Here is a 64,570-nt window from a genome sequence, read left to right as displayed (position 1 = left end):
CTTGCTGAAATAACTGAAACTTAAGATTCGGGGCTTTAAAAGAGAGAGAACACAAAGTTCATTCCTCCTTTTATGGGGAAGACCTAACTTCTCAGCTGAGAGCCTGAATGGAAGTTAGAAGCTAGAAACAGAGAGATGTCTTCAGCTACAACCATGAGATTACACCCCCTGGTAGAGATTACATGCCATGGACCACCTGCAAAGTCAAGTCTCTAGGGCTAGGGAGAAGAGCAGGTCCAGTAGAAATAGCTCAAGTATATATATATCCATAAGACACTAACAGACAACGTGCTCCTTCATGCATGTACTCTGGCCTCATATTTTCCCTATGTGTACAACCCTCTGCATGTGTATCCTGACCACTTATATTCCCCAGATGTGTGCTCTCCCACATGTTCTCTAGATGTATCCCCTCTTCCCACTGATTATGTGTTTATTTGTAGGAAAGTGTGCTCCAGGTTTTACCCAGGAAATGTTCTATTTCTTTTCTTGCTATGCTATTTCATTAACTGCATTTGCTTTGAATTGTAGCTTCTAGCTCACTAGTAAAAGCAAACACATTAGTGGGGGCTCATGAAATATGGTCTTTTGAGTAGTTTCATATTACCTATGACCTGGGGGAACTTTTCTGGGAGTCCCATGAGTAAGACATAGACTATCAGTCTTGTGAATTTTAGTTTTACTCCACTCTGCTTAGTCTTTAGAATTCTAGCAACCAGGAATGTATACACCCCTACTTAAGGATTAACTGTAGGGGAGGATGGCCTATGACTGGCATGTGCTAGCAAGTGACAAATCAGAAACAACTAATTGACCCACTGGGCTATCCTAAGCCAAGTTTAAGCCACCATTGGTACATATGAGACACAGGAAGTGATGTAAAGAACTGCCTATATATTTCGCGTCACTTCCTGTGAGCTCACTCTCAGTGGCATTGGGAGCTTTTGGCATGCTTGCAGTTTTGGAGGACTTGGCATTGGAGTTGACTGGGAGGAGCTCTGTAGCGTGGTCTAGGTGAGGCGAATTTACCTGAATCGGACATGGTGAGTGAGAAGGCTGACTCCCCCTTTCCTTTGACCTTTCTGAAGGCACCAGCCTCCAAGGAGGCCCCTCATCTTGGAGGAGGCCTTATGGTTGGAAGCCGAGCTAGATTTAATCTTCTGAGGAGGCCCCTTGGGTGAGGCCTCTGAACTCCTCCTGGCTCAGGCCAGCCTGGAACAGATCTTCTACCCCTTTCCTCTTTCTCCCTCATACTTAATTTTCTTCCTTCTATTGTAAATAAACCACCATAAAATTCTATTCTGACTTGAGTATTTCATTGGGATTTAGAATTTAAATCCCTGGTGACCACTAATATAATACATTCAGTCACACAACCCCTACAATTTACTCTTAACAATCACAGCCACCTAATTAGTCAGGGGGATTTCCTTAACTGATCTCAGGAAATATATTTTGTGTTGGTGATGGGAGAAGAGTTGTTTGGATACTTACTGAGAAGAGTTTATTGGTCAAAATGAAATGTATCAATAAAACAAATATATAACATGAAGACTTTCAGACTTTATTTCAAAAACAAATGTATTTTTGAGTTTTGACAGACCATTTTTTCATGCCAAATGGGTAGTCTGCAAGTGAGTATGAGTCATCTGAATATAAAAACAAACTTGGAACTACAATTTCTAAAGAACATTTTTATTACACTTAAATTACTCAAAGTTGGCCAAATGATTTTTGCTCAAAATTTCCATCATGAATATTTGTAAATAGAAACATCATATGAAAAATGCCAGAAAATGTAAGAAAACAATACAATGACAGAATCTGTTTCCAGAAAGGAATGGTTACTTTATCCTTATGCAAACCTCAGCATACTTTTTTTGTAACTTCTGGAAAGCTGTAATTTGGATTTCAGAGCAGTAGTTAGGAACAAAATTTGTCTTTCCCTATTCCCTTTCATTTTCATGGGAGACCAAAGGGTCTTGTGGAGGCTGAGAAAACATTCTGATTTCAGAATTAGAGAGCCATGTATTTAATTCCATCATGACATAGTTTGGCCCTGCCCAGAGCCATACAAAACAGCCACCTTTAAAACATGATGGTCCTCATCCAAAACTAATACTTACCCTGTACGTACTTCCTTGGTATTCAGTGCCAAAGACTTACCATGCTTTTCCTTTGGTCATTACTAAAACTATTCGGACTGTTTCAATTCAGAAATATGCAACTAAACATGGAACACTACCCTGTTCATTACATTTTCTCACTTGAATTTGAGACCAACAGTCGAGTGACTAATGTGACATAAAGATCCCATCTCTGTTTAAAGTAAAAGGATGAGGGAGGGATGAAAAGAAAGGGACAAAAAAGCAAGCCTTATACCAGATCATACAAAAAGGAAGATAGGTAGAAAAATTCATCATATCTTGTTCGTCTTCCTCTTTTCCATTTCTTTTGTTTATGCTGTCCCTAGTCACAGGATAGACTCCCCCTCTTATCCATTTCTACTATCTTTACCAGTTGAAATCCCTTCCTTCCATTAAGTCCCAGAGTAGAAATTTGCTCCTCCATAAAGCCTTCCCTGATCATAGCCATAGAAATAATCTCTCCTTCCTTAAATTTCTTTTGCTCTATGTTAACTTCTCCTTTGTAGAACTCTACCCTATAATATGAAAATAGAGTTAGGTAAAACAAATAAATATGTTGAAAACATCAGAGCATGTACCCTGGCCAGATACTACAGATGGATAATTAATGAGTTAGGCTCAGATGGGACTAGAAGAAGAGAGAGGAATGGACCATACCTGGGAAACTATGGAATACTTTTAATGATCTAAGCTGCTTACTTCTGTAAAAGCTCATCTTTTAAATGTCATTTTTCTTCCAGTGATGCTATATGGTTGTATACTATGGAAAACCAGGATTACCACAATTCTAGGTGACTCAAAGGACAATGGACAAAAAACATGGTGGAGGTAAGCATATATGGCATAGAAACAAGCTTGTCATACCCCTTAGAAGAATGAATGAACAAAAACAAAAAAATCATCTATTAAGCCCATGTTTTGTGCTAAACATTGAATTAAGTACAGTGCTGATGATATTAGTGATACAAAAACAGTAGCAAAGATAGCCTTGCCCTGAAGGAACATATATTCTAACAAGGGGCAATAAGGCTTATAGGGGAGTGGTGACTAGGGAGCAAAATCCTGGTTTTTGATAGTGAGGGGAACTAAAAGGCATAAAAGATGTTATATATGTATAAGTATATATATGTATCTATATATAAAACTAGAAAAAGAAATAAACCAATCATATCATGAGGCCCAAATGAATTAATTATACGCACAATAATCCTTCTGGCAAGGATCTGAATGGCTGCTTTATGAAGGGACCTGTCATTAGAGTCCCTAGGAATTGTATTTCTTTGTTGCTCAAGAGAGTAAGCTGTTGAAGGATTAGCATGGGAGGGCAAAAATATTCTTCTGCACTTGCTGTTAACAATTCAGTTGTTTCAGTCATGTTCAACTCTTCATGGCCCTGGTATGAGGTTTTCTTGGATACTGAGGCAAAGAGGGGCAAGTGACTTATCCAGAGTCATACAAGCTAGTAAATGTCCAAGTCTGGATTTTATTCCAAGCCCAGTTTTCTATCCATTGCACCACTCCTATTTGACTCTTTATGACCCTATTTGAGGGGAGGGGTGTCTTGGCAAAGATACTGGAAAGGTTTGCCATTTCCTTCTCCAGTTCATTTTACAGATGAGGAAACTGAGGCAAACAGGTTTAAATGACTTACCCAGGGTCACACAAAACTAGGAAGTGTCTGAGGCTAGAGTTGAACTTGTGAAGATGAATCTTCCTAATTCCAAGCCTAGTCCTCTATCCACTGTGTTGTCTTGCTGCCCCTTTTACTACAGTGACAGTTTTTTAAAAATCTCTCAGGAGGGGGGGAAAGTAGGTGGCTCAGTAGATAGAATGCCAGACTTGGAGAAGAAAGGTCCTGGGTTCAAATTTGATCTCAGAAACACTTCCTAGCTGTATGACCCTGGGCAAGTCACTTTACCCCAATTGCCTAGCCCTTACTGTTCTTCTGCCTTGGAACTGATAGTTAGTATTAATTCTAAGAGAGAAGGTAAGGTTTAAAAAAAATATCTCTCTCAGAAGAGAGTTGATGGACAATACACCAAGAGGGAGAGAATGATGCTTTCCCAGGAATGTAGATGGGCAGCATAGAGGTAAGTTGTGGAGACATCTGAAAGATATAGCTATCTCCAAATGGAAGTAAATTGTTTGAGAATGGCCTAGATGAATGGGAGATAGGAAACATCCACCTAGGGAACCTCCCTAGGGCCAGTAAAGCATTGGGTTTTTGACACCAAGTTTATTTTGATAATTGGAATAAGGAGAAAGAGTAGGAAGGGTCCTAAAACTACAGATCTAGACTCAAATCAACTTCTACGCACCTCTTGAGAGGTTCTCTGCCTTGCTTCTGTAGGCCCTGCCTATCCACTCCCTGCTCTTACCAAAAAACCCAAATGCTATCTGACTATCTGCTCATCTAAATACCCAGACTGTCTTTAAGACAAGTTTACAAGAATTAGGATTGCATGTGCATCCTAGCCTTTAACAGATAAAATATAGCATGAGGCACCAGTATCACCTTGTTAAGATCAGGTCAGGGAAGGGCACAAGGACCACCAATCCCTTTACATTTCCCTCATTGTACCTGTATTTAGCTACTTCATTGAGATTCACAATAAAAACCAAAGTCTTATGCTTTGCTGTTTGATCACTTAACTTTTACTTCTCCAGTCATCCAAGAGGAAGGAGGAACTGTTGATGTGTAAGGATAAGTGCTAAGAAATGGAGTAAAATTCAGATTGTCTTTTTTTTTTAAACCCTTACCTTCCATCTTGGAATCAATATTGGAATCAGTATTGGCTCCAAGGCAGAAGAGCATGAAGGACTAGGCAATGGGGACCAAGTGACTTGCCCAGGCTCACACAGCTGGAAAGTGTCTGAGGCCAGATTTGAACTTAGGACCTCCCATCTCTAGACCTGGCTCTCAATTCACTGAGCCATCCAACTGCTCCCCATAGATTGTCTTTAATAGGAAAGGAGGAGAATTTGGATATAGACCCTGGGAGAGGATTCTGGAAGGAGAGAAGGATCTTGGGAGTTTTTACTGGCATTAACTGTCACTCCTGATTCTGGGTTTCCCCTGAGCTGGAAGGAAGAATTTTGCTCTGGCATCTCCTAGGAAAACCTAATCTTGTGGAAAGATTTAGGGATTCCTGGGTTGGAGAATTGCCATTGGAGGAGACTACCTTTTTGCTGGAGTACAGAGACCAACCTATCTGAGAGCTACCAGTCAAATCAGCCAGAAAGCCCCAAAGACTTCAAATCCAGTCAAGCAGTTGGCTCTTGCCTCCAACTGTTTCCCAGTCACATTCCCAATGGAATCTTCCTTTGATTGACAGATGACCCATCTCCAGCTTCTGTCCTTTGCATGCATGCCTCTTCCACAATGCTAAATAGGTTGATAAAACCATATATGTGTTATTCAAGTATGTTTATACAAATTTGGAGGGAAGGAAAAAAGTCATGATGTGGTTGAAGAACAGGATGACATTTAGTTCATGTTAGCAGTTAAAAGCAAGCATTCATTTTGCTTAATGTGAGGCCAAGTTATGTATGATTTGTGGTATATGTGTCTACTGTTCCTACATTTTTCCCATATGAGAACTTTTCTGTTTTAAACCAAAAATAAATAAGGGAGATGGTTCTAATCACAGCCATTTCACCTCCCCTTGACTCCATAATCCCAACTACTTTTCTTTTTTAAATTTATGTTTCAAAAATATGAACTTGACAATCACTAACAAAGCATTTCCATATACAAAGGATAGAAAATGAAAACTGCAGATGGTATCTTGGATCTTCCAGGTAAAGCCTGTCTTTAAAACATATGTGTAAATGTTTTAGAACACAGAGGTTCTTTTCCTTTTTCCCTGATCGCTTTGGGAAATAAACCTAATAGTGATATTGCTGGGTCAAAAGGTATACACAGTTTTATAATTCTGGGTGTAATTCCAAATTGCTTTCCAAAATGGTTGGATCAGTTCACAGTTCCACCAGCAGTGTATTAGTGTTTCTATTTTTCCACATCCCCTCCAATATTAGTCATTTTGTCCTTTTATTGTTTTAGCCAGTCTGATAGTTGTGAGATATATCAGAGCTGTCTTGATATGCATTTCTTTAAACAATAATGATTTAGAGCATTTTTCCATTGGGGGATGGCTAAACAAGTTGTGGCATATGATTGTGATGGAATACTACTGAGCCAGCAGAAATGAGGCGTAGGTTAATTTTAAATAAACATGGAAAGACCTACATGAAATTATGAAGAGTGAAATGAGTAGAACCAAGGGAATATTATATACAGCAACAGAAATCCTTTTGAAAAATGACTTGTGTACATCCACCTCCAGAGAAAGAATTGATAAATAGAAATATCCAAGATATAGTGTTATATATACATATAGTGGTAGTCTCTTGGTGACTGAGAATGACTATTGTCTTTGTGCATTATCATCTATTGATGTACCCTCATGTGGCTTTGGAGTCCAAAGGCTGAGGCACAGTCTGTGGCACATGGGGCCTGGGACGCCAGTTGTTATGGGAGGTGCGGTTGTGGCCTGGTGTCGGCGTTCACGCGCAGCGGCAAGACGTCAACGTTGTTCATCTTCAAAGGTGGCGGCGGCTGGTTAATGTGGGTTTGCCAGCTGCTTCTGTCAGAGGCAGCGAGTTCTAGCTGCTTTGGTGTAATGCCAGCCCACTTCAGGTTGGACTTTAGCTGATCCTTGAATCTTCTCTTTGGTCGGCCTTGTTTCCTGAGTCCAGCTGACAGTTCACCGTAGAATACCTGTCTTGGTATTCGCTGTGGGTCCATGCGGAGGACGTGTCCAGACCATCGTAGCTGGGTTCTGAGGACCATGACTTCAATGCTGGTGGAGTTGGCTCTGTCGAGGACTTCCTGCTTGGTGATTCGGTCCTGCCATCGGATCCTCATGATTGACTGGAGGGAGCATTGGTGGAATTGCTCCAGCTGCTTCATGTGCTTCCGGTACAGTGTCCATGTCTCACAGCCTTACAGGAGCAAGCTGAGGACCACTGCGTTGTACACTTTGAGCTTTGTCGCAGTGCTTACACCGCTGTGTTGGAGGACTTTGCAGTGCAGCCGCCCGAGTGCCTGGCTGGCCTTTTGGATCCTGGCATTGATCTCGTGGTCTAGGGACCCGTCGTTGGTGATGGTGCTGCCCAGGTACTTGAGAGTGTTGACATTAGAAAGCTGCGTGCCGTCGATTGTAATGCCCGGCTGGTTCGTTGGCCTCCCTGGTACAGGTTGGAATAGCACCTCTGTTTTGCTGAGGCTGATAGTCAGGCCAAACAATTTTGTTGCGGTGGAGAACCTGTCCACAATGGTTTGGAGACGATTTTCTTGGTGGGCCACGAGAGCACAGTCATCTGCGAAGAGAGCTTCCAGGATGAGTCTCTCTGTTGTCTTTGTTTTTGCAGTCAGGCGGTGAAGGTCGAATAGTGAGCCAGCCAGTCGGTATTTGATGTAGACGCCCAGGTCTAGATCCATCACAGCATGTCGTAATACTTGGGTGAAGTATAGCTTGAATAGCACCAGAGCGAGGACACAGCCTTGTTTCACGCCATTGGAGATGTTGAAGCGATCGGAAGTCTCTCCACCAGATAGGACTTCCCCTGTCATGTCGATATGAAAGAGCTGCATCAGTTTGATGAAATTTGCTGGGCAACCGAGCTTGCTGAGGATCACCCACAATGCGTCCCTGTTCACTGTGTTGAACACCTTTGTCAGGTCTATGAAGACAATGTAGAGACGCAGGTTCTGCTCAAGGCATTTTTCCTGCATTTGCCTCACCGTGAAGACCATGTCGATGGTGCTGCGATCTGGTCGGAAGCCACATTGTGATTCAGGCAGGTTCTGCTCTGAAACAGATGACAGGAGTCTGTTGAGTATAACACGGGTGAGGATCTTTCCAGCAGTGGAGAGTAGTGAGATGCCTCTGTAGTTGTCACAGGCTGATCGTGCACCTTTGTTCTTGTATATATCTTTGTGTCAAATGATGTCTTCTCTAATGAGGGGAGGGAAAGGAGAAAAGGAGGGTGTTACATGGGATTTTTAATCTAACAAATAAATAAATAAATTTAAATTTTAAAATACATATGTGCTGTAGCATAGTAGCACTAAAATTGTTCTTATATGTGCCCCTTCTAAACTTCCTTCTGTTCTCTCTTGTGTATTTTAACATTTTATTATTCTTGTCTTCCCTTCTTTCTATCACTATCAGTATCCTCTGTCCTGATGCACAACATTCCCTCTTCCCCCCAATAAAACCTGTTCCCTTATAACAAATAAGTATGGTCAAGCAAAATAAATTTGTGTTATGTTGGTCATGCCTATTTTGCATCTTCTCTAGACTCTCTCCTCCAACTTGCACTGGTATTGGTAGGATGAATCTCAGAGGAGTATGTGTTTATTTTATATATGCTTATAGTATATGCATACATGTCTCTCTGGATAGAATGTAAGCTGCTTGAAGAGTTTTCCTTTTATCTTTGTCACTTCAATGTTTAACAAGTGCCTGGCCAACATAAGAAGTTCTAACATTCTTTATTTTTTTTTTAACTCTTACTTTCCATCTTAGAATCAATATTGTATATTGGTTCTAAGGCAGAAGAATGGTAAGGGCTAGGCAATGGTGGTTAAGTGACTTGCACAGGTTCACACAGCTAGGAAGTGTCTGAAGTCAGATTTGAACCCAGGACCTCCATCTCTAGGCCTGGTTTTCTCTCCACTGAGCCACCCAGCTGTCCCAATAACTTCTAAATAACTACTTTAATAACTAACTGATTGATGATTGTATATACTTTCTAGGATTCAGTGAAACTAGGATACTTGTCATCTCCCATATATGCCCAGCCTTTTCTCAAGCTATTTCTTATGCCTAGAATGCTTTTTACCTGTGCCTAGATTCTTTTTCTTGTTCACAAGTTTAAGAATGGTCCTAAAGTTTAAGAATCCTAAAAATCTTGTGGAAATCTAAGTTGTGGTCTGTCTTTATAGTTTCACATTGCTACTAAGCCAACTTGGAAGGAGTCTGATCAGTTCTACCTTACATTTAATATCATATTTCTTTCCTTTAAATTATTTATTCATTTTAAGTGGCAAGAAAAAAATGTTTTTCATTTGAAAAATCCTAGGGAAGTGATATAGAATCTATGTCAATCGAGAAACCAATTGATTCTTTCAAATAATAAGCTACAGGCAAGAGAAAATTCTTCCTAATACAGGATAATTTTAAAGCATTATTAAATTTACAATAATATCCACCATTAATTATTTATGCTTGGGAATGAATTTTAAATCATATATTTTGGAGCTCATGATCACATTGACCTGGCATAGTCTGTACTGCAGTACTTAGCAATATTGTTCTCTTCATTTGTTAGATAAAATTCCCAAATCAGTAGAATTTACCTGGAAACCATTTACTTAATTTTAAAATGATTTTACTCCTTTATTATCATTTATTTATCCTTGGGGTTAGAATGAATTCTTGGATCTTGCTTCCAAGCATTTACTAACACATTCATCTGCCCTACCTAATTAAATACTAGAATGACACAAATGGAATCATTTTTTATTCTAGCCCTATTGAAGAATCTAGAATAAGGTTTTTATAGAAAAGTATTTAATTATTCTCTATCTCCTGAAAGGTATGAACCAGGAATTTAGGGAGAGTCTCACTGCTTGAGGGTAATATCTACAATTAGCATAAGAAATGATGCTTCCTAGCATGAGAAGTAGGGAGATGGGGAGGAGAAAGGACCAGGAGAAACAAGAGAGTCCCACTGTGCTCCCTTTCTTTTCCATTTAGGTTCTCTTTGGCAGATTAAGAGTTATAATGTATGTAATGGAGCTTTGTACATGCCCAGATTACTTCAAATGGAGGCATCCATGTGAGAGATGCCAGGGACTTGCTTCTGGAAGAAGACAATCTACATTGTCTTTCCTTGTGGGTAGAATCTTTTTCCATTGGTAGGGTAATTGGGATGGGCTTGTGCTAAGAATTCCCAGACTGAGACCATCTTATCCTCTTTCTGGCAATGTCCAGAGAGGGAAGAAGTACAGGTGCCATGTACTAAACTAGGTATGGGGAGTCCCAACATCTCTCTATTTGGGTTCTATGGCCCTGAGAAATAGGCTTGGGATTTTGGTCTGTTTCATTTGTCTTTTTCAGTACTAGGCACAAGAGGTAGAGTCTTTGGATCTGGGAGATGAGGTCATAGTAACTTTGAAATTAGGAGTCCAGGATGGATGGTGTTTCCAGTCCACTAGGAAAGCCCTAAAAGTCGGAGTACTGTAAAAAACAGACTCGAACTCTGGACTTCAATCCCCAGAAGTCCTTGCTCCACTTCCCCAGAATGCTTTGAATTCTCACGTGGGCCAAGATCGAGAATGTATTTAACCTGATTGCAAAGGTTTTTGAGCTCTCTTTTGGACTTCCGTTTTGGGGCAGACATGGCTTTTCCATAATGTAGGTGAGGTCTTGTCTAGGCCTCTCTGGCCTAGGCACGTTTTCCTTATCCTATATTTTCTTTAATCCTTAATCTTCAATAAACCTCTAAAAATATAATACTCCTTGCAGAGAGAAACTAATTTCTACCTGCCTCGGTCTCCCCTAAATTTTAATCTTTACAGTTTCAGGATACAAACCTTAGGCAAGAGGGTTAGACTTTGAATTTTGTAAAATATATCCTATTTAAGAATTAAGTTTAGTTATGAAGATGGATAATCTTTCTTCTCTACCTCACCACAGGCAGCTGGTGACAAAGCACATAGAGTGCTGAACCTGAAGTTAGGAAAACCTGAGTTCAAATCCGACCTCAGCTACCTAGTGGTTGTGTAACTCTGGCAAGTCTCTCTACCCCTATTTGCTTCAGGGATAATAACACCAACCTATTAAGGTTGTTGTGAGAATCAATTGAGATGATATCTGTAAAAAAAGGCCTGGCACATAGTAGGTACAATATAAATACTTATTCCCTTCCCCTATTCTCTTCCTCTATGAGAAAGAGCAAATAGGTAGGAGGAAAACATTGAGGACAATTTCATAAAAACCCAGAGAGGAGAAAGTATCCATGAGATAAGTCACAAAAGATAAAAATTGAGAAAAGGCTATTAGATTTGTCAATTTTAAAAATCAGTAGTAACTTTCAGCTAAATTATGAATCAGATGCCAGATTTGAGGCGTTAGAAGAGAATGAGGGGAGAGGAAGTAGGAGAACTGAGTATAGACACATTTTTCAAAATGTTTAACTGAGGAGTGATGGTAATAGAGAGTCTGTCCATGTCATTGAGGATTAAGACTGACCCCCACCATAATCAGTGGATCTAGGAATATGAGAAAAAGTAACTAGGTGGCTAGGGATGTAGTGGGGATGGGAGAGAACTTAGTCTGAGAAAGTTACAGAAGGCTGAAGGACTAAGACAGGAAGAAATTTCAGATAAAAGAAAAGTTTGTCAGTTTGGAAAGGTGTCACAGAGGACACCATGGAAGAGATAAATATATCTGGAGTAGGACATTGTGGGAAAGGGTTGAGGATTGTAAAAAATAGACTCGAATACAGGACCACAATCCCCACAAGCCTTTGCTCCACTTACCCAGAATGCCTTGTAATCTCACCTGGGCCGAGATCGAGAAGGTATTTAAGCTGATTCAAAGGCTTTTGAGGGGTCTTTTTGGACTTCCGTTTTGGAGCAGCCGGTCTCTTGCGTGATGTGAGGTTATTTTGTCTAGGCCTCTGGCCTAGGCACATGTTTCTTACTTGTATATTCTTTAATCTTTAACCTTTAATAAACCTCTAAAAAATATAATACTCCTTGCAGAGAGAAACTAATTTCTACCTGCCTCAGTCTCCCCATCTCCCCTAAATTTTAATCTTTACAGGATGTTGGGAACAAAGGAGTAAGGATTGGGTTCATTTCACATACATGCAAATAATGTTAAACAATGAAGAGATGCCCATGAATATGAGGGCATAAATGTTAGAACCAAAGTGCTGAGGGCTGTTCTATGGTCAATAGGATTAATATATCTCCAGTCCTCCACACTGTTTCTCAACATGGCTTAAGACCAGATAGCTTTTTTTTTTCTGCTTTTGACTCATATTGAGCTTGCTATCTAATAGAATCAAATTAATTTTTTATAAAAACTCTTAGTATATAGTCATGCATTCCCAATTCTGTATTTGTGAAGTTGATCATCTGAAGCAGAGTAGGGTATTACATTAATCCATATTTAAGTACATTTTCCAGTTTTCAGCTTATAGTTCTAGCCTGTCAGATCTTTTTGGATTTTAATTCTATTATCCATTGTATTGGCTCATTTTCCTACTGGTCTGCAAATTTCATGAGCATGCTATTTAAACCTTCTTTTAACCATGTTGATAAAAATGAACAGAACAGAGCCAAGGACAGATCCCCAGGGTACCCCACTAGAGGCCTGCTTCTAGGTTGACATTGATCTAAATCACTCCTATTTGGGTCCATTCATTCAACTAATTCTGATTTAAGGTATCTTTTCAACTTGTCCACAAGAATGTGAGAAGATTTTTCTCAAATGCTTGTTGAAATCCAGGAATACTATATCTATAGCATTTCTCTGATCTACCAACCTAGTACTCCTGTCCAGAAAAAAGACCATTGTAGTCATCTCTATCTTCATTATGCTCAAATGATAACAATTTCTCTTTGTTCTTTTTCTAGGCTAAAAAGTCAGAACAGCACTGACTGAAATCTACAGGCATCATCCCCTCTATGGCAGATTCTATTTAGCCCAGGAAACCTAATAACTGAGTTTTCCTGCCAATCTAACCTTAACCCAGAAACAAAGTCTAACAAAAGGCTCTCTTAAGATATAGCTGATAGTTAAGTCACATGTAGCTTCATCAAATTCCAATTCAGTTGGAGTAAAAGAAATATATCAAACTGTCTACCTTGACTGCACTTTCTCTAGGACTCTGAAAGATCTTTCTGGGAAATGGGGTATCCCTATTCCCTCTGCAAGCTTTGATGAGCTCAGTGATTTTCTGTGGCTTAAAAAAAAAGATATAAGTCCGGGATCACTTTAAAAGAAAAATTTCAAGATGACAGAAATTCATTTTCTCAGTGATCTTTCACAAAGAGAATTCATTTGTGCTTTCTACCTACTTTGAGAGCCATTAGTTATTTCTGGTTGCAAATTTCAATTATGTTAGGATGTCCTAAAGCAATTGCCTACCTTCATTTGTCTATTTTGGAAATGCTGATAAAAATCATAGTATGAGTCTTTCCCCTCAATATGTTGAATTTAACATTACTAAGAAAAAAGATACCTTTCTTTTTGGCAAAATAATATTTTTGGTACATGAACTGAATTTTAGACATAATTTGTAAGCAATTAAAATATGATAGTATTCTCAGCATTGTCCAGACTTAAGTTTTATCTTTTAAGCCTACAATTAGTTGAAATCTAAATAGTTTATGGCTTTGTAAAGGATTTTTAGGACCTCACAATGACTTCCCTTTACCTTTTGAATGTCTCAGTTATAAGTGATAATATTAAACCACAATGAATAGATGAAAAGGGATAGAAAAAATAATCAAATCAAGGAATGAACATTGACAGATAAAACAATGTACTTTTCAGTAGAAAATTCTCTAAAGAGAATTAAACAGTTAAAAAATATGGAAATAACCCAAGTACCCCAAATATCCTTCCATCTCCCATAATAAAAAATGTGAAATGTTGATCAGGGAAGCATAATTAGAAGACCAGAAAATCCAAATGATGTATGAAGATAGCCAATGAGAAGGTGACTTTGAAGATACATGAATGTTATAGTTCATGGAGTGGATAGCAATAATGATTCTGTATATCAGAAACTATTCCACAATGAAATTCCAAAAGCAGAAGCCTAACCAACTTGATGAGGTAACAGGGAGGTAAACTTTTGTTTGAGATTTTGCATCCCTCTGTAGAAGGGGTGGATATATATTTATATATATACATTAATTACTCTTAGAGGGTAGAGAGATCTCTTGGTCCAGTAAGAATATGCCAGGATAGGACAGGTGTCCTACATCTGGAATGCCATGTTATAAGTTAATATCTTTGCTAAAAGCTAATTGAGTTAAATGACTGTTTTAAATAGGAAACTTGCCAATAGGGGTTTGGGAATAAAGTTACTGGGAATTTAGACAATCAGAGTTATTCCTTAAACTCTGAGAATAGTAATGTCATGGGCATTGTACCCCCAGAAACTCAGGCAAATATTATCAGGGAAATTCCTTTGCTCCCTTACACCCTCTGACTCTCAACCCAAAAAACATCTGACCCTGAGAGGATTATCCTCCTTTGATTGTCCCATTGATCCAAATCATGAGAACTACCCCCATGCCTTTAGGGAAAACTCCTCCCCAACCCCTTGCCCCAGAGGCAAGTCCTCATTGAATATAAAACCCCCCAGAACTGAGGCATTGGGGAGCAACCTCCCAGGTGGCTCCAGTCATGCTGTCTTGCTTGCCAAAAATTCAACATTACTAATAAATCTCTCTTTTAAGTTGTTTTGGAGTCTTGCATTCTTGCAAAATGTATCCTTCCCGAACCCCAGGGGCACACCTGCACCCCACAACATCAATAGTAGCCACCATGCAGGGACCCTGTAGGACTTCCAGAGGGTAGTTAGAGAAATAGTCTAAGAGAGGGTTGGAAAGAAGAATGATTTGGGACAACTAGGTGATTCGGTGGATTGAGACTCAAAGCATGGAGACAGGAAGTCCTGAGTTCAGATGTGACTTCAGATACTTTCTAGCTGTGTAACCCTGAACAAGTCATTTTTGACCCATTTCCTAGACCTTACTACTCTTCTACCTTAGAAAAGACCATTTTAAGGCAGAAGGTAAGAATTTTTTTTGGAGGATTTGATTGGCTTAGACCAGCATTGGCAAAGCTTTTAAAAATCCCATGCCCAAACTACACCTTCAAGTCTCCTGTGAGGCCCTTTCCCCCATTACCCCAGAGAGCACAAGGAGGAAGTGCTCACTATTAGGCTGTTGGACAGAGGAGTGGGACATGCAAAAAGAGTCCTCAGGTATGGTGGAGAGGGAATGGAGCAGCTCTCTCCAGAACCCAGGGCACACATACCTCATCTTTGCTAACACAGGCTTAGACCAATGAAGATCAGAGCTGCCCTTTTGTACTCAGTCTATAAAAGGCAGTCCAAGGCTTTGGTCAGAGAGAAAAACAGTAGGAAGATGTGTTACAGTGGGAGAGAAAGAACAGCAGTGCCAAGACTGAGACATGAAGGAGTTTGAAGAAGAGGGAGACTGTGTATCTGTACATGGCCTTTCCCTGGATCTGTCTTAAATTGGCAGAAGCATAATGCCATTGCAGTTGTATGCATTCTCATCCATATGGCTCAAGAGGCAGCAGCTGAACCTCTTAGCCATGTGGCCCTAGGAGAAAATGGAATCCCATGACTCAACTGGCTTCCTGGATAGAAAAAAGTAAAGATTTTGGGGGGAAGGCTGCCAAATTCTGGTTTTCAGACTCTAGAAAGGGAAAGGAAATAGGAAGGGAATAAACATTTGGTAGAAACTGCTCAGTGCTTTACAAATATTATCTCATTTAATTTGAGAGAGAAGAGCTAGAGAAGTTGTAAGGGACTGAACCACAATGTGAAAAAACTAAAGGAGCAGCTAGGAAGTATAAGGGATAGAGCACTAGACCTGGAGTTGGAAGGACCAAGGTTCAAATCTGGTCTCTGACACTTCTTAGCTGTGAGATCTAGGGCAAGTCATTTAGCCCCCATTGCCTAGCCCTTACTGCCCTGCTGTCTTAGAATTAATACTTAGATAGAAGGTTAGAGTTTGGGGGGCAAGGTGGAGGGGGAAAAAGTAATTAAGCTGGATCTTCTACCTCATGAGAGTGAGGTTGTTCTGTATGACTCATTTCATTCCTCATCACAAGTACATTAGAAAAGCATCTAATCAAACAAAAAAGCAAAAGCAAATGGATTCAGGAGTCTTCTTATGAGGAAACAGAATGTAAAGCCAGAAATACAGAGGCACTTAGCTAGAAATGAATCATCAGTAAAAAAAAAAAAGAGAATAGAAACACCCACTGATTTCATTATTCCTTCCATAAAGGGAGGGGAAAACACAAACCAAAAAACTTCCTCTATTTTACTGCAGAGATCTGGAGGATGTGGAAAGTAGAGTGGGAAGAGAAGGGACAGTTTTCTTACATACTGTATAGTGATTTAAATTAGGAAACTGAACATGGAAGCTCCTATACTAAATTCCAAGTAGTTTACTTGCTAAGAACCACTGTTTGATTAGTAAATTTCTTGAAATTCAGTGTTTCTTAAGCTGGGAAAGAGATTAGCCATGGACCTCAGCCTATAATAATTAGCAATTTGCCATGATAATAGTTGCTGAGTTGATAATTCATTTAAGAAATGAAATGAGGATAGGCATACCGGTTCTTTGGATACTGTCTGGGAAAAAACCAAAATGGCATTGGGAAACAGGGCTGTGATCACACTTTAATAACCGCAGAGGGTGTGAGGGCAAATAGCACAGAAAGTAGAGGCAAGAGGCAAAGGGGAATCAGAACTAGAAGGAGTGAGGATAGGGTAAAGGAAGGTAAAGGAAGGCTGCCAAATGAAGAAGAGGATGGGGTGGGGGTGGGGTGATGTGGGGAGGGGAGGGGAGGTAGAAAGTATTACTCATGTAGCTATAGATTGTGGTTGGCAGCACTAGGCAGCCTAGACCCAGATAGAGATGCAGAAGAATGAGTCAGGGAGGATCACAGGCATTTGAAGTTTCACTTTTATGGGGGGGGGGGGGGGGATGGACTCTTATCTGTGCCACTGTGGGGTTAATTCACTCAAATATTCAAATCATTTCAAGTTGTCAGGAAAACTTTAATTAACATGTCTACATTATCTCAAAATTATCAGCACCATTTGGGGATCTGCTGGTTTTTACTGTAGAGCTCTGGAATTTGTCTGCTATTTACATCTCAAGACCAAAAAGCCCTGAAAGCAGAGTCTAGATGTTTTCCTCTGATTCAACACATATTAGCAAGTTGTGAATTTTGGTTACTATATGATAGAATTGGTAAATTGTGCTCCTTTGATGGTTGGGACAGTTTCAAGGTCCCCCTTTTCTATCTTTACACTGGCTACTTGTAAACTTACTTATTACCAACTAGAAGAGGGAGAGAGGTGGTCAGAAGGATCAGAACAAGATACAATTTTGACATCCTATTACAGGCTCTAGTTGGGATTTTCCTACCGCCCACGCCCTTACCCTGCTCCCTGTACCACATCCCCCAGACCTGAAAAGGAAGGGCAAAATATTTTTTCTTCCTAGCTTACATCCTTCCCAATACTTTAATTGTGGTGTTCAGTAACTTTATGTTTTAACAAGATCAAATTCTTTTATTTAAACATTAAAGGATATATAACAGAAAAACAGAAATACAATTCAATACAATAAATATTGTTTAAATGCCAAACTAGGTGCTAGGTATACATACAAAGACACAAACAAAACAGTCCATTATCATTGGGAATTTAAATTTTATTTGGAGAAATGCAACTGATATAGAGACTAGGTAGGGAGTGAAGAGGCAAAAAAGAGATTAGAGAGTACTATGAATATTTGAGGAAAGAGAATACTAATGGCACAAAGAATAATTCTGATCTTATATATTTTAATAGATTCAACATATATAAGATTAAATATAGGATATAGGAAGAGTCATATTGTTCAGCTGGATAATTCTTATGTTGATGTTTTTTTTTTAATCTCAAATTTTTAAATTTCTCCAGAGATTATTTTTTTTTAATGAAAGGGATTTGAAGTTATTTTGGTTCCTGTAGAGAGAATTTAATTTCTTTCTTTCTTTCTTTTTTTTGGCAGCACTGGAAGCAAATTCCTTTAAATTAGTTTTCCTTATAGGGTAAGCAAATGTTAAGAACTAATATAAATTCACAATTCATTACAAAGAAAAAGGTTTTGCATTCAGTGATTGGACTCAGAAACTGCATTAAGAATTCTATAATTCTGGGCAGTTGGGTGGCTCAGTGAATTGAGAGCCAGGCCTAGAGAGGGGAGGTCCTAGGTTCAAATTTAGCCTCAGCTGTGTAACCCCCATTGCCTCCTAACCTCTCTTCTGCCTTGGAACCAATACACAGCATTGATTCCAAGAGGGAAGGTAAAAAAAAAGAATTCCATAATTTAAATTTCACGAGATAAGCAGTGCCTGGAGATAGGAGGGGAGTCAGTTTGGGGTTAGTTTCATTAAAGAATGACAAGAATTTAGCCCTTGGACCTAACTGGAAAGAAAGAATATATTCCATTCAATTCAACAATTTTTTTTGTTTTTGTTTTTTTAAACCTTTACCTTCTTCTTGGAGTATTGGCTCCAAGGCAGAAGAGTGGTAATGGCTAGACAATGGGGGTCAAGTGACTTGCCCAGGGTCACACAGCTGGGAAGTATCTGAGGTCAGTTTTGAACCTAGGACCTCCCATCTCTTGGCCTGGGTCTCAATCCACTGAGCTACTGAGCTACCCAGCTATATATACCCTCAACAAATGTTTTAAAGTTGTACCTACTGTATGCTAGTGTCAACGTGGAATTTAGAAATTCCCAAACTTGTAGCCTAGTAAGATCTGATGAACCCTAAGGTTTAGGACTAGTTTGTAAGTTGGAGACCCCAAAGCTCCTCCTTGTTCCTGGTTCCCATGAGAATATATCAGAAGGGAATCTCATGGTAGCAGTTTCAGACTGAATAATGGATTGCAAGGTAAATGACAATCCCAGTGATGTGGGGCTAAGCAAATGCTAAGTACTCTTTTTGTATCAGAGACCCTTTCCCAAGAAGACCCAGAGCTGGGCAGGGACCAGCCTTTAGTATCCATAGTCAGCAGCCCCTTCTCTTACACCCAGCCTCCAGCTATGATTCCTTTCCCAAGCTTGATTGTATCCTGTCAGTGTAGTTTGAACACTCTATTTCCTTGTAGCTATGGAAATGTCAATCATCTTTCCCAGATCCTGGATCTCCCAAATGGTAATTAGGTCCCCCAAATTCTTTTCTTCAGCATGGTTGGCTCTCCCAGGACTCAGTGACTAGAGCAACCAGTTTTGACACTCTGCGTGGGTGTGTAGCACACATCTCTGTGTGGAGACCTTGAGGAAAGCACTGAACTCCTCTCCTTAGTTAAAACATGGTTTTTCTGACTATTTCATAGTTCTGTGTTGTTTCCAAGTTAACACTAGGCACTGGGATAAAAAGATATTTTAAAAATGCTCCTCCCCTTTAGGGATCTCACTGTCTAGGGTGTCAACAGGGAATCTAGAAACCCCAAACTTGTAGCCTAGGAAGATCTGATGGACCCCAAGTTTTAGGACTAGTTTGACTAGTTTAGGACAGTTTCAGATTGAATAATGGACCCTATTGTAGCAGAAACCCTTTCTCCCAAGAAGACCTCCACCTGGGCAGAGATGATCCTTTAAGTATCCATTGTAAGCAGCCCCTGCCCATAGCCTCTAGCTATGATTTTTTCCCAAAGCTTGACTGTATTCTGTCTAGTTTGAACACTCCCATTTTCTTTGTAGCTATAGTGATGTCAATCATCTTTCCCTGCCCCTGGATCTCCCCAAATGGTATATAGGTTCCCCAAATTCTTTTGTTTCTTGGAGTTGTCAGTCTAGCCTGGTTGGCTCTCCCAGGGGTCAGTGGCCAGAGCGTCCAGAGTTCAATCAGACTGTATGGTGGTTAGTGCACAGCTCTGCATGGAGGCCTACTATTACACTGAACTCCTTTTCCTTGATTAAAGGGTGATTTTCTGACTATTTCATAGTTCTGGGTTTTTTCCAAGCCAACAAGGGGTAGGGAAGGAGTAGGGCTCAGTTGGAGAGCTACAACAGGAACATAAAGCACTAATTACTGGGTGATTTGAAGAAAGAGAAAACACTATCAAGAGAATTAGGAAGTGGCATCTGAACAGAGTCCAAAAGGAATGGTAGTTATTCTTAGAGGCAAAAGTGAGGAAGCAGAGCACCCCAATTATGGCAGGTAATCTGTTAAAAGGCTAAAAATAGGAGATGGTACCCTGAATTTGAAGAACTAGTAAACTAGTTATCTGGAATGTAGAGCCACAAGTAGGAGGGGCTGGAGCCCCATTGTGGAGGACTTTAAATGTCAAACTGTAGAGTTTGCATATTATACTGGAGACAATAGGGAGCCTTCTCTCTGGAGTATTGTGTTGAGACATAAGCACCACAGTTTAAGAAGAACATTGGTAAGCTAGAGGGCATCCAGAGGAAAGAAACCTAAATGGTGACGAATCATGAGTACATGTCATATGAAGACTGGTCAAAGGCACTAGGGATGTTTATTGTAGAGGATTAAGGAGAGGATAGCTGTCTTTAGATACCTAAAGGATTATCAAGTGGAGGAAGTAGTGGACTTTCCCAATTGACCTAAGAGGAAAGAACCAGGAGCTATGGGAGGGAAGTTGCAAGATGGTAAATTTAAGTTTGAGGTCAAGGAAATCTTCCTAGCAATTAGAGCTGTCTGTAAGTGGAATGGGCTAGTTGGAGAAATGGTAGGTTCTTTCTTCCTTGGAGAGCATTACTCACAGGCTTGCCACCTACTTGTTGAGTATGTTATAGGGAGGTCTTTTGCAAATGGGCTGGACTCAATGACTGCTGAGGTTCTTAAAATCTCTGATTCTAGGGAGCCACTGAAGATCTTTGAGAAGGGAAACGGTAGCCAGATATAATCCTTTAAGATATCAAGGATCCTTCTAGAGGTCTTTTTCTGGACTTTGTGACAACTTTTTCAATTTTATATCATCAAGTGGTCTTTTTGCTGTTCTGTTCTCATGACTAAAATGCATTTCCTCTCCTTCTCCTTCAGCTCTGAGAATCCCTAGCATTTTTTTAAAGATCAGCTCATATCATTTCCGAAAAGAAGCTTTTCCTGATCTTCATAACTGTTAATGCCTTCTTCCCTTATAATTTATTTGTATTTGATTTGCATATATTTGTGTATACATATTACTTCTTAATATAGGTTTCTTTCCATCCCCCTATATCTCTAACACTCAGCATAGCATCTTGAAATTATTCACAATTGTTGCCTAACCTATAGCTCTCACATTAGTGAGGTGAGGGTCTCCCCCTCACCAGAATGTCTTCTAGTATGAAAAAGGCAAGCTGATAGACCCCAGAACCAGTGACCAGACTGACTGACTTCTGGGGCTGATGGGCATGAAATTCCACAATGATGGATGTGGAATGGTGAATTCCATGCCGAGGGTCAACAACTGTGCATCCAGAGGTTGCCCGAACTATAGCACTCACGTTAATGAGGCGAAAGTCTCCCCTTCACCAGAATGTCTCCTAGTATGAAAAGGGGAGCTGATAGACCCCAGAACCAGTGGCCAGAGTAGAATGATTTCTGGGGCCAATGGCAGAGAGCATGAAAGAGGTCCCACAAAGATGTCATCCAAAGGATGGGGTTTTTCAGGAGTCCAAGAAAGGGTCCTTCCTACCTGAGAAGCTGTGTCCACGTGGACGATCCGGGGTATCCCCACATTGGGTGCCAGATGTTGTGGGGGTAGAGGTGTACCCCTGGGGTTCGGGAAGGATACTTTTTTGTAAGAATGTAAGATTCCAAATTTAAAAGTAAAGAGAGATTTATTAGTAATGTTGAATTTTTGGCAAGCAAGAGAACATGAGTGGAGCAACCTGGGAGGTTGCTCTGGGGCAAGGGGTTGGGGAGGAGGCTTCTCTGAAGGCATGGGGATAGTTCTCATGATTTGGATCAATGGGACAATCAAAGGAGAATAATCCTCTCAGGGTCAGATGTTTTGGGTTGGGAGTCAGAGGGTATAAGGGAGCAAAGGAATTTCCCTGATAATAGTTTGCCTGAATTTCTGGGGGTACAATGCTCATGACATCTCCCCCCTCTCCAAATATGGAAGGGGAAAAAGGGTGATGGTCTCAGACTTCTGTAGCTTCTTCAGAGCTGAGAATGGTTGTACAGACGTCCCTGCCTATTGTCAGGAGAGAGAGGTATTGGTTATAGGAAATGTCCTGGGGTTCAGGCTGGGAAGGTTGCAGGGTTGAAATTGCATCTCAGTGACTCCAATGGGAGCTTTTACCCTACAAGCAACTAGAGAAGTGACAAGGTTACAAATCATAGAATTATCTGTCCAGCTAGTGGGATATGCATGATTAAAAAAACAGGAAAAGACAGAAAGTGTAAGAAAAGGATAGTCATGGCTAGAGCAAGAGAGATTTGAAATAACAAGGAGGAAGGGGGTAGATAGAATGACTGGATGAGGCTCCTCCCATTGAGGTGTTAGCTGGTTTGATCCACTTCATGTATTCTGATATACCAAATTTGTTCCGGCTGGGTGGAAGGATTCCTCTTTATCCTCTCTTGAGGGCTTGGGAAGGATATGATTTTTGTAGTCTCTCAGAACCTGGTGGATCAGGCCAAGTTGCATAGAAAACCTAACAATGCTGAGAATTTCTATATCTAAAAGAACATCAGAGGTTAAAAAAGCAGTCTTATACAACTGTTCAAATGGGCTCAGCACTGGATTTGCCCCTAGAGGGGCTATCCTGATTCTGGTTAGGGCAATGTGAGAACTTGGTATTTAGTGAGAAGGTCTCTAGTGATCTGTGGGTGACTTTTAGACCCCTTTGTGGGGTCAGAATTTCTAGGGGTTGGCCTAGAATTATTTTAGATGCCTCTTCGGCCGTTTGAGTTGTAGCAGAAACTGATCTTAGCCATGGTGGCCATTCTTGGCTAACCAGATCTAATTTTTTTGAGAAGCACGCCATGGGCCTTAGATTGGGTCCTAAGTACTGGGCTAAAACCCCTAGGACAAATTGCTTTCTCTCATCCACAATGAAAAGAAGGAATTTTCAAGGTCTGGAATTCCTAAGACTTAGGTGGCAGAAGGCCTGGATTTTAGAAGTAAAAAGGCTCCATTTCGTTCACCCCCTCTCCCATTCCAGGGGTTCCGAGTTAGGCCCCTTCATGGCCTCATAAAGGGGTTTTGCATTGATCCCAAAATTAGGGATCCAAATGTGGCAAAACCCCACCATACCCAGAGAAATTCGGAGCTGTCTTTTAGAGGGGGGGACAGGTATGGATAGAATGGCCTGTTTCCTGTCTGTGGTCAATGAGAAGGAATTTGGGGTTAGGCTGTGTCCCAAGTGAGTTACAGACTGGGACACCAGTTGGGCTTTAGAGGCAGAGATCTTGTAGCCCTTTGTCCTAGGAAAGGTGAGAGACCATGGGCTGGGAATTTATCAATGAGAAGTTGTGATCTTTTTCTGACCTCTGGGGAAATGGGATATTGCTTCCAGTGAGGATAAGGAGAATTAGGCTTGAGATTTTTCATTAAGTGATTCTCATAAATGGCTTGTCCTAGTATGCCTTGATTCCAAACACTGGGAGGTACTTTCTCCCAGATTTCTGGTGAGATTGTTGGAGGCTTTTGCAGGGGAGTGGCTAGGAAAGTTAGAGTTGAGTTACGGGGAAATTGGGCACACGCTAGGGGTGCTGTTTCCCTACATCTAAGTGTCTAACTCCAAACTCCAATTACCTGGTGCTGTGAAGGGATTGTAGGACCTTCATGTGAGGCAAGGACAAAGTGAGTTGCCCCCGCATCTATGAGAAACTCAAATCATCTTACCTTCTACCTTGAGATTATCCCCGGGTTCAGCCATAGTGGTGGAACCTAGGAGCACACCAGCCCCAGGGCACACCTTTTCTGAGTCTTCAGGAGACTGGAGGACAGGGGGTGCCTCTTGGCTGGGGTCTCTGTGTGGAGGGGCACTGGTTTTTCCAGTGTCCTCGCTGTCCGCAGGCTGGACATGGAGTCGAGGGCAGTCTTCCCTTGGAAGGACAACCATTCGAATAATGCCCATTCTGTCCACAAGTGTAGCAAGAGCCCCTTGGCCTTTTCCCATGGGTCAGGGAGGCGAGAACTGCTGTGAGTAGTTTCTCAGGGGTTTGTCCTTCCATTTTCACCTGTTCCCTGTTTTGAAAAACCTTAAAGGCAGCATTTACTAATTGGTTTATTGGAGTTTGCGGTCCCAGACCCAGCTTTTGCAGTTTTCGCCTGATGTCTGGAGCTGACTGTGCTCTAAAATGGAGGCCTAAGATAATTGCCCCCTCAGCGCTCTCTGGGTGAACATCTGTATACTGTTCCATGGCCTCTACTACTCAGGACAAGAAGAGAGCTAGATTCTCCTCCTTTCCTTGAGTAACCTCTTTGAGCTTATCATTTACTTGCTTCCTCATCCCTCTCTGCATGGCCTCCAGGAGACAGTCAATCATGTGATCTCTAAGCTGTCTGTGTCTTTCATTCTTATAGTCCCACCTGGGGTCTTTCCCTGGGACAGCGGTGGTACCAGGGCCTCCTGCCCATGTGCCGCCTTGAGCCTCCTCATCTGCTACTTCTATAGCCAAATCCCAGATCAGCTTTTTCTCATCTGGGGTGCAACAGGTGGAAGTAATAATATACAGATCTGTCCAGGACAGGTGAAACTGCAGGGTAAGGAATTGAAACCCATCAGTGAATTTGAAGTGATTCTCTGAGTAGTGACCTAATTTCTCCTTAATTTGGGCTAAATCTGTCATAGAAAAAGGGACATAGAGCAGCCCATCAGGTGCTGGCACCTCTCTCATAGGGAGGAGATGGACCCTGTCATTGTCACCATAATTCAGTTCAATCTGGGGATGGAGCCCACTGGGTTGGGGGATGGGTGAGGTAACATCAGGCCATGGTGGGTACAACAGGATATTATTGGTTGAGTGTGGTTTAGGAGACAGGAATGGCCTCAGGCTCTGAGCCTGGAGAGTAAGGTGGGGGTTTTGGAGCAGAGAGTTGAGAAGAGGAAACAGTTGAACCTAGAGGAGGGGATCCTGAAGTGAATGTTAGTTCTAAGGAGGTTGGGAGAGAGGAAGGAAGGCTGTGGTGCAACCTCAGCTGGTGGGGGATCTGTTATCTCCCCTCTCCTCTGGGATGCAAATTTGCCATTGAGTGCTGAATCATCCAAAATGTCCTCTGGAGGGCTTCTCCCAGCAGGTGGAGGTAATAATGTGCAGATCTGTCCAGGACAGGTCAAACTGCAGGGTAAGGGATTGAACCCATCAGTGAATTTGAGGTGAAGGCAAAAGTGCCGAAAGGTGCATATGGCGAGCACTCCTAAGCTCAGGATTCAGACTGAGTTTAATAAATGCTGAAATATAGGGTTGTGCTATCTTTTTCCCTTTCCTCATGCAAAACAGGTCCAATTGTTGCATGGTATTATAATTTAGGGTGGCATGGATAGGCCATGCTTCTTGCTTATCAAGAGTGTAACGTGACCATTTAACATTACAAAAAGAAATTAGTTTCTCTTTTTTCAAGTTGTATAGATCCAATTCTTCCCAATTTTGAAGTATATCCCAAAGGGGAATCTTGGGGTATGCTCTGTCTCTGTCTCATTTTGATGTGGAATGGCCAATTCCACCCTGAGGGTAAACAACTGTGCGTCCACAAAGAGATAAAAGAGCTACTTGATTTCGGATGGGGTCTACTTCCCACCTGAATTGGATGTCTATTGTCTGGTGAAGTGGGACCTTCCCTTAGGGGGAAACCTCTCCTGTGACTAGGTCAAAACCTGGGGTTTCTACCTCCTAACTAAGTAAACTGGGGACTTCTAGATTTCTGTGTTGACAACCTCTTCGACAACTTATCAACTGGGGAATGATTCACATATTTGGATCAATTAAAAATATTACTCATCTATGGTCCTCATATGTGGATCTTGCTGCAAAAATTTTTTTATTCCAAGTAATTTTTTTTCCCTTCAACTACATTTATTTTGCTTATAAACATAAAAAGTCTTGTCCATTTTTCTTCTATTCTCACCCTATCATTTGTTTAAGAATTCTCATGTACTAATTGTGAAAGATATTCCCATCTCCTTCCCTCCTCCTGTAACTTTTTAATATGACCTTTTATATCTAGATTGGGTATCCATTTTGAAATTTAGGGTGGTCCTGTTTTCTGACATACTCCCTTCCCTAGCTACACTTTCTTTTTGGATCAGCTACTATCAATTCCTTATCCTCAAAAGCAAGAGCCAAGCAAAAGAAAACTACCAATGATAGTAAAAGAGCTGGCCCTGCTGAGGTGTTCAGATTTTAGTCCCTTCTTTGCTAAAAGATATACTGAGAATTCGGCAAGCTCATTTTAGAACTCAAGTATTCTAATTTACTACCCAAAACAAAAATAATAAAAAAGGAGAGAAACGTTTTCAAGTCCATTATGTAGGGGCACTAAAAAGTATTATTAAAAATGACACACCTTAAATGAGATTTTTAGATATGAGTGGGACCTTGTTTTACCCAACCAATACATTCCAAGCCCCTTTGCATAAGTTAAAATCTGTTATTGTACATATTTTTAAATTCTTAATTACATATAGAAACAGGTTGTTTTTATTTTATTTTTATTTTAAACATTATTTATTTGGTCAATTTCAAACATTATTTCTTGGATACAAAAATCATTTTCTTTTCCTCCCTCCCCTCCCACCACCCCTCCCATAGCCGATGCACAATTCCACTGGGTATCATATGTGTCTTTGGTCAGAACTTATTTCCATGTTGTTGGTATTTGCACTGGGATGTTCATTTAGACTCTATATTCCCAATCATATCCCCTTGGCCCCTGCCGTCAAGCAGTTGCCTTTCCTTGGTGTTTTTACTCCCACAGTTTTTCCCCTGCATGTGGATAGTGTTTTTTCTCATAGATCCCTCTGAATTGTTCAGGATCACTGCATTACCACTAATGGAGAAGTCCGTTATGTTCTATTTTCCACAGTGTATCAGTCTCTGGGTACAATGTTCTCCTGGTTCTGCTCCTTTCACTCTGTATCAGTTCCTGGAGGTCATTCCAGTTCCTATAGAATTCCTTCAGTTTATTATTCCTTTAAGCACAATACTATTCCATAACCAACATATACCACAATTTGTTCAGCCATTCCCCAATTGAGGGGCACCTCTTCATTTTCCAGTTTTTTGCCACCACAAAGAGCACAGCTATGAATATTCTTGTACATGTCTTTTCCCTTATTATCTCTTTGGGGTACAAACCCAGCAGTACTATGACTGGATCAAAGGGCAGACAGTTTTTTATCGCCCTTTGGGCATAGTTTCAAATTGCCCTCCAGAATGGTTGGACCAATTCACAACTCTACCAGCAATGAATTAGTGTCCCTACTTTGCCACATCCCCTCCAGCATTCATTACTTTCCATAGCTGTCATGTTAGCCAATCTGCTAAGTGTGAGGTGGTACCTCAGAGCTGTTTTGATTTGCATCTCTCTGATTATAACAGATATAGAACACTTTTTCATGTGCTTATTAATAGTTTTGATTTCTTTGACTGAAAATTGCCTGTTCATGTCCCTTGCCCATTTATCAATTGGGGAGTGGCTTGATTTTTTGTACAACTGGTTTAACTCTTTATAAATTTGAGTAATTAAACATTTGTCAGAGGTTTTTGTTATGCAGATTATTTCCCAGTTTGTTATTTCCCTTCTGATTTTGGTTACATTGGTTTTGTTTGTACAAAAACTTTTTAATTTGATGTAGTCAAGATTATTTATTTTATATTTTGTGACTTTTTCTAAGTCTTGCTTGGTTTTAAAATCTTTCCCTTCCTAAAGGTCTGACATGTATACTATTCTGTGTTCATATAATTTATTTGTTTCCTTCTTTATGTTCAAGTTGTTTACCCATTCTGAGTTTATCTTGGAGTAGGGTGTGAGGTGTTGATCCAAACTGTGAATTTTAAAATCTCCATCTTGCTTGGTCTAGCACCCAGGATTGTGCTCACCCACACTACACGGGCATGTACTAGTCAATGACAAATCAGAATTAACTAACTGTCCACCTTGGCTGTCCTTAGCCAAGCTTGAGTCACCATTGGCACTTGTGAGGCACAGGAAGTGAGGTAGGGAACAGCCTGTGGAATTCGCTCACTTCCTGTGGACAGAGCTAGGCGGGAGTTCGTACTAGGAGCTTGAGCAGGGAGGAGGCCGGCAGACAGCTTTCCTTCAGTCAGGTGAGTCAAGGACTGATTCTCTTCTCTACCTTGGCCTTCAGGCCTAAACTCCCTCTGGCCCTGCCAGAAGGTTGAGTTAACCTTTTTCCCTTTCCTCCTCTCTCCTTCTCTCCCTCTCCTTTTCTTACTCCCATTGTGATTAAACCACCATAAACTCCGTTCTGACTTGAGTGTTTCATTTTAGGAATTTCACAAGTAAATTCCTTGGCGACCATAAATTAATATTATAACAAACTTTAAAGGTGATTTTCACAATAACAAAACCTAATCTCTCTCACACTGTCTTCCAATTTTCCCAGCAGTTTTTATCAAATCGTTGATTTTTGTCCCAAAAGCTGGGGTCTTTGGGTTTGTCATAGGTGGTCTTGCTGAGGTCACTTACCCCAAGTCTATTCCACTGATCCTCCTTTCTGTCTCTTAGCCAGTACCAAATTGTTTTGATGACCACTGCTTTATTATATAGTTTGAGATCTGGGACCTTCCTTTGCATTTTTTTTTCATGATTTCCCTGGATATCCTTGATCTTTTGTTCTTCCAAATGAACCTTACTATGGTTTTTTCTAATTCAGTAAAAAAGTTTGTTGGTAGCTCAATGGGTATGGCACTAAATAGATAGATAAGTTTGGGTAGGATGGTCACTTTTATTATGTTAGCTCGTCCTACCCATTGTGATAGTGAAATCACTTTTAAAAATTGATGATATTAATTTAAAGTCGCCAAGGAATTCACTTATGAAATTCCTAAATGAACACTCAAGCCAGTATGGAGTTTTGTTGTGGTTTAATTACAATGGGAGTAAGAAAGAAGGAGAGGGAGAGAAGGAAAAAAGGGGAAAACGAAAAAGGTTAACTTAACCTTCTGGCAGAGCCAGAGGGAGTTCAGGCCTGGAAGGCCAAGGTAGAGAAGGGAATCAGTCCTTGACTCACGTGACCGATCTGAAGGAAAGCTGCCTGTGGGGCTCCTCCCTGCTCAAACTCCTAGATCGAACTGGCGCCTAGCCCTGTCCCCAGGAAGTGAGCAAACTCCAGAGGCTGTTCTCTACCTCAATTCCTGTGCCTCACAAGTGCCAATGGTGTCTCAAGCTTGGGTTAGGACAGCCCAGGTGGGCAGTCAGTTATTTCTTATTTGTCATCAACTAGCACATACCTGTGTATAGTGGGTGTGCACAATTTTGGGTGCTAGACCAAGCAAGATGGAGATTTAAAAATCACACCATGAGCAGTTAATGTTTTTCCAATTGCTCAAATCTAGTTTTAGTTGTGTGGAAAGTGTTTTGTAGTTGTGTTCATATAGTTCCTGTGTTTGTCTCGGCAGATAGATTCCTAAGTATTTTATATTGTCTAAGGTGATTTTGAATGGGATTTCTCTTCCTAATTCTTGCTGCTGAAATGTGTTGGAGATATATAGAAATGCTGATGACTTATGTGGCTTTATTTTATATCCTGAAACTTTGCTAAAGTTGTTTATTATTTCCACTAGCTTTTTAGTTGATTCTCTAGGATTCATTAAGTAGACCATCATGTCATCTGCAAAGAGTGATAGCTTGGTCTCCTCATTGCTAATTTTAATACCCTCAATTTATTTTTCTTCTCTAATTGCTACTGCTAGTGTTTTTAGTACAATGTTAAATAATAGAGGTGATAATGGGCATCCTTGTTTCACTCCTGATCTTATTGGGAATGCATCTAGTTTATCCCCATTGCAGATGATATTAGCTGTTGGTTTTAGATATATACTGTTTATTATTTTTAGGAATGACCCTTCTATTCCTATGCTTTCTAGTGTTTTTAATAGGAATGGGTGTTGTATTTTATCAAAGGCTTTTTCTGCATCTATTAGAAACAGTTTTTAACATTTGCTTTCTGACATTTTACAATTAAAATTCTCTTCCTTCTTTTTTCCCCTACCCCTTCCATAACATGGCAAATAGAGGTTATATGTATAATATCATGCAATACATATTTCCATTTTCATCATGTGAAAAAAAGACTCATTGCATATACAAGAAGAAGCTCATGAAGGGAATAAAATGAAAAATGGTATGCTTAGTTCTGTATTCAGACTCCATCAGTTCCTTCTATGACAGAGGATAGCATTTTTTTATTATAGATCCCTTAGAGTTCTCCTGGATCTTTGCAGTTAAGTCCTTCATAGCTGATCATTGTACAATTTTGTTGTTACTGTGTAGAATGTCCTCCCGATTCTACTCACTTCATTTTGTATCAGTTCATAGAATTCTTTCCAAGTTTTCTGAAATCATTCTGTTTGTTATTTCTTATAACACAATATGCCACAACTTGTTTGGCCATTCCCTAGCTAAGGGACATCCTTAGGTTTCCAATTCTTTGCCTACTGAAATATTTATGTATAATGTTACAGTTAAAAATATTCAAGAGATGGATTTTTGGGTAAGAATGTCAATTTATTGATTAGGCCAGCATTTTTTTAAACACTTGTCTTTTATCTTACCAATACTGTATATTGGTTCTAGGAAAGAAGAGTTTAAAGATGTAGGCAATGGGGGTTAAGTAATTTGCCAAGAAAGTGTCTGAGGTTAGATTTGAACCAACAACCTCAGTAATCCTGTCCAGGTTTCTAAAATACAATTTGGGAGCTCATTATTTAGTACTTCCCTAGTACATCCCCATATATTTCTAATTGGTGGATAGTTAATGAAAAAGCTGTCCATTAACACTCTCAATCCCTGCCTACCACCATAGGTGATGGGAGAAGGGAGGACAGTCACATATCTAGCTGGAAGAGCCTTATCTATTAACCAGGTTTTATGGGTAGAAACATTCTTTGGAGTTCCCAAGAACAAAGGGAAGATAAAAGCCTAGGGACTGGTAGGAACCTTTTTAATCCAGGACCTTGGTATAGGAATAATGCAATATATTAAAAATAAATTCTCACAAGTAGCTCCTTTCGCCTTTTCTTTAAACTCTGGGAAATAAACTTAGTAGTGTCATTGATGGATGAAAGGATATGCACAGTTTTATAGTCTTTTGTGTTAGTTCATATTGTTCTCTGGTTGTATTAGTTCATAACTCCAACAGTGTATTAGTGTCCCAATTTTTTCACATCCCCTCCAATATTTATCATTTTCCCTTTTTGTCATATTAGCTGATCAGATAGATGTGAGGTGGTATGTCAGATTTGTTTTAATTTGCATTTCTCTAATCAATAAAGATTTGGGGCATTTTTATATGACTATAAATAATTTTAATTTCTTCAGCTGAGAACTGTCTACTCATATCCCAAGATCATTTTTCAATTGGGGAATGCTTTGTATTCTTATAAATTTGACTCAGTTCTCTATATATTTGAAAAACGAGGCCTTTTACAGAAACACTTGCTATAAAATTTTCTGTCTAGTTTGTTGTTTCTCTTCCAATCTTGGTTATATTGGTTTTATTTGTGCAAAAGCTTTTTAATTCGATGTAATAAAAATTATTCATTTTACATCTTATTCCCTGTGGGGTTTTCTGGTCATAAATTCTTCCCTTATCATAGGTCTGGCAGTGAAACTATTTTGTGCTCCTCTAATTTGCTTATGGTCTCACTATTTCACAATCATGTATCCATTTTGACTTTATCTTGGTATACAGAATGAGATGTTGACCTATGCCTACTTTATGCCATACTGTTTTCCAGTTTTCCTAGCATTAAAAAAATGAGTTATTTCTCCAAAAGATTGTGTTTTGGGGTTTATCAAACACTAAGTCACTTTAATAATTTTTTACCATGTGTTGTGAACCTAATCTATTCCATCGGATCACTACTCTATTTCTTAATACTACATTGTTTTACTGATTACTGCTTTATAATATAGTTTGATTTCTGCAATGGCTAGACCACTTTCTTTTAATTTTGCCTAATTAATTTCTTTAATATTCTGGACTTTATGTTCTTCCAACATGAATTTTATTATTTTTTTCTTTCCTGTATGAAATATTTTTTGGGTAGTTCAGTGTGACACTAAAATTAATTTAGGTAAAATTTCCATTTTTATTATAATGGCTCAACCTACCAATGAGCAATTGATGTTTTTCTAGTTGTTTAGATCTGACTTTATGTGAAAAGTATTTTGTAATTGTGTTCATATAGTTCCTAAGTTTTTCTCTGCAGGTAGACCATCAAGTATTTTCTATTGGTTACAATTATTTTAGATAAAATGTATTTTTCTTTTACTGTTGCACTTTATTGGTAGCATATAGAAATGCTGATGATTTATATGGGATTATTTTATATCCTGAAACTTTGCTAACATTGTCAATTGTTTTGATATTTAACATATTTTTCTGTCTTTATTTTTTTATTGCTAATTGTTTTTACCTGAATTCATGTGTATTAAGTTCATGTAAGACAAGGTCCTAATGTACAATATTTTCTTTAAAGGGAATAATTGCTAAAGAATTCCTGGCATTGGTAAGTAACATACCAAAAAAGATATCCCTTGCAAGAGCCAAAATTTAAGAAAGCAATATTTTAAAAGGATCCCTAACTAAAATTTTTAATTCGTTCTATTCATTTACAAGTAGGAACGTAAGGAGTGCTGTTAAACATCTTTAATGGCTCCTAAACAGGAAAAATGAGGAGGAAAAGGGAAAGGAAGAAGATGGGAAAACAGTAAGAAATGTGTGATAAGGGGTATAGTTTAAAAATGGGCTAAAGAAGAAACAATCAGAGAGACTCCTCCAGCATTTCTCAGAGGTGTGCTCATCAGTCACTCTGTGCTTCAATGTAGCCTTTGCTTATTATGTTAGCAGGGAAACTGGGGGACATTCACTTCAAGTCACAGAGTGGAGAATTTGACTACAGAATAAAAGTGAGGAGCACAACAGAAGATCTGTCTCCCACGTTTTGGGAGTTTGCCATAGCACTCAAGCTTGAAAGGGAGAATGTAGGATGGGGATTTTCTTTTTAAAAACAATCCTGTCCTAGAAGAACTTCAAGACATTAAAAACCATATAAAAATGCCACAAATCATGAATAAGAGAAATGCAAATTTAAACCACATTGAAATTTTACCCATCAAGCTGGCAAACATGATAAAAGATAAAAATAGATTTGGAGGGGATATAGGATGACAGGCTCTCCAATGCACTGTTAGTGTAGTTTTAAACTGGTCCAACTTATCTGGAAAACAGCTTGGAAGAGTGTGAGAAATTACTAAGTTGTTCATACCCTTTAACTCAGTGATTACACTATTGGGTACATATACCAAAGAAGTCAAAGACAGAAAGAAAGAAAATATTCACAGGAATTCTTTTTATGGTAGCAAAAAGCAAGCTCAAGGGTTAGAAAGCAGTTGAACAAATTCTGTCAAATGAACTTGTTGACCATAAGAAAGAACATGAAGAATTTTGAAAACAGCACATTAAGCAATAGGTTCTTCTTAGTGTACTTCATTCAGAATCTTAAAACATTTTCACAGGAATCTCAACATGCTTAAATCTCCCATCAAGTCATTCCTGTTTCTCCAGCTTCACAAGCTTGCAAACACACACTCTTTTGTAGCTCTGCACTAAAAACACCTTGTGCCCAAGGTCTTTTGTGATCCTGTAAGTCCAATGACTTGTACTTTATAAACTGAAGATGTAGGAAGAAGGAAAAATTGAAAAGTCGCCAATATGCCTTGATTAGAAAAACACGTAATTTGGTGTCCTAGAACTTTCACTTTGAGGAATTATAGTACTATAATTCTGGCTTCAAGATTGTAGTATTTTCATAAGACTCTTCTCATTGGTGGAGAGAATGATGATTCTATGAGAGTCAAAGCATGAGATAATAACTGGCCTGAGAGCTTTCGAGAGTGAAGATATTCCTAATTCCGGATATGAGAGAGCCCAAATGTGGTTATGTAGTTCTCTCCCTATGAGTTTTTCTCTGAAGAAAGTCTAGAACCACTTGTGAGTTTCTGGACACAAGAATGAAGATTATGTCTCCTTTCCAAAACTCACAACTTCACCCTATGCATGGGCATATAACTCCAAGGTATTATTTCTATTATCAATGAATAGACACTTATGGAAATTATCCAGGATTGAAGCCCAAGTTATACTAATAGGCATCCCTATGGTAAAAATTTAGTTCAGAAAAATTCCTGTTGATCAGCATAAAAAGTTGAGACTGTATGATAATCAAGAAGTCAGTAGTTGAGGTCTCATTCAGAATCATCAACAAAATATGTTGCTATAAATTATCCTTTCTTCAAAAGCACATAGCCTCACATTGTGATTGATAGTCAATCTAAAACTGTAATATTGAGCCTGTTTTGAAACCTTCAAAGCTGGGATGTACCACTGACAAAGAAAAGAAACAATTAGGGCTGCGAGTACTGATCTGAGCCAATTAGTAATATAGGGGAAGTAGATATAACTTAAGCTATGCTTTCTTTTTTTTTTCATTTTAGAGTAGGGAAGGGATTTTCTACTTGCCAACGAAATTTCATTGGAATGTTACATGATGTAAGGAGCAAACTAAACTCATAAGTAATAGGTCTAAGCACTTTAGCTCTCTGAGATAAAAGAATGCTAGGTATTATTTTTATAGTACATGTCTCAACAACACATGAGACTGATACATATGCCAGCCTACACAATTGCAGCATTTCCTGTTCCAAGACACAGCCCTAGGCACAACTCTGAGGTATAGCTATATAGGACATACATTCCATACCTCTTGTCTAACTCAGCCCCTCCTTGATGTCCTATAGAGAGCATGTTTCTGGGCTCCTCCCTTTCACAAAACAGAATATGGAATATGAATGCATTAGTGATCCTGCTGGTGGTTTCAACATGACCTACTATACAGAGAGGCATTCAAAAAGTCTTTTTGAGTAAAAGTTCATCATGAAATAGACTAGCAGATTAGATACATTTGTGAAGTCTCATGGGAAGTCAAGAGCTATAATAGTATACATTAATAATAGCAATGTGTCTTATAGGGAAACCAGATGTGTTCTTTATTGGAGAGAGTACTGTCAAGTAGTTATCTTTGAGGCCCAAGAGAATTGACGCCAAAAGTTGAATGATAAAAATATTTTTCAGATTTAGGACAGACCTTAGGACTCATTTAAACCAAATATTACCTAAAGCCTGAGCCTTTATGACTATATTTCTAACAAGGAGTCATCTAGCTTCTACTTTGTATCGCCTTCAAAAACAGTCTATACTACTTTGGGACAATTCTACTAGTTTTTTCTTATATTGAACTGAAATCTACCTTCTTTCTCTCACCACCACCTCCAACCCCATTCCACACCTGGTAATTCTAATCTCTTTTCTGTATAAAAATCATTCAAATATTTGAAGACAGATATATCACCTCCAAACTCCGAAGTCTAAAAATGTCCAAACAATCCAAGTATAGCATAAGTGAGTTCCCTCACCATCTAGTTCCTCTTTCTACAGATAGGATCTAAATTATCAATTTTCTTTCTAAAATATGGCACCCTAAACTATATCCAATACTCTAATGGTGGTGTAAACAGCAATACAGTGGGATTATCTTCTATCTTTCTCTGGACACTATTGGTATAAACTAGAATCTCTTTAGTCTCTTTGCTACAAGCAACCTTACACTACTGACTTATATTGAGTTTGCAATCCACTATAACTCCAAATTCTTTTTCTTTTTGTCAAAACCAATGGCCTTTTTTCAGTCCTCATCTTTCTTGACTTCTTTGTTACATTTGATATGTATCACATTTTACACTCGAATATTCTCTCTGAATTTTTATAACACCACTCTTAAATCTCCTATATATCTGGCCAATCCTTCTCAATTGTCCTGAATCCATTTCCATTTCCCTAATTGTAGTGTTTCCCAACAATCTGTACTGGGTCCTCTTTTCCTCTCTCTTTTGGTGACTTCCCATGCAAATGACTCTCAGATCTATATACTGTATTCAGCCCATATCACACTCCTATGCTACAATCTCACCTCACTAGCTGCCTATAGACTTTTAAAACTGGTTACTTGGTAGAAAGCTATATGGTTCAGTGGATAGAACTGATGTTTTTAGAGTCAGGAAGACCCGAGTTTAAGTGGGGCCTCAGACACTTACTTTCTGTGTGACCCTGGGCAGTCACTTAATCTCTATTTGCCTTAATCCACTGGTGAAGGAAATGGCAAATCACTCCAATATCTTTACCAAGAAAATCCCAGGGATAGTATGGTTCATGGGTTCAAGAAGAGTCAGACACAACTGAATGCCTGAACAACAAAATCTGGCAGATACCTCAAATTTAACATGTCTAAAACAAAACTCATTATCCTATCCCTCTTCTGAGCCCTATTTCAGTGGAGAGCACAACAATCCTTTCTTACATGGGTTCACAACCTTGGAATCATTAATGACTACTTACTCACCCTCACCCTATAGATCTACCAGTTGGAAAGTTTTATTGATTCAATTTTAAAATCTCACATTTATCCTTTTTCTCTAATCTCAGAGCTACCATCCTAGTTCAGGTCTCCATCAGCTCTTAGCTCAATTACTACAAAAGCTTCTTCATTAGTTTAAGACTCATCCTAATTGATGTCCTTTTTCCTGATTGTTGTCAAAGTGATTTTCATTAAATGTAAACCTGATCATCTGATTCTACTTTTCAACTCATTCTAGAGGCTTCCTATTTCCTACTGGGACAAAATATAAGCTATATTTCCAACCTTATCATATAGTATTTCCCCTTTCATCCTGTCATCCAGTGATTCCTCAAACACAACAGTTCTATAGTGTTCTGGTCCCCAGGCTTCATTTCTTCCCCATTTCAAAAGTTCTCTATTCAGCCATCAAAGGTATTTTCCTAAAGCACTTGTCTGACGATATCAATATCTTACTCAATAAAATGGTCCAAATTTGACTTTTATTTTTGACTTTGACTTCCCTACATGGTTCCTTCCTTTTTTGCCAGTATTTTATACTTTACTCCCTTTCCCTTAAAGTCCAGCATCCTGACCCTTCTTGCTGTTCTTCACATACCACATTCCACAACTAACACTGCTTTTTCATTGGCTAGTTTACCATGCCTTGAGATTTTCCTCCTCACCTCTGTCTGAAGGTTTCAAGACTAAAGTAAAATTCCACCTTCTGCAGGACATCTTTCTTATATCCTCTCTCATTCCCATTTACACTGTATACTTTGGATGGACAATTTTTTTTGCATCTTGTTTCTCCTTCAGAATGTGAGCTTCCTGACACTTGTTTTGGCTTTTCTTTGTATTTTCAGTCCTTACTCCATTACCTAGTGTTTAATAAGTCCTTGTTGAATGATTTGTTGTTCTGTGCCATTTGCACTGGCTGTCTCTTGTTCCTGGACTTCACTCCCTCCATACTTCCACTTTATAGCATCTCTTATTTTTAACATGCACCTCCAGCATCTTCTTCTGCATGAAGCTTTTCTTGATTCCTAACAACTGTTGATGCCCTCTCTTTGTAACTGCCTTATATTTTAAGCCCTTTGTACATATTTCCATTTATTAATTTTCTATTCATGTTGAATACTTTCATATATACTTGTTTCTCCTGTTAGAATGTATGCTTACCATAAAGATTATTTCATTTTTTATACTTGCAAACCTAGAACCTAGCTGTTTCTGACACATAGTAGGTGTATAAAAAAACTTGATTTCTGAACTGCTGTTGGAGTTCTTTGGAAAGTTCTGGAGAATGAAGAGATAGAACAAAACTGAAGATGGACCTTTGCCATTGTTCTGATTATCAAATGGTAAGAAGTGGGGTCAAGGTTCTGCAAAGTACTTTTTTAACATAAAGTGTTATGAAAATGTATTATACCAAAGCCTAAACTGAGTCAATTCTTGGTTCTGGTGGGAGAAAATGTGAAAGGTATACATAACTGAAGTACTGCTAGAGAGTGATAAAATTAGTCAACATTATCCAAATCCATTCAAGTACAGGTAGAATCTTGAGATTTGTAAATCAACCAGATGATGAACAAGTTAGTGATTTATCATTTAACTATTATGACATCTTATCAAATGTGGTCACAATGGTTAAACTTACAAAGAAGCATTATGCCCATTTTCTTTTCTCTTTTGTCCTAGAATACAGCTGCCAGCTGGATGTAGCAATTGTTTTTTTCATTAAACTTGGAAATCATTGAAGCATTGCTTTACAGGAACTTAACCTGAGCCTTTATTTCCCCATGGCCCAAATTTTTCACTAGCCTATGGTTTGCAATTTGCTTTAATTTCTCCCTTTCTTTCCCCTACTTTGCTAATTTAATGAGGTATTGGCATATTTAGAGTTGTAAATGCACAGCAAATTGAACTCAATGTGGAAATAACTCTAAATCTAATAAACAGCTTAATAGGAATCATGGGATTTAGAGCTAAAAAGAGATCTTAGAAATCATCCAACTTCTCATTTTATAGATGAGTGCACTGAGGCCAGATTAGGAGATAGCTCTGCCCAAGGCCATGCAGATACATGGGAAAATTAGGGTGCCTACACAAACTGAGTACATGCCCTCTCTGCCACAAAACTTGAGATCAGGGGTTACTATTTTTGTCATAGGCCCTGTTCGGATCCTATGGACCTATAGACTCCTCAGAATATAGTTTTTAAATGCATAAAATAGATTAAAGAGGAAATTAATTATATTAAAATATCCCCTCCCCCATCTAAGGTCACAGATTCCCTTGAAATCTTAGGGTCCATGGACTTCAGATTAAGAACTTTGCTCTGGATATTTACAGGGACATGGTGAGAGAATAGTACCATCTTCTTTTATACCTGAAGCTTTGTTAATCTCATGTGTAGAATCCCATTTTCTTATCTCATAAAAACCATTCTATCTTCAACAAGCCATCATCCATACAAGCCCCCCAAAGTTATAGTGCCTGTCATTTGTAAAGTCAGACTGAAAATATCATGTAATTTAAGAAAAATGAGTTCATCTTTTTTTTTAGCTTTTTAAAATTTACTTTAAAAATATTTTTCCAAGAATACATGATTCATGTTTTTTCCTTTTCCTATCTCCTCCTCCCTCCCAGGGCTGACAAGCCATTCCACTGGGTTATACATTATCACTTACAACTTATTTCTATATTATTCATTTTTGTAATATAGTAATCAAAAATGACAGTTTATAAGACTTTCCCTTTTAAGTCAGAGGGCAACTTAACCACTAACTTAATCCACTGGAGAAGGAAATGACAAACCATTTCAGTATCTTTGCCAAGAAAATCTTATGGTCCAAGGGGTCAGAAGAACAGATTAGTAACGAACAATTAAGAGCTGGGGACACAGAGATTGAATCTATTAATAGAGGACAAAACATGAAAAATATATTAAAACAAGATTATATGTGTTCGAATGTGTACATATATGACAAATTGGAGACAATTAACAACACAAAGGTATTAGTATTAAGGGATACTAAAAGTTTCTTGTAGAGGACAGGATTTCAGTTGGACTTTGAAAGAAGTTAAAAAATCAGCAAGTGAAGGTGAAGAGAGGGAAAATTCCAGGTATGAGGGTCAATGAAAATCCCCAGAATTGGGAGCTGTCGTAGCTTGTTCATGGAAAAGCAAAGAGGCTACAGTCACTGGAAAGACAAATAAGAGGTGAAGTTATAAAGATTGGTAAAGTTTGGAGGGGCATAGTTATAAAAGGCTTTAAATACCACCCCTCTGCTTTTTTTTTTTTAAACCCATACTGTCCATCTTGGAATCAATACTGTGTATTGGTTCCAAGGCAGAAGAGTGGTAAGGGCTAGGTAATGAGGGTCAAGTGACTTGCCCAGGATCACAGAGATGGGAAGTGTCTGAGGCCACATTTGAACCTAGGACCTCCCATCTCTAGGCTTGGCTCTCAATCCACTGAGCTACCCAGCTGCCACCGCTGCGTTTTTTACGTGCTTCCCAGCATGATTATTATTTGAAGACTAGGTCTTTCCTCCGGTTTCTATCTGTATTTCCAGCGCTTAGCACAGCGCCTGGCATGCAATAAGCGTTTAATCAATGTTTGATTCCCTAGGGCTCCACCCTGCAGGCCCTACAATTTCTTGCTCCTTTGCTCTTGTCTGGGAACAGCGGAGACTTTTGCTCACAAGCCCAGGCTCTCAGGGTTGAGTCAGGAGGCAGGAGCCGAACCCACTCTCCCTCTTGGCATTCCACCCCCGCTTCCCCCCCAGGATGCGTCCATCTTCAGACATGCTCCGCCCCAGTCCCAAGCCCGGCCCCGGAAATGCTAGCTGGCTCCCGGTCTTTCCCGTAGTGTTTGGGGCTCGTCTCTTTTTTTCCCAGCCAAACACCGCCTCCACCTTCCCCCACCCCGAGTTCCCTCCCCTATCGGGGGGGGGGCCCTACTTGCGATTCCCGGCCTCCCCTGACCACCCCCGGTAGAAAAACTAGGGCGGCGGAAAACACACGCGCGCGCCTGCCTAAGTGTGCGCGTGCGCACGGGCAGCTCCGGGGCCGGGCGCGGCTCGCAGCACGTCGTAGGCCTGCCTCTAGGGCGAAGCCGGGCACTCCACGAAGGAGCGGACGCACCCGAGGACCTCGGAGGGTGAGATGGCCCAGAGCGTGGAACAGCTCCAAGAGAAGGAGGAACGACTTCTCTTCCTTCCTGTCCTCTCTTCTCTCCCTATGGAGGAAGAAAGGCGGAGGAAAAGGAGGAGAGAGGAAGTCCCTACCCGGCTCTTGCAGCACCTCCCACGGACGCCTTTGCTTCCCCGCCCCCTCCCCGTATCCTAGCAACGCCGCTGACGTAAAGCCGCGGGACGAGGTCTGGGCTAGGGTTTGGGGAGGAAGGGAGGGGATTGCAGGTCGACCAACGAAGTTGCTGCATCTGCGGCTGCGCATCAGGGAGTACGCCTCTCCCTGCGGGAGGGGTAGGGTGGGGCTTAAAGCCCCACTTCCTCGCTTGGATGGACTGGTCTAGAACTGCTGGTTACGGGAGGAGGGGCTGGAGTGGGAAATGAGGGGAGGGCATGGGAGGGGAGGAAGGTGGCCGCCGTTGTTTTGGCCTCAGGAGGCCACCCTGAGCCAAATTATAGACTTCGTTTTGGAGAAGGGAGTCTGAACTACAAAATAGAAATTGGCAATTGATCCTTTAGCTTTTATTGAAATAATTTAAAAAAATTTGAAAGCCAGCAACACGTGCCCTTGCCCTTCTTTCTTTGTCAATGCAAGAGATTACAGAAAACCCCAAGGTAAAAGGTTAATTATCCTTATAAAAATAGATTTATATCTCTTTGCCTACCCACTTTCATTTTGCCTGTCCATTAACGTGGGATTAGGTAAAAATAGATTTGTGCCGCAATGCAAATTTTACAGAAGCTGGAGTTTCCCTTCTGTTTCAAAATAAAGATGGAGATACCGCAAAAGTTAGATAGCATTTTATTTTTTTTAATGAAATTTATCCATACCCACTGAGAATGGTTACTGAATGCACTTTGTGGGTAAATCATAACATTAGATAAAATCTTTCTGATATATTTCTTTGTATTCCTTTAGTCAGTCAGTAACATTTCTTAAGCTCCTACTGTGTGCCAGGCCCTGTGCATAAGAGCTTGGGTACAAAGAGAGGAAAAAAACAGTTCCTGTCCTCAATGAGATAAAACCTAATAGGAGGCAACATGCAAACAGGGTGTACAAATAAACTGTATACAAGATAAATAGGAAATATATTGTAGAACAGTCAACTGTGAGTAATTTAGCTATTCCCAGCAATGCCATGATCCCAAACAATTCCAGAGGATTTATGATGAAAAATGCCTTACACCTCCAGAGAAAGAACTGATGGAGCCTGCAGATTGAAGCATACTTTAAAAATTCTGTTATTTGTGTTTTTTTGGCCTGTTTTTTCCTTTTGCAATATAGCTAATATAGAAATGTTTTGCATGACTACACATGTATAATCTGTATCAGATTGTTTGCCATTTCAAGGAAGGAGGTAGAGAATTGGGAATTCAAAAATTTTTAAGTGAATGTTAAAAATTTTTATTTATATGTAATTGAGGAAAATAAAAATTAAATGTATATAAAGAAAAATTAAAAAATTAAATAGGAAGTAATCAACAGAAAGAAGACACTAGGATTAAAAGGGAGGGCAGCTAGGTAGCACAGTAGAGAGTGCCAGGCCTGGTATTGGGAGGAACTGGGTTCAGATTTGGCCTCAGACACTTATTAGCTGTGTGACCCTGGGCAAATCACTTAATCCTAATTACCTAACCTTTGCTGCTTTTTCTTCTTAGGATTGATACTAAAACAGAAGGTAAGGATTTAAAAAACAAGAATTAAGAGGGATTAGAAAAGACTTCCCAATTCTAAGTCCAGTGCTTTATAGATAATAGTTTAGTGCTTTTTAGGTGAAGAATGATTTGGGAATGGGGTGGAGGGAGGGAATGAGTTTCATTATAGTTTTTCCTCAACAGCATACTGAAGGATGTTTATTCCAAGATCTCTAAAAGTCAAGCGGGATGCTTCTGATGATGACAAGAGTTGTGTGGCTAAGAAACTTAAACCACAAGGAGAAAAGCTGTCATCAGAAGAAGACAGAGAAATTCTAAATGTTGCCTTAGTGGAAGAAGAAACCTCAGCAGCATCAGCAGGGCAGATCACTGAATTAGGCTCATTGCCAGATTCAGATGGCCACTTTGCTTCAGTTTGTTTAGGAGGAACTGAGCAGTGTGCTGAAGACAGCTGTGTTGAGGAAGAGCCAGTAAAATCTTTTGCTAAAACCCAGCGCTGGGCAGAACCAGGGGAGCCAGTCTGCGTGGTTTGTGGTCGTTATGGAGAATATATTTGTGATAAGACTGATGCAGATGTTTGTAGTTTGGAGTGTAAAGCAAAACATCTTTTACAAGTTACAGACAATGAAGAAAAAGGAAAGCTTGACAGCCTCCAGAAACCCAACTGTGAGCTTGAGTCTCCTCTACTTGATGCCTTTTATACCTATCAGGAACATTCCTTTATTTTAAATCTTCAGGATGACCAGATTGAGAACCTTAAACTACAGCTAGGAATTTCAGTACAAGGCCAGAAAGTTCCAAGGCCCATCATTGACTTTGAACATTGTGGTTTTCCTGACATCTTAAATTGCAACTTGAAGAAGTCAGGCTATGAAGTGCCAACTCCCATTCAGATGCAAATGATTCCTATTGGACTGTTGGGAAGGGATATAGTGTGCAGTGCTGACACAGGCTCAGGAAAAACTGCAGCTTTCCTACTTCCTGTTATCATCAGAGCTTTGGAAAAAGTAAGTTAAAGTTCACATGTACAGTCTGGTATTCTCTTAATATCCTGAAATTACAAATTGCAAACATGTGAACAAAATCTTGCTTTCCTGTCAGTAGTGACCACCTTCATTTCCTCTTTTTAAAAAGTATTTTAAAGTATTAACTTAACAAAAATATAGAATTAATTCCTTCAGCAAGCATTCAGTAAACACTGTTTACCAGGCAGCCAAGTGCTGGGGAAATAGACAAAACCCCCAAGTAGTCCCTACCCCCTTTCATTCTTTTGGATCATATATAAAATAAGATGTGTGTAAAGGACTTTGAAAAGCTGTAAGCTCTATGTAGAAGTCAGCTTTTATTACTATTATATAGTCAGAATTATAGTAAAAAACAAACTCTAGGGAATATTGTTGCTAAACTTTAAGTGGTTTAAAGGTTTTTGGAAGAAGAAGGATTAGACTTTTTCTATTTAGTGCCAGAGAGTGAAAATATAATAATAGGATGAAAGTACAAAGGCACAGATTTAGGATAGAGATAAGGGAAAACCACTGAGGGTTTCAAAAGTGGAGTATTGGCTTGAGAGGTTTGTGGACTCCCCTGCACTGGAGGGAAACCTTTTAGCAAAATGAAATTTTGCAAATGTGAAATTCTGTGACTTGAAATCATTGACAAGAAAACTTAACTATTCTGGGTCTTTGACCTTTTAAATTGGCACACAAACAGATTTTGTATTTTGTTTTTATATGCTCATTTCTAGATAGCCTTTCTTTCCTTAGAATTATTCATCTGTTTTATTCATTTAGGGACTCTTTCCATCTATGATCGTAGTGCCATATATTTGTATATCATATGTGTATGCATTGATTTGTAGTATTCAGGGTTTCATTTAAATATTTGGGAAAATATTATGAATAATATTCCCTGAAAATCTGACAAGAAATTTTTCTTTATAATTTTTTTCTTTTATAAATTTTCCATAAAGTAGATGGAGCATTGGATAGAGTGCTTGGACCAGAGTCAGGAAGACAAGTCTTCCTGAGTTCAAATCTGTCCTTAGACAATTACTAGCTGTGTGATTCTCAGCAGATCTCTTAAGACTGTTTGCCTCAGTTTTGTCATCTGTAAAATGAACTGGAGAAGGAACTGGCAAACCACTCCAATGTCTTTGCCAACAAAACCCCAAGGTGGGGTCATGAAGAATTGGATATAGCTGCACAACAACAATAAAAATATACTTTTCTTGTAGATGAGCTTTTAAGTAAAATTAGAAATATCCACCTGACCATAGTGAAGTCTTAGTTTCAACTTGGCATCTTGTGGGTTTTGTTCTATGATAATTTTTGAAGGAATTGACTGATCTTAAATTCCTTGAGTACAGTATAGTATTAACTGATATCACCGTAATGTTCTTTGTGGGACAAGCACTCTGCAGTATTGAAACAAATGGTGGCCAATGAAAGTTTTCACAGTGGCATTTTTTTTGTAATTAAACCTAGCAAGATTTGTCATTCAGAGGCATGAGTGACAAATTGAATCTACAATAAAATCAACTTGGGGACTCTAAAAATAAAGTAGCTGGGTGCTATTGCTGTAGCATGTGCAGGGTCCACACTCTGGTAAAATCATCTTGACAGATGCCTAAACCAGGTTGAGGGTAACCAGCAGGCCTCAGACCCATCAGTTACTTAGGGACATGTCTACTCCAAGCATGTGAAGCCTTCCCCCAGCAGAATGGGTGGATGAGAACAATTTGTTCCAACAGCCATGAAGGCGGCTAAAGGCAGGTGCTAGGGAGTGTCTAGAGCCTGGTCAGACTTTGAAGATGCCAGGGTCATTCACCGCATCTCTGGCTATCACCAGTTGCCTTGATTTTTATTTTGCCACTAGTCTGGAAGAGAGTGAGACCAATAACTCTGTGCAACTGTGCCTTACTTAAATCCAGTCCCTGTAGGAGTAAAGATATCATCCTATGATGTCATTAGGCCTCTTTGAAAATGAAGAATGAACAATAATAATAGGATTCATGATCCAAAAAATGAATAGTCCCTTCAAATGACCAAATTTACTTGTGAATGAAATCCTTCCTGCTTTCCCACTTTTGAGAGCAATTGTGATCTTTTTCTCCCCTCTGCAAAATGTCCTACTTGGAAATGCCTATCTGCCCTAGAGAAGATCAGGGAGCCCGATAAAAGTGTGACTGATGATGAAAGGAAGAATGTCTGAATTCAATTCACAAAGTTACAGTTTTTTTGTACAAGTTTTTCTAGTATTAACCAGATAGACGCCCATTCATTTCTCAATAAATAGCATTACAAGTTACCCACCTTACCTGCTTCTTCACAAAACAATAATAATACTGCAGATCACGGCATTTGGTAGTGGGGTTGATAGGAAATTTAGATAAAGCATTGTTTCTTCATTAATCCAGTAGGGGGCAGAGTACTAGGGCAGCTATAATACACAGCATATACAACAAAGATTTATGAGAGGTCTCAGAAAGATAAGGGAAGGCTTTTGGAGGAGTTGACATTTCAGAAGTATCTTAAAAGATGAATAGGAAGGAAGGAATTACATGCATAAGAAACAGCCTGAGAAAGAAGAAAAGAGTATTGGGTTGGTCTGCAGAGAGAAGGTAGCAGATCATAGAACAAGAATGGAGGGAAAATGGTATAAATGGATTGCATGGTCCTCCAATGGTGAAAACTCATTAAGGGATGATGTTAGAAGAGCTGTTCCAGGTATTAAAAAAAGATTAATTGGCTGGTGTTCTTGAAAGTCTTTTTTTTTCCTTTCCTATATTTGTAGAACAGAACCCCATCGGCACTTATTCTTGCTCCAACCAGGGAATTAGCTATTCAGATAGAAAGACAAGCGAAGGAGCTGATGTGTGGCCTGCCAAACATGAGAACAGTCCTGCTTGTTGGAGGCTTACCTTTACCTCCCCAGCTGTATCGCCTGAAACAGAATGTTAAGGTAAGAACCAGCTTGGCATTTTACAAACAAAAGAGGAAGGAAAAAGTTTCAATTCAAAGGAAATTGTAGGATTTAGTTTCAGATAGCCTTTCCAAGCAGACATTTAACACTCCATATGTTTTCTATGGAACATTTTCTTCCCCACATATGTTAAGATACTTGGATAAAAGTGATAAATATTTTCAAGAGGTAATATTAATGGAGAATAGAAAAATAGATAATTGTATGGTAAAGAAAGAATAGACACCTATAAAGGAAAGATTCAAGAGTGGGTCAAGTAAGACTAACTTAATAATCATTGATATATATATATTCCCTATATTTTAACAACACATTTAGCAAAGTTTTTCATGATATCTTTGTAGGTAGGAAAGAGGAGAAAAGTGTAAGACTTTATGTATCATTTACTATGTACCAGGCATTGAGCTAAGTACTTTTTACAAATGTTATCTCATTTGATTCTCACAACAACCCTGCAAGACAGATAGGTAGGTAGATAGATAGTAGTAGTTAACACTATGTATGTGTATGTATGTACAGCTAACTATGTACCAGGTACTGTGCTAATCACTTCACAATTATTAACTCATTTGATCCTCACAACAACCCTGGGAGTTTGGTGCTATTATTATCCCTATTTTACAGATGAGAAAGCTGAGGCAAACAAGGTTCAATGGCTTACCCCAGGTCACACAGCTAGTAAGTGTCTAGGGTAACATTTGAATTCAGGGTCTAGGCCCAGTGCTCTATCTGCTGTGCTAATAGGGGCTTGATGATTGAGGTAGATAGGTTTGTAATTAATTATGTAAGGCACCCTCAAGTATTGTTCATTGGGTGATGTCATTGTGCTGGAAACTCTCTAGTGGAGCGCCCAAGGGACCTGCCCTAAACCCTTCTGTTCAGCATTTTTAAACACTGTCTTGGGTGAAGGCACAGAAAAGTTTGATCACATGAAGCTGGGAAGATTAGTTAATGTGTTAGCTGATAGAACCAGGATCCAAAAAAAGAGCTAGACAGATTTGGATTGTTGGACTGAATCTAATAAGGTGAAATTTAATATAGAGAAATGCAAATTCTGATACCTGAATACAAAAAGTCAAGCAAGCAGGAATGCAAATGAAGATTTTTGACCAGATGATAGAGGACTGAGGAAGACTGCAGGCTCCATGATGAATCCACCATGTGACACGATAGCCCCAAAGCTGATACAGACATAAACTGTGTGAATGAAAGTAGAGCCTCCAAAACCAGGAAGTGTATGGCTCCACTGGGCTCCATCCCCTCTGACCACATCTGTGGCATTCTGTTTGGTTCTGGGCAGAACATTTTAAGAAGGACATTAACAAATTGCAGTGAGGTGGCAACCAGAACATTGAGGAGATTGGAAATCATGCCTTACGAGGTCTATTGTAGAACCTGTGATATCCCAGGGAGTTTTAGCAGTTTGATGACTTAGGGAGGTTTTCCCCAAGAATACAGACTAGTGATACTGTAATAAATATTTATTATGATGTGTTTTAACTTGCATAAGAGAAAGCTTAAGGCCTAACATGAGACATCCCAGTGATTGAGGTAATTAAAACTAAAAACTGGGAGGCTGGTGGACCTCAATCACAACTCTTCAGAACATGCAGAGGAGGAGCTATTGGCAAATGATGGTCCCTTGCCCTTGTGTTTGGGACACTCAGGATCTGTCCATCTCTAATCATTTCCTTATGGTTGATGGGCAGGATGCTCAGCCTTTGACATCTCTACATTAGGGAATCTTCATGATATGGAAATACACTGTGGATTTGTATAAGGAGAGGGAAGGTTCTTCCTCTCAGGTGTATTGGATTCATGGCCTGTCTCTGATGAACTAGGCCAAAAGATGCTAGGAAGGCCTCGGCCATATATACATCTGGTATAGAAGCTTTAAGAAAAGGTCAGATGGAAGTGGCACATCTGGAGAAGAGGCATGCTACAAGTGCCCCAAAAAGTCAGGACAAAAGAGATTGTTAGAAGCCTATCAGAAGACATTTAACCTGGAGAAGAAAAGATTTTGTGGAGGGGAATGGGGAGTGATGAGAGGAATGCCAGCATTTGAAGGCTGTCAGGCAAAAGAGGAACTAAGCTTGGTCTTCCTGGCTCCAAAGGGCAGGACCAGGAGGGAAGAGTGTGTGTTGTAGAAAGGCTCAGTTTTGACTCAACATAAGGAAAAACTTTCTGAGGAGTAGAACTGTCCCAAAGTGGGTGGTTCCTCATCCCTAGAGTTCTTCAGATAGAGTTAGAGGACTCTCTCAATAAGGATAGAGGAATGGTCATGGTAAAAGGATTTGTCCATGTGAGGATTGGAATAGATAATCTGTGAAATCTCTTCTATCTCTGTAATTTCAGTATCAGTAAGCATTTTTTAAATGCCTGCTCTGTGCCAGGTGCTGTTGATTTTGTTATAAAATTACTCTGTGGCACATTTGAAAGGTAGAATAACATTGTATTTATTAGGCCTTTTGTTGACTTGCCATATATTAATTTATTGGAAGTAGGAGGGACTATCCCAATATATATGAAATCACAGGTCTCAACTCCAAAAAATAGTTATCTGATTTTTTTCCTCCTTCTAATTTTACCTTTGTTTTTTTTTTGTAAGGTTATAATAGCAACCCCTGGGAGACTTCTGGAAATAATGAAACAGAGCTCTGTGGAACTCAGTGGTATAAAAATAGTAGTCATAGACGAAGTAAGTGTTTTTAGAAATTTATGTGTATGTTTTTAAAAATACCAAATTGTATAATGTAATTTGAGGCAACTTTTGATGGTGAAAACCTATGACTCCAACTGTCCTGACAGATCTGTGGATAAGTTTAGGGGATCCATGAACTTATGGGGGGTGATATCATATCCTTATTTTCACAAATGTTTGGTTTATGCATTTTATTATATGCACTTAAAAACATCCTTCTAAGAAAGGGTTTATAAGTTTTACTTTACTGCCCAAGGGGTCCAGGATACAAAAAACATCAAGAACCTTTGGCCTAAAAAAAGCAGAAAAGCAGGGTGGGCCATATACACCCAAGGACAGTAACCTCTCCCTAATCCCCCAGCATGCACAGATACACATACATTTACAAGTATTCCATAGAGGAGGGAATGTGTATAATGGTAAGGGGAGTATTTTATCAACTCAGGCTGACAAGTATTCTTTTCTCTATGTCTAGGGAAGGGCAAAGCTCTGTCTCTTGAGAAATGCTTTTATATTCAGGGAATTAAACCAAATTTATAAAAATAAGAACTATTCCCCAGGTGATAAATGGTCAAAGGTTTGAACAGGCAGTTTTCAGAACAAGAAATTTTAAAATAATCAAAATTGGTGATTTAAAAATACTCTAAATCACTATTGATTAGAGAAATGCAAATTAAAATAACTGAGGTACTACTATTTTTACACCTACCATGTTAGCTAGCATGACAGGATATTAGAGGGGATATGGAAAAATAGGAACATCAATGCACTGTTGTTGGAGTGTTATGAACTAATTCAGTCATTATGGGGAACAATTAAGAACTGTGTCCAAAAGACATAAAACTGTTCACATCCTTTAACTCAGCAATACCTCTATTAGGTCTGTATCCAAAGAGATCAAAGACAAAGGAAAAGGACCCACATACACAAAATATTTATGGTAGCTCTTTTTGTGATGGTAAAGAACTGAGGATTGATGAGATGCTCATCAGTTGGGGAATGACTGAATAAGTTAGATGTGAAGGTGATTGAAAACTATTGTGCTCTAAGAGGAGATGGATTTTAGAAAAACCTGGGAAGACTTATATAAACTAATGCAAAGTGAAGTAAGCAGAACCAGGAGAACATTGTACATAGTATTAGCAATATTGTAATAATAATCAAATTTGGAAGACTGAGTTAGTATAGTAATCTGTACTAATTAATAGTGATCTGATTAGTACAGTGATCCATGATAATTCCAAAGGACTCATGGTAAAAAAATCCTATCCACCTTCAGAGAGAGAACTGATAATCTCTGAATACAGATTGAAACATCTTTTCTTTTCTTTATTTTTCTTGAATTTTTTGCAACATATCTAATAGGGAAATAGGTTTTGCATGATTTCATATGTGCAATGGATATTGTTTTTCTTGCCTTCTCAGTGGGTGCAGAAGGAGAAGAGGGAGGAAGAGAATTCAGAACTGATAATTTTATTACAATTATGAACAAATAGATGCTTCTTGATTAGTGGGAACTTGATCTTATCTTAGCTAGTCTTCCAGGGCTTAAGAGAATGATTTCTAGGGGCACCTGGGTAGCTCAGTGGATTGAGAGCCAGGTCTAGAGATGGGAGGTCCTCGGTTCAAATATGACCCTCAGACACTTCCCAGCTGTGTGACCCTAGACAAGTCACTTAACCTCCATTGCCTAGCCCTTACCACTCTTCTGCCTTGGAACCAATACACAGTATTAATTCCAAGATGGAAGGTAAAGATTTAAAAAAAAAGAGAGAATGGTTTCTCCAGGTCAACTTTACACCAAAATTTTATAGATCATAACATATATAGATTATATTGGATCTCAAATTTTGGGTCCGTTATATTGGTTGGTTAGAATAGTTGGTAAATTGTTCTCAAATTATGAATCTTAGAAATTAGTTTCATGTCTAAATTGATGCTCTTTATTTGAGTTCTTTTTCTTCTGCCTTTATTTATTGAGTTCCTGCCCTGTGCTCTGTTAGGTATTATAATGCATAAAGATGAGACAGTTTTAATTCACAGGAAGCTTATATTCTGATGGGGGAAGGAAGATTAACACATTTGAAACAATCAGTGAACAGGACAGCTTGACATTTAAGAAATTATACTTTAATGTAATGCTAAATTGTACAGCAGAGCAATTAGTAGTGAATAGGACATAATCATGCTAGGATTTTTTTGATTCAGAGGCTATATTAAAAGGTGTTAAGGATAAAATTAATATGCTTGTCATTAGAGAGTTTTACTAAGAATTTGGACTTGAATGTAGTATATGAATGAGGTAGGAGAGGATTTTGCAAGGAGATAGATCAGCATGTACAAGGAATTTGAGTAGGATACAGTGAATGAGATAGAGAAAGGAAAACTATGATTATGTGGTATCACAGAAATCAAAGTTAGAAGAGCAATATTCTGTGCTACAGCAGATAACAAGAGATGAAGACTGGGGAAATGCCTTCAGATTTGCCTGGAAGGATAATCTTTTGGAACTGTTGAAATTTCAAAGTATAATTTTGGAAAATATTGATGTTGGAAGCCAGATAATAAGGGATTAAGGATGTGATGAAGAATGATGAGAGTTTTTAAGCCTGGGGATTTAAGCTTGCTTTGTTTTGTTCACTGGGTCTCTTGTCTTCTTCATTCTTTAGTCTTATATTTTCAGGGTAAGAACAAATAGTTTACATTTACATTGCAATGTATAGTTAAATTCATAGCAATCACTCATTTAAGTAAGAATGCTATACCAAAGTACATGATTATAATCTTTAATAATACTTTGAATTTATACAATATTTTGATGAGTTACTTTATGTAAAATGTTTTGCAAAATTACTACATTAATATCACCTATTATTTTTGTTCTAAAGAGCGTTCTTCCTAGCAACCCTGTAAAATAGGTGGTAAAAGAATTATCCCCATTTTAAAGATAAAGAAACTGATACTCATCGAGACTGTGATTCGCCCAAGAATAGACTTCTAGTAAGTCTCAGAAGCAAAACCAGAAGAGTCAGTTCCTGACTTCTTGTCTAGGAAGCTTTCCATTTTATTTTCTGGCCTCTTATAACTTTTTTTATTTCTACAGTGTTGTCATTTTTAATATATTATACACTTTTATCTGCCTTTGCCTTCTTTCTTTGTATATCTGGATAGGAAGTATTAAACTTTATACAAGAAACTGAGACTCGGACATAGTACCTTCCTAGTAATAGCCAGTAAGTAAGGAATAGAATTTTGGCTTTGAGCTTTCTTACCCAATATATTTCTCACTAGGTTCAATTCTTTGTGTGTATTTTAGAGTTGATTTTTTGCTTTGGTTTTGGGCACATAGTTTTCACATGCAAGCTTTAAAAAAAATATGGTAAGATGATGATATTGAAATGTAACTCTTAACAAGCTTCATATAGACAAGAAGCAAATAGCTAAAGTATTTGAGTGCTGTGACAGTTGATTGAGAGTTAAAGAATCATGAAATATTTTACTTTTCTTGTTTGATGGACATTCACATTGATATTTACAATGTTGAAGTGTTAGTTTATTTTCATAAGTGTAGCACTTTATAACTTTATTATGATGTCATTTTAGGCTGATACTATGTTAAAGTTGGGTTTTCAACAACAAGTTCTTGACATTTTGGAAAACATTCCTCCTGATCATCAGACCCTTTTGGTTTCTGCCACAATTCCAGCAAGCATAGAACGCCTGGCAAGCCAACTTCTACATGATCCTCTGAGAATTACCATTGGAGAGAAAAATCTACCCTGTCCCAATGTCCGCCAGATTATTTTGTGGGTAGAAGAACCTTCCAAAAAGAAAAAGTTATTTGAGATCTTAAATGTGAGTAGAGAAATATCCTTTTGCATTTAAAGTCTAGCAGATAATGGAAACATTTTTTTCTCCCAATTTTCCCAAGGAGAAATTCAAAATATTAGACTGCTGTTTGTTTTGAAAGCCGTAAGGAAAATCAGAATTTTGGAGTTGAAATTTAAAATAGTAATTTTTTTAATTTATTTTTTTCTCTTAATTTTCTAGAATTTACATATAAAAATAACTTAACACTTCCATTTAGGATCATAGATCATAGGATTATAGATTTTGAGCTGGAACCTTAGAGGAAATTGAGGAACATTAAAAATTACTGAGTCAACCCCTTCATTTTACTAATAAGAAAATTGAAGTTGAGGGAGGTTATTTGCTCTGGGTCTTACAGTTAGTGAACTGATGAGGAAAGATTCTTAGTAAGATCTTCCTGACTCCAAAATCAGAACTCTCCTCTGTGCCATCCACTCCCTTTAGCATGTGTGGGCATTAGCTAATATTTAATTGTTCATTTTGAATAACCTCAGTACTTTGGATCTATGTGGCACTTATCTTTTTTGCAGGAAGTATTTAAAATGTGCTCCTTGTCCCTAATTGTTTTCAGTACATTGATGCCACAGTAGAAAAGTGTAGGATAAAGCAAGAGAAAGAAAATTTTTACATTGTTTTCTCTTCTCCCCTTAAGGTTCCTATTCTTTTTATTTTTTCCTTAAAGATTTTTTTAAAAAACCCTTACCTTCCATCTTGGAGTCAATACTGTGTATTGGCTCCAAGGCAGAAGAGTGGTAAGGGCTAGGCAATGGAGGTTAAGTGACTTGTCTAGGGTTACACAGCTGGAAAGTGTCTGAGGCCAGATTTGAACCTAGGACCTCCCATCTCTAGACCTGGCTCTCAATCCACTGAGCTACCCAGCTACCCCCTTCCTTAGAGATTAATGGTAAGGTATGAATTCCTTTAATGAAGAGAACCCCCAAGAAAGAGGTTTGCCCTATTGAAACAAGCATCTTCTTTCAAATATCCTCCTAAGTGTATTTAACCTACTTTTCTAGGGTTAAAAACAAATTTTTAGTGCATAATAGGAAATTTATTTTTATTTTCAAAATTTAAATTAAGGATGAACTTTTTTTTTAATTATTTGAAAATTTTTATTTAATTAATTAGTTTAGAATGTTCTGTGGTTACAAGATTCATGTTCTTTCCCTCCCCTCTCTCCAGCCCCTCCCATAGCTGATGCACAATTCCACTAGGTTTTACATGTGTCATTGATTAAGACCTATTTCCATATTATTGATAATAATTGCACTAGGGTGATTATTTAGAGGCTACATTCCCAATCATATCCCCATCTACCCATGTGATCAAGCAATTGTTTTTCTTCTGTGTTTCTACTCCCACAGTTCTTTCTTTGGATGTGGATAGTGTTCTTTCTCATCTGTCCCTCAGAATTGTCCTGGATCATTGCATTGCTGCTAGTAGAGAAGTCCATTACATTCAGTTGTACCACAATGTATCAGTCTCTGTGTACAATGTTCTCCTAGTTCTGCTCCTTTCACTCTCCATCAATTCCTGGAGGTCATTCTAGTTCACGTGGAATTCTTCCAATTCATTATTCCTTTGAACACAATAGTATTCCATCTCCAACAGATACCACAATTTGTTCAGCCATTCCCCAATCGGAGGGCACTCCTTCATTTTTCCAATTTTTTGCCACCACAAAGAGCGCAGCTATGAATATTTTTGTACAAGTCTTTTAAGGATGAACTTTTAAGGATGAAATATTATTTTCAAAGAATATTTTAACTTATTTTTTCTCAATTACAAGTTAAAATACTTTTTAATATTTGTTTCTTAAATTTTTGAGTTGCCAGGCCTAGAGACGGGAGGTCCTAGGTTCAAATCTGGCCTCAGACACTTCTCAGCTGTGTGACCCTGGGCAAGTCACTTGACCTCCATTGCCTAGCCCTTTCCACTCTTCTGCCTTGGAGCCAATACACAGTATTGACTCCAAGATGGAAGGTAAGGGTTTAAAAAAAAAATTTTTTTTTTTTGAGTTCCAGAATCCTTTCCTCCCTTTTCCCCCTCCCTTCCTCCTTCCTTGAGAAGGCAAGCATTTTTATATAGATTATACTTGTGCAGTCATGCAAAACATATTTCCATATTAACCAAGTTGCAAAAGAGAACATGGAACAAAAAAAACAAACAAGAAAAATAAAGGAAAAAATTTTAAAATATGCTTTATTTTGCAGTCAGACTCCATCAGTTCTTTCTCTGGAGGCAGATAGCCTTTTTCATCATAAGCTCTTCAAAACTTTCTTGTAATATTTTAGTATTTTGTTATCCTTAAAAGGGAAGGAAGTATATGTCTCTATCCCTAGTTCTATCTTCTCAAAAGAGGGGGAAAATTGTGTTTGGACACTTGGGAGAATATTTAACAAAATGTTTCATAGAATAAACCCCTTTTAATCTTGTATCCATCATAATACCTGTTTAGCCAGTTTGCTAGATGCAATATATTCAGTAGCATTTTCCACCATAGACTGTGTTATATGAATAACCTAAAATAACTTTTTCAAATGATCTTTTTTTTTTTTCAGGATGAGAAACTCTTTAAACCTCCAGTCCTAGTATTTGTGGACTGCAAATTAGGAGCTGACCTTTTGAGTGATGCTGTTCATAAAATCACAGGATTGCGAAGCATATCTATGCATTCAGATAAGTCACAAATGGAAAGAACAAGTATATTGCAGGTTTGAATCTCTTATTATATGTGATTCCTAAAAACAAAGCAAACTACAACCATTTTGTCTTATTTTCACTTATGTGTTAATAGCCATTCCTTACAGATCTTGTTGTTATCCCCAGACTTTGAATGAAGTATTGTTCATCTGGATAGTCTTGGAAGTATAAGTTAAATCCTCCTTAATTTAGATCCCATCAATTTTGAAATTGTGGTCATTTGGAAATGAAGTTGGGCAGAAGTTTTGCTAAATCAATTAATTAATAATGTTAGCAAGATTACTAAAAATTATAAGGATGTTTAAGTTACTTGAAAGAACAGATTTTTAGAAAATTTAGAATTTAGAAATAGTTACTACCACAAAATAACATATTAATCTTTTTTTAATCTCATTGTTAAAATAAATTCCAATTCCCTGTGGAGTTTTACAATTTTGCCTCCTAGCTATACTTGAATGTATACTTAAAAAAACAACAACTGTATTTTGTCTACAATTGAGCTTTCTTTGAATTAAAACCCAAATTTTTTTAATTTTTAACTTGTGCCTTTCTTACTTAGGCTAGCATAAAATTAACTCAGCATTCAGAAGTTTCAGTTGTTAAATTGTAGAATTTCAGAGGTAGAAGGGACATCAGCAGCCATCTAGGCCAACTCATATCTGAAAAGAGTTGCTTTTATAGCATGCCTGATAAATGGTCTAATATAGCAGAGAGAACTCTACACTTGGAGTCAAAGGACCTGAGTTTGAATCCTTACTCATCCAGTTATTGCCTAGGTGATTTATGATACTTAACCTCTATCTTTTTTTTCATCTATAAAATAACAGGGGGTTGGAAGTAATAACTGAGATTCCTTCCATTTCTGATCCCAAGTCCTTTGGAAACAGACTATTGCTTTTCTGGAGAATTCTCATTATAAAGACATTTTTCCTTGTATCAGGTTTTAAATTTGCTTCTTTGCACCTTACTTCCATTATTTCTAGTTCTGTCCTCTAGTCCTAAACAAAATGGGTCTCAAGCTTTTTGAGATGATTAGTCCTTCGGATTCATGAAGGCAGCTATCATGTCCTGTCTTGAGTCCTTTCTATATTTAACTTTTCTAGTTCCCATTATGATTTTTATGTAGTGTAAACATATGACGCCCTTCCTCATTCTTGGTCCCTGCTTTATCAATGTCTTTTTAGAAATGTGGTGCCCAGAATTGGTCACAGTGCTTCAGGTGTGATGAGAGCAGAGTATGGGGTAGTTTTTATTTTTTTGTTATCAGAAGCTGTGCTTCTCAATGCAGCCCAAGATGGATATATAACTTTTTTGACTTTTATCACACTGGTGACTTATATTAAGCTTTTATCCACAAGGACTGAAAATCTTTTTTTACCCAAGCTGGTATTTAAACATTTTGGCCCATCTTGTACTTGTGAAATTGATTTTTAGAATCAAAATATTACATTTTATTTTAGTTGTTAGCTCAGTTTTTTAGCCTAAGGGTCTAGTCCTATTGACTGCTGCCTATTTTTTGTGCAACCCTTGAGCCAAGAATGGTTTTTACATTTTTAAATAAAATAAAACTATTCAAAAAGGTAAAAACTATTCTTAGGTCACAGTCAGTACAAAAACAGGCTGCCAAAGGGATTTGGCTCATAAGCCATAGTTTGCCAACCCCTAGTCTAGCCTGTCTAGCCTTTTAATCTTCACTGGTATGTACAATGTTATCTAGATTCCTGGCTGCTCAGAATCTCTAATTTTATTTGTATTTAGAACTAGCATTCTGTATTTGGGAATATTTGAAAAAAGTTGTTAAAAATGACAATATATCTTAGGTTTATAGCTATAAAAATCACCAAAACAACTCTGCTGAACATGGATTAAAAAGAGCTTTTTGGTTAATGCTTATGTATTTTTTCCATTGCCTTGGCTAAAACTATAATCTCTTTCTCTATCATTCTAATCTAAATTTAATTCAACAAATATTTATTAAAACCTGATGTATGCAAGCCATTGTGTTGGGTGGTCAAAAAAGAAAGAGCCCTGCATCAAAGAATTTAACTTCCACTGGCTCTATCACTTTCTAATCTTTCCCTCTTCACTGTCAACTTCTGTTTCTTACCCCAAAATGGTGCTTCCTTGGGAAAGAAGATAGATTTGGATTGCTTAGTTACTGAAAGAGATTATAGTATATGAAAAGTTGTAGGTAATTCTAGTCCATGAGGAGCACGTATATTTGAAAGACTGACTCTTTTTATAACACTGTGTGGGAACCTCCTGACTTTGTTCAAAATGTTATCAAAGATAGCATTAGTAAATCACTGCAGGGATCGCTGAGTCACATATACCAAAATTCTTTTATTTAGCTTTTTACTCTATCATAGATTTGATTAGACTTTGAGTCAAATTATGTCCCCCATGAACATAATGTTTTATAACATGGAAGCAAGTCACTTCATTTCCCTAGACATTCTTTTTCTTACCTTATTTTTATTAGGACTAGCTTAAAATATGGCCTCACACATACCTGGGTTCAAAGCTGGTCTCAGACACTTTCTAGCTGGGTGTTCCTGGGCGAGTCACTTAACCCTGTTTACCTAACCCTTGCCCTTCTATCTTAGAGTTGGTAAGAGGCAAAAAGTAAGGGGGTAAAAAAAAAGTGTGAAGGAGCTGGATTAAATTCTAAAGTTCTGTGACCTGCTTCTTATAGGTTATTCTTGCTTTTAAGTCATGATAAGACTCATCTCTACCCTTTTTCCTGACCTCTCTTACAGTGGAAATATGTAAGCCTATTTCCTCGGAAGTAAGGAAGTTTATAATATATAATCTACCTGCAGGGTGTTAACCTTTGTGCCTAGTGGTCAAAATTATGATCCCTGCCCTCAAGAAGTTTAGAGTCAATTTGAGGAGATAAGACATATATACACAACTACAATGAAAAATAGAATCAAATAAGTACATGTTCTCCTTTAGAGAGGTTTAGACAAGTATGGTAAGAGATCTGAGGAACTGTGGAAGAAGCATCATGATTGAATGGGGAAAGTACTGCATTTGGATTCTGAGGCCCATATTCAAATTCTGACTGATCTTACTACTTGTGTGATATTGGGCAAGCTATCTAGTCTCTCAGGTCATCAACTTTGTAAAATGAAGGAGTTATCAGAGAAAACAATCTATACAGACTAGATGGCCTTTGTGGTCCCTTTGAGCTCTCTTTATACTCCTATGAATATGTTCTGGTAGGGAAATATCATGGAAGGCTTCATGGAAAAGATGATATATAAGTTAATTCTTTAAATATACACAAGATTCTAGAGACTATGTAATTCTTTATAGAGAAGCTTTTATTTTAATGAATGCAACAAAACAATGTGTGTTTCTTTTTGACAGGGATTATTTCAAGGAGAATATGAAGTTGTAGTTAGCACTGGAGTCCTGGGACGAGGACTAGATTTGATCAATGTCACATTGGTTGTCAATTTTGACATGCCTTCTAGTATGGATGAATATGTACATCAGGTAAAAATGTTTTTTAATAGCTTCCTAAGCCACCATTGGGGAGTTATTTTGGAGCTTCTTTTAAAAAACATGCTGCTTTAATGGTTCTTTGAGCTCATTGATAGGAGTCCTTCCTTTATTTTCTGTTTCTCTATTTTGCTATTTAAATGAATATATTTGTAACCAGTAGAGTGGCAGCTAGGTAGCACAGTGGGCAGTGGATAGAGCTCAAGGCCTGATGAGACTGGAGTTAAAAATCTGGCCTAAGATACTTATCATGTGGGTGACCCTGGGCAAGTCACTTAACCTTGTTGGCCTCAGTTTCCTCATCTGTAAAATGAATTAAAGAAACAAACAGCAAACATTACAGTATCTCTGCCAAGACACCACAAAAAAGGGTTGTAAAAAAATCAGACATGACTGAAAACAACTGAACAATAAAAGCCTAGCAAAGCAGTTGAATTTTTCTGTTTGGTTAAAGTCTTGCCTTCATTTATTCATGCTCAACCATGAGTTATAACATAAAGAAGGCTGTTCCCTTTTCACAAAAGCCTTGCCCATTGTGTACTGGAATTAGGATGGAATTAGCTACAACCAACTCTTCTTGCTTGTTGTTTTCACCTCCTAAAATAGAGGATGGCCCTCTAAAGTGGGATATCGGAGTGGGACAATCTGCAGGTTCTGGATGGTATGCCAAGGCCATCTACTTTGTAGCTATAGAGAGGCAGCTGCTTAGGGTTTTCAGAGCCTCCTCCCTATTATTGGTTTGCTGGAATGAGGCACCATCAAAATATTCCCGCCCTGACTTGTCTGAGTCTCTCATGGTGAGAAGGATTTATCTTGTTTTGATTTATGCAGCTCTGGAAATCACCTGAGAAATGAGAGTTTGAGTGTTTACCCCAGACAGAGCAATAACTTTCAAGTTCAATTTCCAGAGCTGAGAGCAGGAGCCCTAGACTTTATCCTCTGGGTTTGGCCTGGTTATCCCACTAGTTGCTTGGCAGCGATTTTTACTTTTTTTAGGTATCGGAATTTAGAAACATGGTTCTCATGACTGCATATTAATATGATTAAACCTTTTGTTTTTTTGAAGTGATCCATGGAAATGAATTTTCTTGCTAATTAAAGCTTTCCCACTTTGTCACTGAACAATTATTTTAATTTAACCATTTTGAGAGAAATCTTTCTTAAAGGAGTTAATATTTTTCTTGCTGCTTTAATCAGTGTACACTGAATGTATAGGTATAGATCAATAGGGATCATTTGATCCAATATGTTCATTCTGTAGATAGAAAACTGAAGTCCAGAAATGTTAATGACTTGTACAGGGCTTACACAAGCAAAAGTGGGACTACAATCCTTTAACTTTCACAATCCTTTGACTCCTAGCCCAGTGCCCTGTGTACTATATGGCACTGACAAATCAGGAATGACTTTATTAACATCAGTTATAGTGCTGGGTTGTAATGTATCAAATGTTGTTGAGGAATGTGGAGCTGCTAGCTCTTCACTGAAGAGCCCCAGACCATCCTGCCTACTTTTGTGTCCACTTTTTAATTTTCTTTTTCTCCTCTCTCATTGGCAGCTGCCTTTTCTGGTTGCTGTCAGTATGCCTGGCTCTTGTAATCCACTGTTGCTGCCATTCAGATTTTACTATGGGCTAGAACATGGGGCTGATTATCATTGTGTGAAAATGAAGGTCTCTCTTACCAAAGTATATGGACTTTGCAAATTATTTTGCAAGGAGTTGTGGAGAGTAGAGTGAAATGCTTTTTAATTTCAGATTTGTAGATGTTTTCCCAGATGATTCTGAAACAGATCCCTTGAAGTTTGACTTGGATAAGTTGGGGGTATTACTATTTATCAGCCAGCAACCCAAATTAGCCTGAAACTTGCCTGAAACAAATTAATTTAATCCTAAAGAAACTAGATTATGATTTTTAAAAAATTTAAGTTTAGGGAAAGAATATTTTATGTAGAAATGAGCAATGGACTAGAAACTGGACTCCTGTATTCTAGTCATTATTCTCCCAATAACTTATTCTATGACTTTGTGCAAGTTGATTCATTTGAGGGTATCAGGGTAAATGATCCCTAAGGACCCTTTTAGTTCTCTAGCATTATTTGTGTATTAGTATAATTCTTTAGAACATTATCACTTACAAATTCTAGGTGACATAACATCAGTAAATATGGAATATGTGGTAAAATACTTTTGTCAGACTCATAAATATTATGAATCTATCTGAAGGATTATACTTAATCCAAATAAACAAAACAAAATCTTGATTTTCAACAGCATGGCCATTCTCTGTACTAATGTAGATTTCAGTCTCCCCATACCTTGGTAGCTGATTCTTTGAACTACTAGAAGAAAAAAAAGTTCTTGTATGGCCAGTGACCTTGAAACTACTTAGATTAATCCTTGAACGACTGACACATTGTCCATTTCCAAGCTTAAACTTGAAATCTTTCCACTTTGATAGGACCTGTCAGAGCTTGTTCTTGACTAGCTCAGAGCTTAAAAACCCCAGGGTCCCCTCCATGCCATGAAGAAGGATCTGAGTAGTACTTAAGTAGAGGATGTTGTTTGTCAACCAGTGTGAATATATCATGGACCACATGTGGAAACATGCCCATTTGTAGATGAGAAGGTTTTGCTATACTGGCAGACAGACATCCTGGCTTTGAGAATGTTGATGAATTGGTTGAGGCAAGTAGCAATTATTTCTCACTTGAGAATAGTTTTGGTTTATTTTGCTTAGCTTAAGTTAGAGATAATTTGATGTTTGCGTCAACTGTTTTAGAAGCACAATAGCACTGTAGTTAATTTTGAATTACTTAAAAAGGCTCTACCTAAACTTAGAGAACCAATCTAGAACAAATGTAATGTATATTTTAATAATGACAATAGAAATTAGTCATGTTTACCTATGTCTTTCTCTTTGTGGTCTTTCAAAATCCACTTTTGGGGAAAGAGGGAGACCAAGCCTATGATTTATTAGCATTGGGAACTTTTAGTAAGGAAACTAGTTCCCTATAGCATAGCACCTCTTAGCCTTCAAAGATGCTTTCATGGAATCCACAAGATCAGTTCTTTGCATGGAAGTTCATTATGGTATTCCATGTGAAGTCATTGCTTTCAGACACCATTGATGAAATAGCTTTAATGAAACATTTCTGGTGGAACTAGTTTTCTAAAGCTGGAAGATAATTCCCCATTTAACTAAATATTATAGCTTGAATTCTTTTAAAAAATAATTTCATTTCCTAAAGTTTGATAATAAGAAAGTGACTATTAGTAAAGCTTATTAAAGTTATGTCTTCATTTTTCTTTACACTTGAATAGATACTAAGATTTTAAATAATCCTTTGAATTTCCTTTACAGGTTGGGAGGGCAGGAAGATTAGGTCATAATGGAACTGCAATTACTTTTATCAATAACAATACAAAGAAGCTTTTTTGGGATATTGTGAAAAGAGTAAAACCAACAGGATCCATTCTTCCTCCTCAGTTATTGAACTCCCCTTATCTCCATGACCAGAAGAGAAAAGAACAGCAAAGAGTTAACCAGGGACAAAACACCCTAGTAACTGGTGATAACCTTATGGACATTATTAAAAAACATGATAAAAGCCATTCTCAGAAGTAACTGATTGTGCTGCTTTGGATAATCTTGTCATTGTGCTATATAAATGAAAATTCTGCAAATTACTATTGTATAGTATCTGAATATACAGAGTGCATTTGTAAGGTAAGGATATTGGGATGATTTTGCTATTATTGAATATGTCAGACTTGGACAGCCTAAGTTGTACATGGCTTCTTTTCCTTCAGATGATTGCTAAAGATGGCCATTTTGTCTATAATAAGTGAGACTAAAAACAAAGTATCTGTTTTTATCCTTTGTGCAGAATTATTTTAAGATTAAAAATATTTTTCCATTAAAAAAGATCCTAGTAGATTTTCCCCCCTTCAGTCCAGTAAACATACTTTCTTTACTATTTCTAGGAAGACATGTTCTGGTATTATATTTGTGCCAGATATTGCATTGCCAATTGAAGCTTTACATAGTCATATAAAAAGATAGTTCGATGCTTCTGTTTTTTAAAAATAAAATTTAAAAAATTTGATGTACTTTCACTAGTAGTTTAGGGCAGAGTCAAAATGACAGATTACAACAATGACCCAGCTGAATTCTCGCAACATCTTCCTCTGAAGAATTTTAAAGTAATTCCTCAAATCAGATTTTGGAGTGACGGAACACAATAACCAAATATTGGAGTGATAACTAAAAGGGTCAATGAGAATTTTTTTTGGCCCAAGAAAACTTAGAAGATCTGCAGAAGAGATCCGTGTAACCAGAGCAGAAGCCTGTCTGAAGCACACACATGTGGCTTCAGTAACAGTGGCTATGGCAACAGCAGTGGCTTCTGGAACTCTAAGCCCAAAGGTGATAGAGGGATTAGGCAAGTGGACAAAAAGAGATTACAAGACACCCATTCCTGACATTGGGTACATTTGGTGCTTATCGGCAACTCTGTTGCCCATATGCAGTTCTAGGTTGCAGTGCTAGACTGGAAAGGAGTACTTGTTGGTCACAAAGGAGCAGAGGTTCTGGTCACACTTCCAGGACAACAAAAGCATTAGCTCCATCTAGGAACAGAAGACCTGGTCAAAATTCCAGGACCAAACAGAGTGTTTGTTCTTGTTCTAGCAGGGGACTAGACTGCAGACTAGAAAAGCAAGGACCATACCTCTCCTCAATTCATACCAAGCCTGAAGCTTGGGACATTGCCTCCCCATTCCCAAGGGAACAGAGTCCAACTTTAATATAAAATTCAAAGTCATCTGGGAAAAGGAGAAAACAGCAAATAGGAACTTGACCATAAAATGCTACTACATTGTCAAGGAAGACCAAGACATAAACTCAGATGAAAACAGTTCTAAACAAAGCCTCAGAGAAAAATACCAATTGGTTCTATGTCCAATAAGAATTCTTAGAATACTTAAAGAAAGACATAAGAGTGGTAGAAGAACAAATGGGAAAATAAATGAGAGTGATACCAAAAAAAATATGAAAAGAGAATTAATAGCTTTGTAAAAAATGCACAAAAATATTGAAGAAAATAACATCTTAAAAAAAAACACAACAGAATTGGCCTAACGGTAAAAGAGTCACAAAAATTCACCAAAGAAAAGAATTTCTTATAAAGCATAATTGGCCAAATAGGAAAAGATGTTACAAAAACTCACTGAAGAAAATAATTTCTTTAACAATAGAATTGGGCAAGTAGAAGCCAATGAT

At 38.4% G+C, this 64,570-nt stretch overlaps 1 protein-coding gene across 9 annotated transcripts; it reads left to right on the top strand.

The window, feature by feature from the left end:
* The first annotated feature begins 40,696 nt into the window (after positions 1–40,696).
* DDX59 (DEAD-box helicase 59) lies at positions 40,697–63,399 on the top strand. Of its 9 annotated transcripts, none has more exons than XM_007481036.3 (8): positions 40,697–40,836; positions 42,707–43,530; positions 46,316–46,483; positions 49,113–49,202; positions 52,809–53,060; positions 55,637–55,789; positions 59,154–59,282; positions 62,651–63,399. In XM_007481036.3, exons 2-8 carry the CDS (start codon positions 42,718–42,720, stop codon positions 62,912–62,914), a joined length of 1,869 nt encoding a protein of 622 aa, XP_007481098.1. In that variant the 5' UTR covers positions 40,697–40,836; positions 42,707–42,717; the 3' UTR covers positions 62,915–63,399. The 9 variants fall into 9 exon arrangements, with proteins under 9 accessions (XP_007481098.1, XP_056671678.1, XP_007481101.1 ...); XM_056815700.1 differs by lacking the exon at positions 62,651–63,399 and adding an exon at positions 61,748–62,508; XM_001377497.5 differs by having other exon boundaries at positions 40,724–41,015; positions 42,717–43,530.
* Positions 63,400–64,570: the final 1,171 nt, after the last annotated feature.

This window comes from Monodelphis domestica, chromosome 2 (assembly GCF_027887165.1).
Source record: "Monodelphis domestica isolate mMonDom1 chromosome 2, mMonDom1.pri, whole genome shotgun sequence".
Classification (NCBI taxonomy): domain Eukaryota; kingdom Metazoa; phylum Chordata; class Mammalia; order Didelphimorphia; family Didelphidae; genus Monodelphis; species Monodelphis domestica.
Note: the sequence above shows the minus strand (reverse complement) of the source record. Positions and strands in the feature narration are given on the sequence as shown.

Coding starts and splice junctions, on each gene's coding strand:
- DDX59 (XM_007481036.3), top strand. CDS start 42,718: ATGTTTATTCCAAGATCTCTAAAAGTCAAGCGGGATGCTTCTGATGAT. Junction 43,531..46,315: donor TCATCAGAGCTTTGGAAAAA/GTAAGTTAAAGT, acceptor CTATATTTGTAG/AACAGAACCCCATCGGCACT. Junction 46,484..49,112: donor GCCTGAAACAGAATGTTAAG/GTAAGAACCAGC, acceptor TTTTTTTGTAAG/GTTATAATAGCAACCCCTGG.